The 71,887-nt window shown below is 39.0% G+C and overlaps 3 protein-coding genes across 16 annotated transcripts in view; all 3 read right to left on the bottom strand.

The window, feature by feature from the left end:
• LOC105060120 (protein DMR6-LIKE OXYGENASE 2) overlaps positions 1-19,988 on the bottom strand; it is a 22,575-nt gene extending 2,587 nt beyond the window's left edge. Inside the window, exons 1-17 of one of the 11 annotated variants that reach the window (XM_073259749.1) lie at positions 19,834-19,988; positions 19,656-19,718; positions 19,490-19,543; positions 18,417-18,518; positions 18,235-18,321; positions 17,466-18,137; positions 16,777-17,259; positions 13,671-13,732; positions 13,468-13,576; positions 8,802-8,881; positions 5,115-5,438; positions 2,309-2,625; positions 2,112-2,166; positions 536-2,004; positions 348-440; positions 188-270; positions 24-71 (exon numbers count right to left, since the gene is read on the bottom strand). In XM_073259749.1, coding sequence (XP_073115850.1) covers positions 2,592-2,625; positions 5,115-5,438; positions 8,802-8,881; positions 13,468-13,576; positions 13,671-13,732; positions 16,777-17,259; positions 17,466-18,137; positions 18,235-18,321; positions 18,417-18,518; positions 19,490-19,543; positions 19,656-19,718; positions 19,834-19,890 — 2,127 coding nt within the window. In that variant the 5' untranslated portion in view covers positions 19,891-19,988 and the 3' untranslated portion in view covers positions 24-71; positions 188-270; positions 348-440; ... (1 more) ...; positions 2,112-2,166; positions 2,309-2,591. Of the gene's footprint in view, positions 104-187; positions 441-535; positions 2,005-2,111; positions 2,167-2,308; positions 2,626-5,114; positions 5,439-8,801; positions 8,882-13,467; positions 13,577-13,670; positions 13,733-16,776; positions 17,260-17,465; positions 18,138-18,234; positions 18,322-18,416; positions 18,519-19,489; positions 19,544-19,655; positions 19,719-19,833 lie in introns of those variants that run through there. The other 10 variants (XM_073259751.1, XM_073259748.1, XM_073259753.1 and 7 more) reach the window with 10 other exon arrangements.
• A 7,147-nt stretch (positions 19,989-27,135) lies between these two features.
• Positions 27,136-31,187, bottom strand: LOC105060013 (thylakoidal processing peptidase 1, chloroplastic). Of its 2 annotated transcripts, XM_010943564.4 has the most exons (7): positions 29,935-31,187; positions 29,422-29,490; positions 29,247-29,315; positions 29,058-29,144; positions 28,710-28,777; positions 28,435-28,592; positions 27,136-28,189 (listed from the first exon to the last, which is right to left on the bottom strand). In XM_010943564.4, exons 1-6 carry the CDS (start codon positions 30,724-30,726, stop codon positions 28,472-28,474), a joined length of 1,206 nt encoding a protein of 401 aa, XP_010941866.1. In that variant the 5' UTR covers positions 30,727-31,187; the 3' UTR covers positions 27,136-28,189; positions 28,435-28,471. The 2 variants fall into 2 exon arrangements, with proteins under 2 accessions (XP_010941866.1, XP_010941864.1); XM_010943562.4 differs by lacking the exon at positions 27,136-28,189 and having other exon boundaries at positions 28,211-28,592; positions 29,935-31,184.
• A 346-nt stretch (positions 31,188-31,533) lies between these two features.
• Positions 31,534-47,918, bottom strand: LOC105060014 (nuclear pore complex protein NUP58). Of its 3 annotated transcripts, none has more exons than XM_073259745.1 (7): positions 46,977-47,917; positions 46,272-46,386; positions 38,701-39,162; positions 37,727-38,267; positions 36,783-36,823; positions 36,589-36,635; positions 31,534-32,677 (listed from the first exon to the last, which is right to left on the bottom strand). In XM_073259745.1, the coding sequence occupies exons 1-6, from the start codon at positions 47,336-47,338 to the stop codon at positions 36,597-36,599; spliced, it is 1,560 nt and encodes a 519-aa protein (XP_073115846.1). In that variant the 5' UTR covers positions 47,339-47,917; the 3' UTR covers positions 31,534-32,677; positions 36,589-36,596. The 3 variants fall into 3 exon arrangements, with proteins under 3 accessions (XP_073115846.1, XP_073115845.1, XP_073115847.1); XM_073259744.1 differs by lacking the exon at positions 31,534-32,677 and adding an exon at positions 35,900-36,302 and having other exon boundaries at positions 46,977-47,918; XM_073259746.1 differs by lacking the exon at positions 31,534-32,677 and adding an exon at positions 35,900-36,207 and having other exon boundaries at positions 46,977-47,918.
• Positions 47,919-71,887: the final 23,969 nt, after the last annotated feature.

Raw genomic sequence — 71,887 nt, 5'->3', positions numbered from 1 at the left:
GCTGGCTCCACTACAAACGCCATTATCTTTCCTTTGGTTCCAGAGTGGGTGGGTTTTCCCTTGCCTTTGGTCTATTATAAAGAGATTGAAGTGGACGGGTGACCTACCCAATATTTTTTCCATCAAAAAAAACAAAAAAACCAACCAGTACATTTTCAATCCAAAAAAAAAAAAAAAAAGCACTCACTTCTTTTCTTAAAAAGGAGGGAACAATATTCTTGCAAGGGTTGTTCCACTGGACCTGATATGCCTTGCCCTCAGTATGTCCGACTTCATCGGATCCAAAGAAAGGATTGAAAATTATTTTGATGCGATGACGAGGGGAGCGTGCAAAGGGGTGGTCTTACCATACTTTTCTCTTTGCTTCAGTAGGCAGATGGGTCTTCCAAGCTTAATTCTCCGTTCTTAAGTTTTCGCACTGCACCAATCAAGGCACATTGCTGCAAGCAAATCACCAAGATGTTAGAAACCCACAATGACTGGTGCGGTGCACGCATTGCAACTGTTTGATGATTTTGTTGGGAAGCAAAACAACCTAAGTGCTTGGCAAAGGCTTGTGTCCAAACTTCAGAAATTCCAACTATCAGTATGCTCTTGTCAAGGTCAATTTTAAGACCAGCAAGCAGCTCAAAAGAATACAGGATGAACCTAAAGTTTGAGGCATTCTTCCTGGTTGAATTGTAGACAATTAAAATATCATCAGCATATTGGATATAATAGATGTCTCCTATAAGTTCTTTTGGGCTGATTCCTTCAATTATGATATTTCTACCTGCCATTCTGAGGAGACGGTCCAATACGTCAACGATCAAGATTTGTTGGAGCGACAAACGATCTTCTTGTTTGAGTCCGCACTCAGTCATGATGCAGTTGGATGGTTCTCCATTGATAATGGATGCAGCTCTACTTGAGCGAAGAACTTCATCTACCCATCTACACCACCTCGATCCAAAGCCTTAGCCTTGAGAAGTGAGAGAAGGAAATTCCAAACAGCTTCAATGTTGCAGTTTCTGGGCCCTTCTCATCTGCTGCTGTTAGTTGCAGTTGCTCATTCCTATCTGCCGTCTCTCATCTCCACCTACTATTGGTGTGGCTACCAACCGGCTGACGTCTTCCTTGACTCGGATTTAGTCGAATTAGAGTGGACCGTGGCTTCCAGAACAGCAGGTGTTCACCAGCCCCTTCTATTAGTCTGGCCTGCTACCAAACGGCTGACGTCTTTCTTGACTCAGACCGGTCGAAAGAGAGCAGGTCTCACAACTTCCACCTGCCCCCTACCAGATCCCGCTGCTGCCCAGCCTCACTTCCTACTAGGTTTCGCTGCCTCAGCACCCTGGCTCCCCCCTCAATTTACCTCCCACGTGACCATGTCCTCTCACCTCAGCCATCACAAGATCTTATCACATCGACTATGCTACCATAAGATCTCGTCACATCACCTAGCTTCCACTATATCCGACGACTCTGGTACACACCAGATATGATCGCAGATCTTCGGTTCCACCATGAGATCTACCCAAGCCCCTTTACTCTGCCTGGATCCGGCCATCATCAAGCAACCATATCCACCACCCTAAACGACCATGGTCGACTTTTTTCCTCTTATTTAGTCGACCCATACCGGCCAGATCCGGTTCAAGTAGACTATTGGAATAGTTGAACTGTTCGAGTCATAGGATCAAACAGTTTTTACAGATTTTTGGGGTTTCCTCAAACCCGGCCAGCAAAGGCTGCCAGGTGACAGGTCAACCAGTTTCTCATCACGGATTTTTAGTCCATAAAAAGGAGGCACATGTGAATGATGCCCTTATGCCAGAAATAGTATGCGTCAGCTCTCCCTTGAAATAATTATGCTTGTGATAAGCAAAGTTTGATTGGCATTGCTTATTCCTTGCTCATGACTGTTTCTCAAAAGATGTTTGGCAGGCATAATACCGACGCCAAGCCTTATGCCTACGAATGTACCGGAACCAAATGCTACCTACAACTATAAGGTCCATGAACCTGTTAAAGTAGCATTGAGCAGACCATTTTAATCACTTCGGCCCCAAGTCCAATGAAAAACATTAAAGATGTAGGGTACTCTATAGAGCAGGCATCAGCAAGCTCACCTCATAGAACATATTCTGGAAATTCATGCAATGTTTCTTAATATTATACAGAAACCTGTTACAAAAAAGCCAATAAGATCATACGTTTTTCTGCTGCCAAATGTATATATTTTTTGAAATTCTATATGAAAGAATAAGTGAATGCACAGGTCAAGTAAAATAAAGCATAATTAAATGATTGGAGTTGGCAAACCTACCCCCGAGTTAATGCAGCAGATGATCAGTGCATTTAGCTTCATAAGAATTTCATTGTATTTCCTTCATTTGCCTGTCAATCTCCCATTCTCTGACAGCTAAATCATCCATCCAACTAGCCCTTGTCAGACTCAGAATCCAAAGAACTTCAAATTCCATAATAATTGTATAGTTAGCGCCCTGTCAAATCCTTGGATGTGCATGTGACAGGCGAACTATTACAACAGGAGAATTATATTTCTGCCAGAAGACAGATACATCATGGGTGATGTCCAAATATGCTTTCTATTGTTTGCAAAGCTCCTCAAATCTAGCAAAGCTGCATAAATTACAGTAATTAGGCAGGGGTATTACAGCAGATAATAGAACTAAGTTACACTTTTAATGTAATCAGCCATGAGAAATCCATCCAGCTTCAAATTTGCAAACAGAACTGCATACACTATATGCAAGTCTATAATTAAGGTTTACTTATTCCCAGAACACAACTCTAGGATATGCATAACTCTGTGTTTATGAGAGAGTCTCATAAACTTGGGCAAAGTAAATGTTTTATTGATTTATGCTAATTCTCAATAGTTGATGTCAGGCCAGTCAGGTGTGAGTCTAGATAGATGAACATTCTTTCTTTTTTCTTTTTTCTTTTCTTTTTTTTGGATAAGGATGATTACATTATATCGGTTGTAAGAACATACAAAGCTGACCTATCTGTTGTGATTACATTAGCTAGGGCAGTAGGTGCACCGTGATCCCAAACCCAGGCACCCCAGTACAAAACAGCAAAAGCAGCAAGCCAGTCGAACAGATTAACTTCATTAAATACTATAAATATTTTTGTTGAGAATATACTCTCTCTCTCTCTCTCTCTCTCTCTCTCTCTCTCTCTCTCTCTCTCTCTCTCTCTCTCGGTCATATGAACAAGACATATACAGCAGAAGCATAACATCTTTTTTTTCCATTTTTAGAATTACATTGTGTAGTGCCAACCTCCTAATTGAGTGATTTGAACCAGGGATCCCTCCTAACAGAAAAGGGGTGCCAACCAGCAGAGATGAGTCCAGGTGGCTACAAAATTAAGTATTTTGGCTCCTAGAGCATCTACACTGTATAAGGGAGAATACAAATATTACTTGGGAAAAATGGTGGAACATCCTTCAATTGTATCAGACCAATAACATGTTGAAGCACTAAAGCATGAAATCATGAAGTGAGAGAATGCACTCCATGTTACGTCCAGCAGAAAAAAACCCAGTCATCAAAGGGGGCTTGGACCAGATTTGAATCACTGAAAGGGTAGGACTTTCAGAAATGCAAAAGGTGTAAATGATAGCTTGAAGCCAAAGTGTAAATAAAATGATATAAAATATTGAATGGTCTAAACATTTTTGATACATGAACCATCCTTGTTATACAGACTCTGTACAAGGCATTTCAATGCCAAAAAAAAAAAAAGTCAAAACACTCAGTCTTTGCTATCATCAAAGTAACTATCTGTTCGAATATCGATTTATCCTCATTTAAGTTTGATGAGCAAGAAATATCATAGGTTATCTCCATCTACATTAACCTGGAACTGAAATTGTAAAAATCTGGCTGATAGAACAAAAAACTTGATTAAGCCTAGAAACATTATGTGAAAAAATTTCACCAAAAATTTCCTCATTGATTTAATGTAAATTGTAAGAGCAACCTCATGAACCAAAACATGGCAAGGATTTATTGCCCTTGAGGTAAATAGCAACATGTCATATAACATTTATCACAAACATTCAGTTAATTATTGGATTTTATTTAGAAGTATAAATGCACGCTAAGCACAAATCTGATAAGATGGTCCCTGCTATGTGTTTTTTTACTCCAAAAGCACCAATTCATCATGCAATCCATGCTTTGTTATACAAACACACACAAAGACGTGCATGCACACCCATATCTGACATCCTAGCTAGGCAGGAGAATCAGTAGCAATGAGTTAATGCAAATAAAATGAATGCAATCAAGTACATATTTATCTCCACCAGTTCCACAAAATTTCACCACTATATGTTTGAGAAAGATTCATCTAGACATCAGTTGCATAATGGATACCGGTTACATTAATTGAAAAATATGTTGAAGAATAAATATGCTTGGTGCTCTTATAAAAAATATAGGATGCTAGAGAGAAGGTGCCATCTGTAAGTTAAAAGTATGACACTTTGTAAATAACAACTGCGTGATATCAAGTGATCAAAAAGTTGCAAATTGAACTCATTGTTCACCTAAACATATTCCAGTCAATGACTGAAGAATAATGAACAACCTGAAGATTGATAGAAATCTTAAAATGGGCTGGAACCTGAGAGACATTAGGCCTGAACTGCTTCTGGACAAGCTTGGATGGCAAACATTGCCTACAATACAAAGTCATAAACAGGAAGGACTTGGGCCTGACTAACACGTCAATCTCCCGTAAATTGACTCCAGCCACATCCCTAATCAATCAAACAAGCATACCACATAGGCCCAAGGTATGCTTCATCTCCAGTTATTTCAATAATTTATGATTTCACCCATCTCTAGCTTATGTCAGAAATAGTACTCTCTCTCTCTCTCTCTCTCTCTCTCTCTCTCGCCTGTTACCACCTCCCTATGTACATCCATTCAAAAGAAAAGAAGATTTTCAAGTGCCACTCTGAAGCACGTTTCCACAGGAGCCTCCTAATCATGCGAGCACACCACACATAACAGACAACATGATTGGAACGTCTGTAAATATGGAAAGTCACCAGGGAAAAAAGTAAACATTACAAGAGAGAATTGGCAAACCTTCTAAGTAGTGGCTTTGGGTTGTATGGAAACAAATTCTTCTGATGAAGATCTTCCACTATTTTCTTTAGAGAAAGCAAACAATTTGCAGCATTTTCGAAAGTCTGCAGATTGTTGCACTTAGCTTTGCAGCCAACTTTGTGTCTTCTTGCATGAGATCCCCTAATCATCATAAATGATGAGGAAGAAGGCCCTGACTTTGAATTACAGCTCTCCTTATACGTAGAGATCTTTCTTCTCTTGTGACATGGCCGGCTAATTTCACTTTTGCATATTGAAAATTCCACAAAAATATGCCAAGATGTGCAAATTTTACGTAAACACCTGAAAGGCCACGTGAAGGATTCATCGCAAACTTATATTACACTGGATAAAAAAGATAAATGATGGCAAGCATAAAACTACATAACAGTGGAAATATTACAACTATGTTGATGGAAATAAACTAGAGAATATTGAATCATTGGAGCATACCCCTTGAAAACTTGCATGCTAAATATTGAATCCATCAGGTCGTTAATGATACAATTGATGTAATCTAGAAAACCTTGCAAGCTAAGTTATAAACCTTAGTGGTTAAAAAAAGTTCTAATGGTTTATTAACAGATATTATTACATATTTATGCAAAGCAGCTGCAGGTACCATCCAAATTGTTCATTTGATCAAACTATTGATGAATCACCTATTTGAGCTTGCATACAGCTAGAGATCCAAACTGACCGAGCTGTTCATGAACAGCTCAGGCTTGGCTTAATAAAAGGGTCATTTTGTTTCATTCGTATGCAAAATAGGACAAGGCGAAACTCATAATCAGGCTTCTTAAGTAGATGAGCCAAGCCCAAGTAGTTGGATCCTCTGTTTGGTTAGGCTCATGAACAAAACAGAGTATTATACCAAATTATTTTATACTAGCATTTAAGCCAATTACTCTCAACTCTCACTTAGATCACTCTTACCCCTGACCAACCAAATCTTGTTGGTTTATCCCCAAAATGCTCGCACTCGGACTCTGTCCTCACCCCTGGCTCTGGTGCTCTTCTGACATTGCTGCCAGTCAAAAGGGGCACAAATTAAAGACCTCTAGTCCCTGCCCTCATGTATTGCCGTGGGCATCAAAGATTGTGCTGGAAATCATACTCCCCTGCAATCTCCTCCCATAAGTCACTTTTTCTATCTCATATGTTTTCAAATGTTATTCCACCACTCACTTCTCATACTGAGCTTGATTGGAGCATGAGCTCAAGTTCGGCTCATCAAACATGTCAAACACAAGCCAAGCTCCAGACTGTTTGGTATCTGCCAAGTGCTAACCTGAACTTGAGCTTGGGTCAAGCTCGTGCTGAGCTGTAAAAGGACTTCACCAAGCCAAGATTGAGAAGCTTAGCACTCAGTTTGGCTTGGCTCTTTTACACTCTGTATACAGTGAAGAGGAACCTAACAAGATCAAACAAAATAAAGCATCATAGATTTCTTGTTTGAAGGAAAAATGCAATAGTTTTAAAGTGCTCCAATATCTAAATGCATAGTAAATTTATTTTTGTGCAATACAACATTGTTTGTCCTAGTTATTTGTACCTCTAATTACAAAAACCAAAAACTCTTGCTATCCACTGATCAAAAAACCAAAGAATCAGGCAACAAGTGCTTCTTGCAAATAGGGACAGCAATTGATTGAGAGCTTCTGTGTTTATTCTTGGGTGGGGAACTTGTAATTAAGCATAAGCCGTGTCTTTAGAGTTTCTGCTTTCCTGTTTGAGGAATATAATTATGATATCCGCAAAATCAAAGGCAAGCGAAAAGGCTTTGACATATACTTCAGGCTTGTAGAACTCTGTACCTGCACAAATATCTGATACTACCAAAAACATGGATTTGCAGACCTAAGTGCTTAACCTATCCCAAGATGCAATAACCCCTGATCTGCTGGTGATGTTGGGGCACCAGCAATTCAACTTGAACATGACAGCTTGTCTTTACCCAACTATAGGAAGGCTCGTAAGAAAGAGACAAAAATACAAATGAGATATGAGAACAAAATAACACAACATTGCATGGTGGGGGATAACATCCATCAAGAAATGGGCTCCTTATGGACTTACAGGTAAAAAATTAGAGTCATTAGGCTAATAAATGAAGCCTACAATGGCAAAGATATTAAGACCCAGAAATCCTCCAGTCAGCTACAACTGAAAAAAATTTTGCTAGTTCTGCAATCTGGGCAGTGCATCTAATGTAGCTGTTAGTAGCAGCTTGCGGCTGCCTCTGAACTTTTTTCTGTTTTAAAACTCTGCATGGCATTCAGTAATTTGCCTGTCTCACCCCCATCCCCAAAACCATAATCTAGTCTGAACAATTCTTGGTATCTTAAAAGCTTGATTAAAATGCTATGCAAAGGTCCTATTATTGGCTTCAGAGTTCAAATTCACCATGGATTTTATTTGGTGAAAGGAGATGATAACTGCAATTTCATTCAACATGTGATCTTTGCTCCTGAACCATGACTTCTGCAAATCAATCTACATGAACAATTTACTAAAGGAAATGATAGAACTTCTTTGAGTCAACTACATATTTTTTCCCTTCCTATGTCCCATGCGTCAAAGCTTCTGAAACAGTGTTTCCTTCCGCTTATTTATCAATTTAAGTTTCGACCCTTGCTCAATAAACAGCCACCCATTCCTTCAACATATGGTACAACCACTACAAATTTGAGCATGGAACCACTTAGATATGTAATCAACCAAACAAGCACTAAGCCATCAAGTTACACCCATTGATCAACTAGATACTCCTAAGTGGCTAAAATTAACTTTTCAAACCAATTAACACAGAGAAAGACCTTTAAACAGAAGAAAATATAAATTCAGCCAAGACTTGCTAAAAGTGCATGGAATTAATAGCCTTCAGAAAGTGATCTCAGTGTGTGATTGCTCCATAAGGTAATGAACAATCAAACCAGGGCATGCCAAAGATAGATAAAGTTATGCATTGTGATCAACAGATCTCTAGAATCAGATCACTTGATTCTATAACTTATGATCATAACAAACACTAAATACATTACTTTAACCTCTACTTCTCATAGTAATTTATTGTGTTCTCTTTCCGCAATAAGTTCAGGATGCTATTGAGGAAATATAACTTCAGCATCGGTATGGTACCAGTTTGGTATAGGGTGAACCGTACCGGTTCGGTAACAAGGTGAACCATTTGGCAGATCATAAATTCAAGCCTTTTAAGATATTGAAAGAGGTGGGGCCAAACCAGTTCAAACTGGTGTGAACAGAGCAGGTCCCACTGGTTCCAATCTGAACCAGGCACGGCATTTTCCAAAAATTCCGGCTGAACTGTGCCAGTTCGGTTTGGTATGAGGTGAACCAGGTGGTTCAGTCTGGTTCAACAGACCATGGTTTGATAATAGATTCTGTATTTGTTATTACAATGGTTGTCAAAGCATGCAGACTTTTGGGTATTATTACTTCAATTCATTAATCTTCTTAAATAACAACCATCAAGATTTTCTATAACACTTATTGTTTCCATAAGCACCATAGAATGTTATAGTAACAGAGCATACTTATCTGAACAAAATTAGCACATTCCAATGTGTGAGCTCCTAAGATGTTCTTTTGGCATGCACATACAATAGGTAATGAAGGCATAAAAATAAGTAATAGGATATGTACCTCAAAAGATATTGCACAAAATGAATTCCTGTGTCTTTTGATATAAGATAATCAACAAGCACCAAGTGATCATAGTGTAACTGCAAAACAAAAAGAACAAAAATAAAAATAAAAACCCTTACAAAGTTATACTTTGACTTCTTTTACGAAAGAAAGGAAAGGTAAGAATAGAAGAGGCAAGTTTTCTCAAGGTTGGTTCGGCTTTGAGTTACCATACATCAAAATATAAAAGTAAAAAAAAAAAAGCTGCTGAATCTTGCTAATTTAAAACTTTAAATATCTAGCAATCAAATCAGGTCTTGCTAAATTAAACATGACACAAGGTACAATATTTCATGCTCTCATCAAATTTCAGAAAATATTTGCACGAGCCAATGTGCAGCAAACATGAGAGCCTTCTCAAATATGAAGCAATCCATGTGTGTAGATCAGAATAACATCCTTTGCATTTACAGATGGAAGCCTAAAACAGGAACTATAAATATCTGGAAAATACAGAAGTCAGAGAAAACAAGCAGTATGCTTTTATAAAACAAAATTGCCCGCTGTGCATCATGCAGCTGTTTTTATCAATGATGAAAAAGAGTAAATTCAGCTATTTTCTAAGCTCCTATAATTTCGATACAAAACAAAGGTGTTAAAAAAATCGAAAAAAAAGCATAGCAATATTGTATTCTTGCCATTTTTTCCTTGTAATGTGCACAGATTTTTCTTCATCTATCTCCTCATACAAGTATTTTCTTGCATTTGGTAGCTTCAGCTAATGCTTTTATTTCGCATCCAACACATGTTCATGCTTGACATGTCATGTCAACATGCTAGGTTTCAAGAGAAAGGGGAAGTCCATTCATCCCAGTTCCACAAGATCTGAGACATCTCATGTCATTGATTTTCCTTCTTACAAGCTAGTCTTGTTAACTAGTAAAGTTGGCAGAAAGCAGTCTTGCTTAAGTCTTGCTTTCCTTTTTCTTAATATTGTTTTACCCAAAGTTTTAAATCCCGTGGGATTGGGTGTCTGGGTATTGTGGGACTGGGTGTCCGGGTTTTGTGGGATGGGATGCACCACCATCCCGCTTCGTCCCGATACTTGGGATGGGGGATGTCCCAAGACATCCCGATTGGGATGCTGGAATATTGGTAAGACGGTCCTGTCCCGACACATGAGATGGTACCCCATCCTGGTATCCCACAAGACATCTTCATTGGGATCTAAATCCTTCGTTTTACCAACCCTGATGCCCTCACAAAGATAAAAATTCAGGGGTAGGAGGCATGCCAAATGGGGCAGATGCCCCCAACTCAGAAAAGTTAGTAGCCCCCGTAGCCCAGTTGTCGAGTGAGACATCCTCACCACCTTATTTGTAAGGGTGTAAATGGTACCAGTGTAAATGGTACCGAAAACCTAATAACTCCAACCAATTATTTTCTACTAACCAAGTATTAGGGCTGGCAAATTCTAACCCGACCCATCTCTAACCTACGATAAGCAGGTTTAAGTTTGGGCTAAATAAGTTTGAGTTATAAAGAAGATGTCCCATTTTGACTTGTTTATTAAGTAGGTCTAATTAAAGTTCCAGCAACATAACTCATTTAATCTGTTTAACCTGTTAAGTCTTAAAGAGATGGGTTGGGTTCGAACCCATTATATCCGGTGCCCAAACCATGCTAGACCACTACCTATTTTTTGAGCCTTCTAAGAAGTCCTTGCCGGTTTGCCCATTTTCACAATTTTCAGGTTAGGGCTTCTCCAACAGCACCAAGATATCATCCTCTCCGGTTCTCCTGTTCCCATTCCCTCCTGGCCATGAGCATAAGCATGAACCCTCTCCTCAACTCAAGCACCACCACCCTCAAGGCTTGGGAGCTCCTCATCAACTTTTGCCATCACAAGATCCTAATCTCCACCTCCCCCACCATACTCATCGATAGGTCCTCCTTCCCCTCCTTGCCTATTCCACCCCCAATGACTCCTCCTCCGGCCTCCCCATACCTGACATCAAGTACCCCATCGAGGTTGTTGGCAACCCCTCCCAAATCTGCACCTAGATCTCCATGAGCAGCATTTTCTTCAGGTCCCATCACGCCCCACCCCCTCCCCTCCTCCCTCTCCCTGACTAACCCCACCTTCATCTGGCCTGACTTCATAGCCAACACCACCACCAACTCCCCCAATGTCGACATCTTCGACTCATCCAATAGGACTCTTAATTGCTTATTTTTAGTATTTCTTATTTTGAACCACTTCTTTTGATCTAAGGAGTTCTCTTTCTTCTATCAAGGTCCCAACCCAGAATGATGATCTAAAGCTCCAATCTTGAAGGAAGATGGGGTTGGAGAGCAAAACCAATCTGAAAGCCAGATCATTCTTGAAGATGTTTCGCACCTCATGGTTTATATTCCATTGAAAGTTTTTTGCCCCTTTCGCTTATTCTCTTCATGTTTTTTCCCTAGAGGTTTGAAATCAAAGAACTTGATCAGTTTCTTGGTTCTTTTCATGGTTTTTTGATTAATCCGAGAGATTTCTTCGAGATGATGGCTTGGGATTTTTATACATATACCTACAAGCTAAACAGGTCTAACCTAACTCAATATGACTTATTTATTAAACAGGTTAAGTAGGTGGAGTCGGGTTGTTCCAGAAAATCCCATAAAATTCGGAAATCCTGTTCTGTCACATTGCTCCATGGCAAAGGTGTAAATGCTATGACCTAAACTCGACCTCTCTCTCTCTCTCTCATGACCACCTCTCTCTTGCTTCCTCCTCGTGTCCTCGCGTGCACCTATTCAACTTCTCTCTAGCTGGTCTTTCTCTCTCTCCTTGCCTGGCTTGTCCTCTTTTTGACACTATCTTTAAAACTCTACCTCTCTATGTATCGAGTAATTTCTCCCATCCTCTCTCCCTCTATTGCATGGCATCTTTCTATCTCTATGGCTGCCAATATCTCTCACTCTTTCTTAGACCTGCAGTCTTGGTAGCACAGCCTCTTCTTCTCCCACCTTCCCACCCAGGCTCCAAGGTTTCTTGGTTAGAAGGTGAGAGCTAGCCTGCAAGAGTAGTTTTGTCTCCACTGCTCTAATGTCTACTTGGGGTTTGTAGTAACTCTTATCTCTCTCTTACTTTTCCGAGGACTTGGTTAATTTTTTAAAATCTTTTAAGCTCATCTTTTGCAATATTTGCAAGTTTCATATCCTTAATCCTTAAAAATAATATTACATGATTAGTGATTTTTTTATAATTTTTCAATGCTTTGTGGCACTTCATTCTTCAACATAAATTTGCTATTGCTCAACTATGTGTGTTTATATGATAATATTAAGATTTTGGAATGTTGATGATTGTATTGTTATTATAATGTGAATATTGATGCTTAATTTTTATTTCATTGCTACAAGATAATGTTACATTGGTGTTTCTTGTCTCATGCATAGATAAAGGAAAAAAGAGGTAAGATGATTTTTTTTCTTGGTTTTGTTAATGATATAGGGTTTTGTCAATAATTGTTCTTTCTTTGTTTACTTATGTTAGATCATTGTTAAAAATTATTTTTTGTTGTATTTCAACGTTTTGAGGATCATAATCATTTGAAATTTTGAAGTCTTAGTAAATGCACTTAAGACCCATCCTAAGTTAAGGTTCATTAGTTATTTGTAAAGTAACAATGGCAACCCTGGCAAAATTCCCATGTACATGTGTTAACTAACCATTAGACACTAAGTCAAAAATAGAAAAGAATGGATCGATAATGTATACCAAGGCCCGTCCCCCTCCCCCCACTGCAGCTTGCACCATGTGCATGGATGGATAACTAAGTCAAACATAGAAAGGAATCAAAATAATAGATAAGTGGTCATAATTAAAAAATAAATAAACTAGAGGGATTTGAACTCACGACCTCTAGCAAGCCTGAGCTCTAATATCAATGTTAACTAACCAATTGACATCAAAGGCTTAAGCTAATAGGAAATGGGTCGACAATGTATATTGGGCTGAATAGCAGCCAATCATGTGTCTCATGATGTCAAAAGCAAGATTATGTTTACCATACACAGATAAGCTGAGAGTAACTTGAAAATAAATACATGCAAGTAAAAATGATCAGACCGAAAGCAGCATAACCTAATGCCACTAATGGTACCCTAGCCCTCCAACATATTTATTACCAGTGCACTATTACCAAAAGCCATTGCCTATTGAATTTGGTAAATTAATATATTTAAAACATCACCCAGAGAAAAATGTTCCCACTATATTTTTTTTTTTGTTCATTGCAATACCAATATTAACAATGCAGGACTCCTCCTAACATTTCAAAGTTCCACCAATTTTAAAGACTGCTTAGCTTTATAAAAAGAGACACCACGAATTGTGTGCAAGCCACCAAATATTCCACAACAATGTGAAACCAGCGTTCTATTACCTCGCCTTCAAAGCCTTCCTATGCCCAACTGATTTCTTTTAGACACTAAAGATACACAATGAACCACCACAACTCAAAAAGGCAAGATAGCAAATTTGGAGTAAGGGGTTCTAGAATATCTGCAATGTCTCAACCAATATAATACTATAAAAGCAAAAAATCAGCAATTAAATCATATGTGGTGATAAATCATGAACTTGCTAACTAAAAAGAACTGATACTGCATATAGAAATGCTATTGGACTGACCAATAAAAGGACCAGATGGAAAAGGTGAATGGGGTTAAAAATACTTGAAATATGAAAAAGAATGTCTCTTTTCATCTCCTCAAAAGATGTTTCCTTTTCATTGCTCTGTCTGCAAAATTTTCAAGAGAAAAGCGCATCAATAAAAATTTCCTACAATCCTAATAATCTTTGAATATTAGGAGTATAACCATAATATTGCTTACATTTGCAAGTTAATGAATGGAGCATCCATCAGCTGCAAAAGCATATCAAATAACATATCATCCTGCAGTTTACAGTTTCAAAAAGAATATTAGCAGTATAATTACTCATAAACATTGCATAAGCACATGCTCCAATAGGCAGTATATGAGCCTTCAGTTTAACTTGAATGATCAGCTTGATGAATTCTCCTCTTATTAGATATCAATATGCCATTCAAGCAGCATAGCAATTGAAGACAATAGAAAAGCAGCATGTTGGAGGGGGCAAGAGCATTTAGAAATATAGAAAATGATCACAACATCTTTATATTTTACATTAGTTTTAACTTGCCTCTTTATCAATTATAAAGAACCCAGAATGCCAAGTCAGAGTCGATTATATGCTCACACAACACAGCATTGTAATTTTGCTTCAGAAGAAATGACAGCATTTTAAGTAGTGCATCGACCAGATTCCCACAATAAGCTTTCCATGAATCCATGCACTAGCTAGTCAACTGGTTAGCATGCTTCCCCAAAGATGACACATGACAAGTCCAACCTACCTAACAAGGTAACTTGATTTTCCTATAGTAGTAAATGCTGCTTTGGAGACAATTGTGGAAGAGTTTCTGCTGACAAAAAAGCTTTAACACACCACAATATGAGATGAGGGAAAGATTCTTTTGGCATGTGACTTTGCTTCTAAAATAAAACCAATCATGTGATGAGTGTATCCATCAACAGGAGTGAATCTTCTGATCAACCAGATGCCACTCAAAGTTAGGAGATTAAGACAGGGATGGAAAGTCTAATGCAATAAATAAAATGAGCTTCCAATTAGTATCGAGTTTGCCTGACATACTGCATTAAGGATGTATTTGTGAACAAATAACAGCATTAAGGATGTATTTGTGAGCAAATAACAGCATTACGCCAACGAACTGCTCCCAGCAACAAACAGAATGTATTTTGGGAAGAATAAATAGCACAAAACCTCATGAAGAGGAGCCATCTCAACTAATTAAAGAATCAAGAAGGCAATAAATGCAGAAGAAACCCCAGAATTAAGGAACCACTAAAAAAATACAAGTACTCAGGGAGTGGTCGGAAACCTAACCAAAGTCAAGCAACAAAGGTGGGTGGAAATTGTGTAGGTTCAAACCAACTCAACAGAAGCCTGAAATCTAAAATAGAATGAATTACCAGCAAATAAACTGCAATAATGCAATAACCAGCACTTAATGCTAACAAAAATCTATATTGGAAAAGCAAAAATAAATAAATAGTAACGGCATTGACAAATATGGAGCAGTAAAAGAAAATGAAGGTCGGAAACAAGAGAAATAAAGGGAGCATGGTGGTGTCTTGGGGTCATAATAAAGAGCATGGATCGGTTCATGTTGATAAGCGATGAAGACAATACCCAATATTAAAGCCTGAAGTCCAGAAGTTAAAAGGAAGAATTAAGAAGGGTGAAGGGACCCAGAAGGACATTTGTTGCAAAGGAATATGCCCTCATTGTTGTCAAAAGATGATGAATAGGCTTGAAACTTTTCATGGACTACTATAAGAGCTCTAAGAAATCAATAAGATTTGGCAAAACTTACTGTAATCAACCAACAGGTTTTAGTTAGTTTCCTGAAGTTGTCTGGCAAGAGCCAACACAAGGAATAATGTCAGGAAGATTTCTTTGTAATAATCAAAAGTCAAAACTGATGATGGCTGTCTGAGGGATATACTGTCAAACGTATATGTTCCAAAATTCTCATGCCCAGCCTAAGAAGATTACCATTAAGCAAGGTTGCAATTATGCAAATATCATATGCAAGTATAGTATCAGTGCACAAAATTTAGCACTTACAAATCTCTCACACTAAAAAGAAAAGGATCTTTATAGGACAAAAGCTAAATATGAAAGATCTGCACAGCTCGCATATGACATTCAGATTCTGTGGCATTCATTCATGACAACAACTGATCAATGGATATGGAATGAAGATACCCTGAGACAACAGGCATAGTCTTGCAGGCAGAACAGAATAAAAGCAGATATGCTTTTGGAAAAAAAGTCATGAACTCAACTTCAAAGATCGAAACATTTTTAAAGAGTTTAATGAAGAATATCGGCATTTTCATAGTCCTTAACCAATATGATGGAATTTTCACAACAGTTAGGGCCTATTTGGCTATTCCTACTGGATTGAGGTGAAAATCCCGTAGTTCATAGATTGGGCCATCCATTTAAGCATAGCCCCATATCAACCAAACTTCACCCAGCCCAAATCCTGTAGGAAGAGAAAAGGACCTCCATAGGTTTTTTTTTTCTTCCTGCAGCCCAAAGGCTAGGATCTTGGCTGGTTTTGGACTGGCTCTTAGAAAATGCAAGCTAAATGAACCAACAAGCCCGATTCTTACACAATTTTCTGCCCAATATTATGGAATATCCAAACAGAACCTTAAAAAAATGAATGTAGAAATCCATTTCAATGTTTATCATATTCTCTAGTGAGAGAAAGTCCCTAAACATTAAAAAGTAAGTCAGGCCAAAACAGAAAGTTAATGAGTGCATTAATATATATATTCCTTTTTACTCCATTGTTTTATGAAAGATATGGGGTATGGATTTAAGTCATGATTATTTCTCACACTTAATTGTAGATGTTCCAGTTGCAATGGAAAATTAATTATATGGCACAAAATATGCATTACAAAGAGAAGAAGAATCTGAACTTAGAGCTTTAAACAGAGAAGACCTGGAACTTGAAATTATCAGACCAATTAGTTTCTCAGTATGTCATAAGATATAAACCAAGAAGGCAAAAGTTCATGACACAATGCCTTAGAAATTAATAACTGCAAAGTTTGTCATTTATGAAAAGTAGAAAACCTGCAAAGCTGTATGCAAGCATAAAGAGACACTAGAAAGCATGATAAATCATTGCATCAAAAACCTAAGCAGAAAAACACACACATGCTGATTGTTAATCACATAAACATTGTAACAGCATTGATGCCATGAGAGAGGCACAATATGCAAAGAGGAATGAAGACTCTGCACAGAAACCATGTGAAAGAGAGATAGATCTTTTGCATAGTTCACTTAAGCAAGGACAGAAATGCATACCTCCTCCATATAAAGTTGCAGAAAGGATAAAGCAAAACTACTGCATGATTTTGAGTAATTCTCATAATCCACAAACTTCTCTATGCAAGCACACCTATCAAGCCACTTTGAAAGCTCTGAAAAACCCATATTGCAGCAATTTTCACTGCAGAGTTGCAACTTGTAAGAGAAAAAAGAAGTTTCTTTTGCACATGAACATTTGTCACCATGTTCATTGCTAATGCGGTCCAATGAAAAACAACATTTGAAAAACAGGAGAATTGCCCGTCTCCTCAAGTGTCTGGTGCTTGAATTATGCATCTTGTCTACACAAGCAGTACTAGACAAAAATGGAGATCCTTCCAGAAAATTTTCAAGACCAATATCAAATCCTGAGATAGGTTCATAAATTAGATCTTCAAAATAGTTCCTAAGTAACTTTAGCCATAAAGCAAGATCAGATCTTTGCCACCTCGCATAAAAGATAAGCCTAGTCATTAGCATCTGCAAAAACACATTTACTACAATCTGGTCAATAACATTAAGTCTCACAAACAGAAGGACACCCTACTAAATATGAAATTCACTAGGCCATTATAAAATGCAAGGGAGTCATCATCTTTAGCTAAAAATGGCTTGCAGATGACTGCTCAAAGAAACTACAGCACTTACTAAATCTGAGAACAGAAAAGCACAAACTAGGGGATTACCAGAAGTTTGTGTCTCAAATACTGAGAAAGGCACTTGTCATTACATTCCTGGTGCTCGGAGAAACAAGGCAAGAGTTTGAGGACAAGGTTACTGAATTTGGAATATAATGCAAGCTCCCCAGAGGAATCATCACTGCCATCTGCTGAATCTTCTCTCTCCACTAGGGAACAGAACATCTGAAGGATAACCCCTGAAAGAATGTATCTTGACCCTGACAAACCATTTTTCCTGTCATGTACTTCATCCATGCCAGAGCTCATCTGCCTTGAAGCCAAACTGCTGCTGACAAGGATTTCGCCAAACAAATCCCAAGGCATCTTTAGAAGAGATGAAACAGCAACATGCTTGAATACTCCTTCAAGGTCACAAGTTTCATGCTTCAAGAATTTCAATATGGTACGTAGAATTCCAAAAAGGTTTTTGGCCACTAAATGCCAGTTTCCATTAACAATTTTTGATTGTATAAGTGCAGTGAAGGATGTGACATCAAGTACTGAGTCTTCAGTTCTAGACATCTCATTTTTCATAGAACAATTCTGATAAATCAAGCTTTCATTTGTGCATATTACAGATCCAATAGGTGAACTTAAGAATGTGCAACCACTAACACTTGACATTGCCACTTCTAGGGTGATCCATAACAAGTGAATAAACTTAACCCATTTGCTCCCCTGTCAAACAGAAAAAATAGAAACAAAAGACATCAAATTATCCGAAATAAAAATTTCCAATACATACAGAAGAACCCCAGATGACTTAAGAACATACAAATTTAGTTAAAAAATTGGATACAGCAACAAGAACATTCCCAGTCAAGTGTTGAACAAATGTGCTGTCAACACCTAGAAAAATGACCTGTAAAAAAGAAAAGGGTAGCACATTCAATTATTTCAAACAAGATCGAGTCAGGCAAAAAAGAAGAAGAAGCCCTAGGTGTGGCACAAACTTACCATTGTGGAAATAGCATTAGCTAAACAATCATTATCACACCCAAAATGTCGCTCCAAGTGCATAAGACAATTGTGATGAATAAGAGAATTTCCTAGAGCTCCCTACAAATGTCAAAAGAGGAGGGGAAAATGAGATTTTGTAAAAATTAAAAAAAAAAGAAAAAAAAATAGAAAGAAAAAGGTCATCCGCAGTTAGCTTTTTGAGTGTTTCTTTAGGACATTCAGACACACCAACCAGAAGTTGGGTTATTCTGTTCACAATTAGCTAGAGATGTGAATATTTGATATGGCCTGGAATGTTAAAGAACACTTCAATGCATATCAAGGTATCTTAGCTCTCAACCATTTCAAATATAAAGGATTAATGTTTCAGATCAAAAAGGAATGGAGATCATTGTAGACAAGCAATTGAAGTACTCAAACAAAAGTTTTAAAGAAAAAGGGAGTTGGGTTTCTATATATATCAAGACACACAAAAGGACAACACATGGTACTTCAGGAGCATGTGTAGGGTCTCATAATCTCACAACAACCACTCAGTTGTACCTCGCAGACATCCACAAAACTGTCTCCCTGAAAGAAGTTCACTTTCGTTTCAGTAGAAAAGTTCCTTTTGTTTTTTGAATTAATATAAACTGCATTCACTACGATCCTCAAAATTTTTACCATAATCTGCAAGACATGTTCCAGCTCTAGTAATTCTTCATGGAAAGAGCAAAGACGATTCTGAAATATTCATTCCAAGATATGGAAGTAAAAAATTTATTCTTCTAAGAATCTTAGATAATTTTTCACAATCTAATATATTGTAAAACCAGTCGTTCTGACCTTTCCACACCTCTAAAAAAGAATAAACTTCTTTCCTTTCAGCACGAACCTAGTTAACTTTTTCCCTTTGTCCATCAACCTGACATCATTCGAAAAAGCATGATCCACAACCTAGAAAAACTTAGTTCGCTAACCTAACCCTAATTCTTCAATCCGTCAGTATCTAACATCACACGAGTGACAGCACCAATGTCATGCTTCGACATTCCCATAAATTGAAGAGTTGGAATGAATCTAAAGCTCACCTGCTCAGATTCATCGCGGAACTCTTCCCCCCATCGCTGAATTTCCTTAAAAACCTGAAACGATTTCCAAAACAAAAGGGTCAAAAATAGCGGATAATCATAAATTTAAGAGAGCAAAAAAGGAAACCTAAAACGAGAGCCAAAGAGGAGACTTCGTAGCGATTACTCGAGAAAGAGAGAGGAGTAGATCCTTCTCGGATTCTTTCGTCAGTGGGAAGGGCTTCGATTCCTGCGCCAGAGAGAGAGAGGAATCAAGAAGAGATTTTTTTTTTTTTTTTGACGGTAGAATCAAGAAGAGATTATGCGAATGGATGATTAGAAGGAGACGGAGGAAGGGCACCGACGATGAAGGAGAGGAGAGAACCGGTTATAAGATCGCAAAGCCCAGAAAACACCGCCATCACTCGCCGCGCCCAGTTTTTCCCACTCCTCCTGGGACGCCGCCGCCGGTGCCTGGTCGAATGATGGGCCGGAGCTCCGGTTTCTTTAATTCTGGCCGTGGTACTGTGTCTCGCGCGCAATTTTAACCATCCTTTTTTTTCAACTGGATAAATTAAATCACACGAGCCGGCAAACAAAATGTTTAACAATAGATCAGAAATATTTAAATTTAATTATTTTTAAAGCTTAAAATTTTTTAAAATTTTTATTTTTACGTAAAATTTTGATTCGTTGCAATCAAATCCTTAAATTTTTATAATCTTATAATTTTTTTCCTGATTACTATTTCTATCTAATGATCATGATAAAAATATCACGTGCTATCATGTGATACATAACGGAAGCTGAGGTGAAATACTAAACTCCTTCTTTCATATTTCTTCCTTCTAGCTAGAGTTTTTATTTCCAATTTTATCATTTTTTCTTCACTTCTATCTTCTCTAAAATCCTATGATCTCCTACACTACTATCGGTGTCTCCATCTATATCATCACTATCTCTAAACCCTTCTTCATGGATGCCACAGCCATCAGTAAGACCACTTTCGTCATCATTCTTTTTATCAAATATTGAAAAATTAGAACTTTGAGGTTATAGAGATCTTAATTGTCTTTTTTTTATTTATATTTACTTGAAAAATTATGTGATTAATAAGATTTTTGGATTCACAATGATTTGAATTATTAGTTCATTTAATCTGTATCTAATCTTATAAACTCACAAAGCTAATTTTGGAGAATCTAAATTTTAAAAGAAGTCAAGAAAATGATTGTAAAAGGCTTTCCTGGACAAGAGTCTAGACACAAAGCACATCCAAGCTCCACCCAAATGCCTCCCTAAGGTTCGGACGAAGCCTCTTGAAAGAGGTGTGGGTCTTGAGTGACAGGCATAAGGCTCTTGAGGTGCTAGCCTTATTCAAGGGAGACACCGGATAGAGAAAAATAAGAAAGAAAAAAAAAGAAAAAAAAATTAAAAAAAAAAGATCAAAGCCTGTCCTATGAAAAAAAGAAAAGAAGAGATAAAGAAAAAAAAAACAAGATGAAAGAAGAAAGAGAAGACTCAATCTCAAATCCTAGTCTCTCTGACTTCTAAAATTCAAACGATTGCAAGCCTCCAAGGCTCCAACATTTGACAAGCTAGTGTTCCCTTCTCTTCTTCTTCTTCTCCTTCTTCTCCTCTTCTTCTGGTTTATCTTTTATCTTCTCGATGCCCTATTTTCTTCTTCTTCTTCTTCTTTTTCTTCTTCTTCTTCTTCTTTTTTTTTTTTTTGGTTTCTCATTACTCTATTTTTCTTCTTTTTATTCTTCTTTTTCTTCCTCTGGTTTACTTATTACTTTTTTTTTCTTTTTTTGATTCATTTTTCTTCTTTATTGTTACTTTATTTTTCTTCTTTTGCATCTTTTTTTCCTTTTTTGGTTTATTTTTCTTCTTCTCTATTATTCTCTTCTCTTTTTTTTCCTGCTAATATACTCTTTTTTTACTACTATTCTTTTTTTTCCTATTGATATGCTCTATTTTTGCTTGTCTTTCTTCTTCTCGATACTCTGTTATTTTTTTCTTCTTCTTCTATTTTTCTTTTTATGATTTCTCATTACTCATATTTTTCTTCTTTTTATTCTTCTTTTTTTTCTCTGGTTTACTTATTACTCTATTTTTTTTTTTGATTCATTTTTCTTCCTCATTATTACTTTATTTTTCTTCATTTTCTTCTTCTTTTTTTTTTCTTGTTTATTTTTTCTTCCCTATTATTCTCTTCTTTTTTTTCTTATTGATATGCTCTTTTTTTATTGCTATTCTTTTTTTTCTATTGATATGCTTTTTTTTTGCTACAGGTATGTTTCCTTTCTTGTATTTTTTTTTTACTGATATGCTATTTCTTTTATTACTAATATGCTTCATTTTTTACTTTTTTATTACTGCTGATATATTCTACATTTTATTATTAACATACTTTCTTTTTCTGCTTTCTTTGCTGCTATTACACTTTTCTTTTTGCTATCCTTCTGTTGTTGATTTCTCCATCATTCTTTGTTAATAATAGAGGTAAAAATGAGCACTTCAAATACGAAAAAGGATCAGAGATAAAAGTATGTGTGTTTAGCTGATCCCAAAAATACGAATTCAGTGACATGTAGTTTTTGTAAGAAGGTGACCAAGGGAGGTATATGTTGGGCTAACAATATTTGATTGGGGAGTTTAGAAATACTACTTCTTGTGAAAAATGTCTTACACATGTTAGAGAAGAATTAAGGGAATACATGAGTAAGAAAAAATAGGAGAAGGAGCAATTGAATATGTTGCCAGATTTTGATTAGATGGGCAATAAAGAAGATGAGGATGATGATATTATTGAGGGAGAAAGTCGGAAAGAAGAGCGTTTCAAGTGGGAGTAATAAAGTAAATTCTCCATTGAAAAAACCTAGGCAAATAGGGTCAATTGATTCATATTTCACTCCGAATCTCGAGTAGTAGTTCAAAATTGAAAGGCTGGAAAGGGAAAGCAAACAACAATAAATGATACATACAAGAAGGAAGCAAGAGAGAGCAGTTAGACAATATGCAAGGTGGATGTATGATGTGGGGATACCATTCAATGCTATCAACTATGATAGTTTTCCGACAGTAGTTGAAGGTATTGGCCAACATAATCTTGGTATGAAACTACCAACTTATCATAAGATTAGGGTTACTTACCTAAAGAAGAAGGTGGAGAATACTCACAACTTGTTGAAAAGTTTCAAAGAGTGGATAAAAATAGGATGTTCTATTATGACGGATGGGTAGAAAGATAGAATAAGAGAACTTTGATTAACTTTTTGGTGAATTACCCCTAAAGGAACAATGTTTCTTGAATCGGTTGATACCACCTACTCCAAAACTAGAGAGAAAATGTTTGAGTTGCTTGGCAAATTTGTTCAAAAGTTGGACTGGAGTACGTGGTTCAAGTTGTTACTAATAGTGCTTCAAATAATGTTGTTGTAGCAAAATTGTTGGAAGCAAAAAATACCCACATTTGTACGGATCACCTTATATTGCTCATTACATTGATCTAATATTGGAGGATATCTTTAAAATTCCATTCTTGCATAAACAATAAAAAAGGGGTAGCATTGACAAGTTTTATATATAATCATGAGGAGGTTTTGAACGTGATGAGACGGTTCACAAATCAAAAAGAGTCGCTGAGGCATGCAAAAACTAGATTTGCAACTACTTTTTTAACACTTGCTCATGTTCATAAATAAAAAAATAACTTGAAAAAGATGTTTATTTCAGAAGAATGGTCCATCAGTAAATGAGCAAAGATGAAAATGGGTAAAGGACTTACCAAAACAATAGTAAGTCCTTCATTTTGGAATAACATTGTATATGCTCTCAAGTTGGTAGGCCCTCTAGTTCGGGTTCTTCACTTGGCCAATAAAGCCTCCTATGAGATATATTTATGAGGCTATGAATAGAGCAAAGGAAGCCCTAGCAAAAACCTTTGATCATAAAGAAGAGAGATACATGGCAATTTTTATCATCATTAATCAGAGATGGGAAGTCCAACTCCATCATCTTTTATATGCAGCTAGGCACTTCTTAAACCCAGAATTCTTTTATTCAAACTCTAATATTGAGCAAGATGCAAAAGTGATGAAGGGTTTGCATGACTGTATTCAAAAGATGAATCCTGATTCTACAATTCAAGATAAAATATCCGATGAGTTGGTTATTTATAAGAGAGCTGAAGATTTTTTTTGGTATACCTATGGCAATTAGGAAAAGATATACAATAGCACCTACTGAATGGTGGGCTTTCTATGGGTCTTCAACATCAAATTTACAAAAATTTGCCATCAAGATACTTAGCCTCGCATGTACTTCGTCTAGTTCTAAGCATAATTGGAGTGTTTTTGAGAATGTAAGTTGGTACCTCACAACCTCTTACTTTATGTCATCATATCTTTATATTTGCACTTAAATAATTAAAACTTAGATGAATTCATACTAATTATGCATGTAATAATGTAGCTTCATATCAAAAGAAGGAATAGGCCCGATTGAATGACTTGGTGTTCATCAAGTACAATAGAAAACTAAGGAGACGTTATTACATTCAAAACCAAATTGACCCTATCTCTTTAAAAGATATTGATGAAAGTAATAAATGATTGATTGAAAGAATGGATGATGAAAAAGATTCAGATTCTGAATTTGTGTTCGATGATGATCCTTTGTTGAAATGGAGTGATGTAGCAAGACCTGTGGGGACTCAAGAGCATACTCGTCTTACACCACTATAATAAAAACTTCTGTTGTTTCATCATCCTTTTCTACTCATCCTCATCTTATAGATGATGAGAAAGAAGCAGGTTCAAAAGAAACTGAGGAGGAAGATGTTGAGGGATATGAGGAGGAAGACAATGAGGAAGATGATGATATTGTTGGATTTGATGATGATTGAGGATGCTATTGAATTTTCTTAGGCTTTTAGTACTTGTTAGTTTAAGTTAGAACATTAATGTTTGATGTTTAAACTCTTTAAGTATGTGGTTTGAGCCTTTGATGTTGTTATTTAGATATTTTGATATGTGTTTGCATTTGAATCTTTTTTATTGTCATGGAGTTGGATATTTGCATGTGAATATTGTTTGTTTTTTGATGATATGTATGTTCTTGAGCATATTGGTATAAAAGTTTTGTTAATTGTGACTATATTTAACATTTAAATATTATTTTTTTAGTATCTTATTAGTATTAATTTTAGATACATATATTCTATAAGATGTACCTTGCTTCGCTCGGACTCGCACTTGCACCTTGCACCTAGGCTTTAAGAGCTATTTGCATCTTAGTGCACCTTTTGCCTTTAAAAACTATGAGAGCGACTAATCGTAATCCTCCATGCTTTATTCTCCCATCTTCTTCTTCTCTGGTGGGTTGTGCTCTAAAAAAGTAAAAAAAAAATAATGAAATAAAAAGTAAAAACCATAGCTAAAAGGAAGAAATGGAAAAAAAGTTGTTTAAGGTTTCAAGTAAATTAATTCTATGCCACATCAACTTCCGCTGTGTCATATGATAGCACGTGATATTTCCGTCAAAGTCTTCAGATGGAAATAGCAATGAGGAGAAAAATTGCAATATTATAAAAGTTTGAGGATCTGATTGCATAAAAATAAAAATTTTTAAAAATTCAAAATTTTTAAAATAATTAAGCCAAATATTTATTATAAAATTCCATAATGTTAATTCTATGCGATTAGCCATGTAAGATGTATTTCAATCAAATGCACTATGAGCTTCTTTGTGTGTGTGTGAAAAATCTTAAAAAATAGCAAAATAGCAATCTTGAAGAAGAGGATGGAGTCTGATCTGAGCGGATGATAGATCTAAAAGCCATTTAATAACCATCAAAAAATATCCCTCTAAATAAATATTGACATCCTCAATATTTAAATAATATAAGTCAATCCTATTTGTATTGCATGCAATTATGCCATTGCAATAGTTGTATCATTGGTCGTAATACCCCATGCAGCCCCTAGCACTAATGCTTGTGATGATAAATCCTTCTCCACCAAATGTATCTCTCTCTTGTACACTACCAACAAATTTGATATTGAAGAAATAGAAGGATGGTGGCTCTCAAGTAAGATATCCAGGAAAAGCAACAGATTATGCCTATCACCTCATTTAGAGTATGATGATCAGATGCGGTATGAATGATTGCAGTTAGTTGTTGTTAGACTAAGGTATTAAATGATGTGAATTCAGATCCTGCCTGTTAACCCTACCCTTTTTTTAAAGAAAAAAAATGGTGCTACTTGGATTTGATGGTGATATAGTGTGAACCCATGCGCAGGACCCAAATTGTGTTTAATGGCAGGCTAAAGACTTGGGGTAAAGAAATAAATCAGCTGATCACCGCATGGATCACCTTGGCAAGTGCAGGGGACTGATGTTGAAACGAGTACCCTAAGTAACCGAGAGATCAAGCTAAAATTCATCTCTGGCAAAATTCTTTGTGCATCGTGGGCGATGTAAAAAATCCAACATGGAGCATACTGTTTTATGTGATTGATTCATACAGTCACCACTTTCCAACGTGCATTTAATGTCTGTAGTTTTACTTTTTAGTTTAAAAATTTTGAATGATGAAAATACCTCTGCTCTTTGAAAAAAATTATGACTTTCTATATCCATTTTATGACATTCTGTGTGCAGAAAGTCATAATTTTGACGTAAGATATCATAATATGCCACAGAATATCATAATTTTTTTTAAAGAGTAGAGATATTTTTGTTGTTCAAAATTTTCAAATGAAAAAGCGAAACTACAGATATTAAATACGTATTGAAAAGTGATTGGACAAAAATATTCCTTCTATATTATATGACATTCTAAACTATATTATAATATTCTGGACCATATTATAACATATTATATGTAAGAAGTTATAATTTGACACAGAATATCATAATATGCCACAAGATGTCATAATTTCTAAGTCATATTATGACATTCTACGTGTAAGAAGTCATAATATATCATAAGATGTTATAATTTTTTTCAAAAAGTATAATATTTTCGTTATGTAAAATTTTTAAATGAAACTGCAGACATTAAATACACGTTGGAAAGCGGTGGCTACATGGACCAATTACGTAAAGCAATGCACTCCACGTCGGATTTTCTACATTGCCCGTGGTGCACAAAAAATTTCTCTTCATCTCTGATGATAATGAAGCCTACATGGAGAACAATGTTTGTTTGGAGCAACGCTACATGAAGCACCTAACATGGTATAGGATTTAAGCAAAATGTGCAGCAAGAATAGCGTAGGCTTTGAGAGAAAAAAAAAAAGGGGCTAGGCTGTGGCTTCAACATGTTACTAGTGATGCTAGACCATTCAAAGCCCCTTCTTTAATGTTTATAGAACTCGTCACCAAAAAAAAAAAAGAAACACTTGTTTATAGAATTCTTAATATCTGATGTTCTTTTATATGTAAAACTATTGATCTTTAGGACTTAGGAGCCCTGAGCTTTTAGAAAGCCATTCGATGAAAGGTTGACCAAATCATGATTCAGAAAGATAGCGTGAGCCTGAATTACTACAATATTTTTTATCTAACAATGTTGCCACCATCTTTATCAAATGCACAGTCTCAAAATTAGCACCTAAAACAAAGTGTAACAGACATACTAAATAATGCATAATGAATGTTTTGAAAACTTATAATTTTTCATACCAAAAAGGAAAACTTATAATTCTGATAAATTATTTGGGTACCAGTCATACTAGGATCCCTTACAGTCCCAGGATACAAACGAAAGAAACCCTTTCAAAATAGCTTTTCCAATATTCATTCAGTACACTTGAACACATCATTCAAAAAACTATCCCTTCCGGGCTTTTTGATGCATAATTCCTTCAATCACAGTAACCGTGCAAGCAAGCCAGCTAATTGAACAGAAGTGTCTGATCATTTTTTATCGCGAGAAAATTGTTATCCGGGAGATTATTGGAAGAGGTAGGAAAGTGGGGAGACTCCCCCTTTTTTTGGACTTGGACTCATCAGTGTCGTCGTCGTCTTCGATATCAGCACATCCTCATCTTTCTTTGGCAGTTTCTTCATCTGCATCCCATGAACCAATTGATTTATGGCACAAGCAAGCATTTTTGGCATACGAATAAGCAGCGTCTACATCGTTTGAATAAAGCAGGGCTCCTTCCCCCATTGTCTAAACGAAACGGCGAGTGATTCTTTTGAGTTGAATAAATGTTCAAGCTCAGCGGCCACCGAAGGCCACCTCAAAATTGCGACAGCCTATGAGAGCACAGGATATTCAACCAAGCATTCCAGGATCAACTTTGCATGATTATTTCACTACCCAAGCAATCTCCATGATAACCAGATAACAACATATATCTCTTGACGAAATGGCCTCAGAGTCTACTGCAAGGACACGTATTGGACAAAGTACTTTGCACTTTTTTTTTTTGGCTCGTGGAACACCGCGAGACTCCAGATGTCTGCACAGGCTTTCTGCTCCTCCTGAACTTGGCCAAAGAGCTATGGGGGAACCTGTTAGAATCTCGGCAGTCCCAATAGCCAGATCACACGTGCCTCATACACTAGCTCGTTTCAACATCACTGAAGCCATTTCAGAAAAAAAAAAAAAAAAGTGAAAGAGCGCACAAATCCTTGAGAGAAACAATTGATGCTGTAGAATATTCCGAATATCAACATGTCCGGTAACCACCGGAATCGATCCTGCAAAGTGAAATTTCAGGATTAAAAAAAAATGCACCGCTCCTTCATTCACCATAACTGACACAAGATGTGTTCCAAGTGACAGAGATACATCAGCAAAAATCAGCCAATGAGGCGGGCAAGCAAAACAAAAAAAAAAAAAAAAAAAAAGGAAGACTGCATGTTAACAGGAAGTGCCCAAGAACAAGCAATAGAACAAATAAAAATAAAAGAAAGTTCTAGGCAGGGCTCTTGAAAATATCCACCATATCAGTCAGATCGTGCTCTTCAGAGGGGGATGTGTCAAGAAACTCCCAGCACATTTTGCACTGAATTTGGTTCATAAATAGTGTCTGATATTTTTGATGGAGGCCAGTATCGCAGCACCGATCTTCCAAGAATATTTTTGACAGGAAGCGGCCCCCTGAAACAACAATAAATCAATGGTAAGCTACAAGCTTTAGCATTTGCAGTATATACCTTGGTTGTTTACCTTGGCATGGAGAAATTAACAGCTTCTATTTTGGGCTTCAGGACTTACCAGTTATGAGAGTCGACGCTGTTATTGCGATTATCTCCCAGTACGAAGACACAACCTTCAGGTACAAGCTACATAAGCAACGGCAAGCAGTCAGGCTTACAAATAAACAGCAATGTTCTTAAAGAAAAAGAAACAGAAACCCTTTAACATACTCTGGAACAAAGATCTTTATTTTAGGTTATTGCATATGCTATTCAACTCAAGAATCCACTTATGGCTAAACTGCATTCTCCAGCATTTGGACTAGGAGATTTACACAAAAACATCTGTAGGATATACGCATTGCAACACTCACATCCATTGGTTCTCTACACATCCAAAAACTCAAGTACAATAAGGATGTCATACCACTGGGTCCATTTCGTAGTCAAGAGGCTCTAGTATGAACTCTTCATCTTGGACAATACCATTAACCAACAATTTACCATCGCGCACCTATCATGAATAAAGATACATATATGATTAGCATAGCATTTAATTATGGCAGGAAACATGTGCAAATGAAAAGAAGGACCGGTACCAACAGTAGAAACTTACTTCGACATAATCCCCAGCCTTAGCTACAACCCTTTTGATGAAGACATCACCTGAACTGTATCCAATTTCCTGCACAAAACAAATTTCTAGTGAATATAACTGCATAGGTAGCATAATTGATGCTTATAAGTAAATATGCATAACTAACTGCATCAATGGAATAATTAGATTATACCTGAAGAATTCTAGGAGCCTTGAAGATAACAATGTCTGTTACTTCTGGCTCTCTAAATAGATAAGAGACCTGCAAACATAACAAATCAACATAAAGATTTTCTGAAACAAAATTGATCACTCATAAGCAGCATAAAAAAAAAAAACTATAAGAGGCTGGATTGTGTAAATAATATCCACATAACATGAGAAAAGCCTGCACAGTTTGGTGACTTTCTAATTTTAATAAACTGATTGCAGCGATTTCCTGGTCATTTTTAAAAGTTTTGATCAGACGTCAGTACAAACCTAACATGTTCATTATAAAACAAATTTAACAAAAAAAAAAAAAAAAAACAAGAATTTGATTTACTTTATTACACATAATTCCATAGGATTCAGTCGTTAATTCCGAATTGTAACAGTCAACAGAATACTATAAAATCAAAGTTGTGCAATCAAACTTGAACAAAGTCCTAAAAGAACAATAGTAGTCTACCAGTTGAATCAGCAAAAGATTGAAAAAGTTCATTACCTTCTCTGCTAGAATCCGGTCTCCAACATCAAACGTCGGATACATCGACCTAGAAGGGATCGATCTTGGCTCGGCCAAGAACGACCCGTAGAGCAGCGGAACAGTCAACGCCGCAAAAACAGTCTTACAATCATCCGAGCAGGAACTCATCCACCGCGAAAGCCACCCATTCCTCTCGCCCGAATTCATTTTAACGGGCTTGCCACCCAGACCTTTTGCAGTCACCATGGAGCTGGAGCTGGAACTGGAACTCGAGCTCTCCTTAGCCCTACTCCCCTCACCAGAAACCATCCTACCCTTATGATTGCGAGGAACCATCTCTGTCTCGCTGGGAACCGTACCTCCCTTATCCACCGGGCCACTTCTCGGCGACCCCGGGAGGAACTCACTGCAAGGAAACCACTTTGTTTGCTGCAAAAATGGGAGCAACGACGAGGGATTGAACCCCATCGCCGTCGAAGACCCAGAGCCGGAAACCACGACAGAAAGCAACCCAACAGTCAGATTCGACACGGCCGGATCCTTCATCGAGGGATCCTTGGAGAAGGACGAAGAGGAGAAGAACCTGGAAGCCGGGACCTTGGACCAACTGGAAGCCCCAGATCGACGGGGGCCAGGGGCGGAAGCAGAGGGATGATCATTGTCGGAGCGGCGGTGGCCAGCGAAGAAGGCGAGGGGGCTGCGGCCAGCGACGTCGTGAAAGAGGCGGCAGTTGCCGCAGCGGAGGCCAGCGTTGGCAGCGATGGTCTGGGCCAGGTAGCCGGAGTAGGAGACGGTGATGCGAATCGCCATGGCTGCGATCTTGGAGAAGCGGAGCAAGATCGGATGCACGGGGCCTGGAGGAGAACGTGGGGGGATCGAGGGGAGCCTCGAGATCACAGAAAGGAAGCCATTTCCACGGAAGAGATCGCCGAATCGAGATCGGTAAAGCGGAATCGGAAGGGTTTCGAGGGAACTAGGGTTCGGAGATCGTGGAGATGGAGGCGATCAGGGTTGATGTTTTGCCGATCTCTTCTTCTCTCGGAGGATAGAGAGAGAGAGAGAGAGAGAGAGATGGCGGAGTGGTGGGCGGTTCAACTGTTCAAAGGCACAGGGTGGAGAAATTCGAGGAAGGAAGCAAGAGGCTTCGTTTTTAACATCGGGAGAGGGCTAGAGGCGGAGTGGAAATGCCTCTGATGTTGGAGATATTTACCAATGTGTCTGGTCTGGTTGTCCCAGAAGAAGCTGCACCTCTCGAAATTAAGGGCTTGATCAATGGGATTTCTTATGATACGTCACGGTATTTTTTTTTTTTGTAAACATTAATTTTTATTAGATACTTGATAAAAATTCTTTAGGATTTTTTTTTTTTTTTTTTTTTTTGGGCACAATAGGAATCTAGTATTTGAAAAGAGCACTGGAACTTCAAAATTAGCGATGGAAAGAGAGTAGATTGCTATGGGATAGAAAGTCGCATTATTTAGGACTATAAAAAATATAATTTAAGAATACATATGCCTATATATGAAATATTTATAATATCTTTTATTGCTACAGTAATGACAATAATCTTCAACATAGAATAATACTTCTGTTTGAAATAAACATTGGAATTATAAATTTCTTTTTTTTTGATATATGGAATTAGAGCTTGTTCTAATGGTCACAATCCTTATTTAGTAATTAATTTTTTTATTTTAAGTACTGAATATTATATTATTGATTATTTGCACTTGGATAATAGTATAAGCGAGTCTCATTCTATTTATTTTTTATTAAAATAATTATACATCCTAGAAATACATAATTCTATAATTCGAATTGCAAATGTTTATAGAGTAACAAGAGAAAAAAAAAAATTTATGAATTATTAAAATATTTTTTATAATTTTTATTGTTTTTGTCTTTTTTGGTAATCATAGTTTTTATTCTTGAAGCATAATCTTTGTGACAAAACTAGATATATGTGGTAGTAGTAGGTACTCTTGGGACTGAGACGTCTTTTCAAATGACGTAATAAGTGAGGTCCAGAGGGCATTTGTTTTCTGAGTTTCATTTTTTATTGATGCATACTGCTCAAAGATAAAATATTTAGTTGACTATTGACCGAACCACGATCGTTCCTGGGGATTTCCCATTTGAATCTCGACAGGGATGGAGGATAAATGCTGGCCATGACAGATCTATGTACACAAATCATACATATATTATTCTTCACTTAACTGAATATTTTAAAAAATTATTTACCATCTTTTGTGAACTGGTTGGTAAAATTTACAAATTTTTGAATTGATGAGAAAATACAAATATAAATCTTTTATATATTTATTCACGTGTAAAATGATACATATGAAGTATGAAATTATTTATCGCCGGGGTTAAAACTATATCGAAATTTATAATTCTGACCTTATATATATATTTTTTTTATAACCGAATTTTAATTAATATCCATTCACTTCGCAAAGAGTGGAGTAACTCTGTACAAATTTCACGCACGAGACTTCACTTAAAAGTCAGAAGCAAGCCATCCATCAAATACTCTCCCAACTCGCCAAGAAAGTGGAAACCCGAAGAAACCAAGGAAATGATGTAACCTATCACGTAAAATATGGACAGGATAAGTGCGGGAGATATAAAGTGATGTAAGCACATGCGTAACAGGAGTTCGATGATTTGGCCAAACAAGATCACAGGCAACATCAAGGGAGATTTTGACCAACAAAAAGGGGATGTCACCATAATATCCAAAGCTTTCTTTAGTCTGTTACCCAAAAAAAAAAAAAAAGAACTTTCTTTAGTCAATCAAGCGAGACATATAATGACATGGTAAACATAGGTTATATTTACGATGAGGATTTCAACCCATGATGGATCGATGGAATCCTTAAGTAGAAAGGAAACCATTAAGTGGATCACCATCGTCATCTCGTTCTAATATAATGCCTGGTGTCGAATCTTTCTCAATATTTTATTTTGCCAGAACCTACCGACAAACAATAACAAAGTCAATTTCCCGGTTGGAGGGCTCGGACTATCTTGAGTTGGTCAGTGCTTGAGGTTTTTTATTTTTTATTTTTGCATTGGGTGGGGCCCTGGGGTGTTGTTGATGTGCCTCAAAACATAGATCTAGAGACCGCTCACCTACTTGATTACCGCTATATATATATATATTAAAAGGAGTTGTCATGTTGGGTGAGAAACTAGCATTGCTGTACCAATTTTATGTTCATGAAAAAAAATGAAGGAAAAAAAAAAAAACATAATTTTGGTGCTTTTCCCATTCAACCATTCTGCATGATAGAATTTTGGAGGGCTTTTAATAGCTAAGAGGTCTTGTACAGAAGCTGTATGGTTGAAGAAATATAATAAGTGAATAAAGTCGAGAAAGATTATTTTGGACAACAAGGAATTATGGACCAAGAGGGACCATAACAAAAATTTGGAACTAGCAAGGGAGACTAACATGTTTATGTTGACGCGATAGCAAGCGAGCCTATGTGACATAGAGGTTCTCTTTTAGCAAATGGTTGTACAAATGGAAGCCCCCTTAACAAGACTCTCTATCTCTCTCTATCTCCTATCAAAATGTAGGAAAACAAAATTAAGGTGGTGTTAGCTCTACAAAGGTCTAGCAGGGAGGTATAGGGCTATCAAGACCACTTCATTTGGGCAAGACTGATGTAGGTTGCTTGGTCTCCTTGTAGAAGAAGAAAGCTGCATGCTATAAATCTCCAGTAACAATGAGCAACAACACTTTCATCAAAAAAAAGCAGCAGCAGCAGCAATGCAGGCATAGGGTCAAAAAAATTTTGGCACCAAGTCCGTTATACCTGCAGAAGTGGGACAAGCTGATACCAGGCTCGGAATATTGGATCTGACTTCCATAAACATAATCACTCACAAGAGAAAGCAGTGCAATTTTGTCAGCATAACAATCGATAATTGTTAGCTTAGTTGGTAGATCCTTTCGTAACTGAGAGATCTCATATTTAAAAATAAAAAAGAATCCTTATAGAATTTTATTTTTGATGTTAATTTCCAATATAACTTGGAATTATTAATGGTGTTAAATTGCAACAAACGTCTTCCAAGAAAAAAGGGAAGAAGATATATAGAACTTCTTTCAAAGCAAATTTTAATAAAATTAGTCTAAATTACTCTATCCTTTTTACGAGAAGACCTAAATTACTCCGCAAGACATTCTTGAGAATATTTTCGAAAGAAAAAATTGTTTCCAGAACATAGATGGGTAGTGAAAGAGAGCTCATAGGTGCCCAATTGAACGAGGGGGCATCCAGTCCTCTCTCCCCTATCTTCATCATATCGTCCTTCTATTAGCAAACGTTGGTTTAGTGCCCTATGACATTTTTTAAAAGGCCATGAGGTTTTTTTTTTCCTTCTAATAAATATGATGGAAGTACCCCCCAAGTGTTAGAACCCTATACTTTTCACTTTGCAAGCTCTTAGAAGAGAGGAGGAGGCACCTACAGGATCCATGCTCTGAGTGACGTGGCTCTATGATGCTAAGTGCCATATCATAAGCTAATCCACACCTAATTAAATTTGAAAATCGACCATGCTGTTTTTGTATCCTTTGTTTCTCTACAAATTAGTGAAATATAATATAGAGTAATAAAAATTGATAGCATATGCATTAAACTTGGGCTATGCCTTGCTTTTATTCTCCACTCTTCTTTTTGCAAAGCGAAAAAGGCTTCACCATACATGTTTTTCAGTCTAGCTCCTTTTTCTTTTTAAAATTTTGAAAACAAAAACAAAAAACAAATCAATACCAGACAGGCCCTAAATATTCAACAAGAAAATCTAACATGCACTAGATGATTGGACATGGAGTATATGAATGACAGCAAATCCGGTTTCTAAATAGCAAAACTTTATTTCTGTTGCAAAGCAAGTTTGATACATAATAGGCTTCTAAATTTATGTTAACATACTGATTGCTCTCAAATGCACCATTTAATAATTACGCATTGCACAATATCATCACACATCTCAAAGTCTTCCTATGTTTTGTTTTATGGCGTGCAAATGCATAAATGAAACACCACGACAAAAACCTCCTGAAGAGAGAGTTACCAATCAGCTGATCTAAGAGCTACCGGTGCATCATCATTTATTGACACAGACTACTTGATTTTATTTTTCAAAGAAATGGGGAGACCCACCCATATTTTTATCATCCAAGTCTAAATTCTTACAGATGCACCATTCAAAATCGCAGCTTAAAACCTTTAATTTTTAAAACTACCAGATTTTAAAATCCCCTTTTTTATCCAGACAATTTTATGTTTCTCCAATCTGCTGGAATTACGCTTCTGTCAGGATTAGATTAAATATCTTCAATAGACTGCAATCATATTTACCACAAAAATCAAAGTATCCCCAAAAACCTTTAGCTTTTAAAACTACTAGATTTTAAAATCATCTTTTTATCAAAGATAATTTTATGCTTTTCGAATCTGCTGGAATTATGCCTCGGTTCAGTTTAGAGTAAATATGTTTCATTGAGCAACCATATTTATCGCAAAATCAAAGCATCTTGTTGAAATCATATTTGCGCACAGAAAGAATTCCATATATAACAGTATGTAAAATACAAATCCACAAATTCCATATTCAAGAAGCCCTCACGACCTCATCAAAATAATCTGTGACGCTGATTTAACATTAATTGAATAGTATTTTTTAATTCAATTTTTTATTCTCTCACTGTTCCTATCAACACCATCACCAGCGGAAAATTCTACCTATCTCATAAGAGTTGACAGTTTCTTCTTGACCGCATGCTCAAAGGCTTCTTACAAACAGAGTACACCACCAAAAAAAAAAATCATGAATGGCTTCATTCTTATAAAGGAAAACATTCCCGTACTTTATCGTACGTGGAGATGTGCAAGCTCAACACTTCGTACATATTACGGTTCTTATAACATCACACCGTGATGGTCCCACAACCACATGATTTTCATTAAAATCAAAGGTCCATATAGTTGGATAAGATAGTGGCTTGATGACATAATTCAACTTGAAATTATTATTCGAGATTGCATAACAAGATGCATCACTAGTGCTAGATGCATCAACCTTTACATGTAACATCAATAAACAGTTTCCAACTATATGGCCCTTTAATGAAGTTTAGTTTCCAAAAAAGTCACTGCAATTGTTGACATAGGAAAATTATGCTCCCAACTAAATCCACCAGGTTGCGACCGCTAAGCTGCCGAACCCGCAAAAGATGGTACTTTAAAATCACACAATAGCTCAAACCTGAATCAGGGCCAACGGGAATGGATTCAGTCCATTTCCGTTAACCAAATGGGCTTCATCGAAAATCTGCCAATTCTTTGAGATCTCACACCTAACTACAAGAATTAAAAAGTACTAACGTTGTCTTATGACAAGTATTAAAGAAATTAATATTGTTTTATGACACCTGCAGCAAATACATACATTGTTATCGTGCAACCTCGTTTCCGGGGAAAAAAGGTTTAGGTGGCACTAACATAAGGTTACTCACAAGTTTGATCCTAGAACCTATCAAGAATAACTGGTGCACATCTACTTGGTACAATAATCATCTCAATGTCATGCATAATCTGCTAAGGTCCGAAAAATTTTTCAACAAGGTTTTAAGATCAGACACCTTACCAGATTGATCAGCGCCTGGTTGTACGAGACTTAGGCCTGGCTGACTTCTGCCATCAAGCAACAAAAAGTAGAAAATGTCAGATGAAAAAGAAAAGGCAAGCGAATAACTGTATCCGCATCATGCTAGTAAATGCAAAAGTGTCAAAGAATTAAATGAAATTTATCAAGAAGTTCACAAACAGCTTTATACTCACAGATGCAGCACCAAAGCTAGCACCCGAACCAGTTGTGGCTCCTGAAAGAAGGTAGCAAACCCAAGTTTAGCCAGGAAAGAAAAATATTAAAAGAGACTGTTATGTTCTCATGTGCATGTTAACAAGGAAAAAAGTTCACAGATAGCAGGCAGTTTGCATCATTTAAAAAAGCTTGATACCATAGACGTCAGCCATGGCTAAAACATGGCATAGCAGTGCAGAGTTCATTATCAATGCTTTGGTCTAAAAGTTTTTGCATGTGGGTACAATCAAACATAAGAAAAAAATACTGAAAGTACATAAATACTAACGCTCATTATGCTAAGTATTACAATGTCATAAAGAGCAGTAATTATAACCCAAATAAGAAGTGTCAGTGATGTTTCCCAACCCTGTGCTGACCTTTTCCTTCCCCATGTTTTGCATATCAACGATGTTTACAGTTTGGAACAAAATCATAATCAATTTAGAGCATGCACATGGATGCTCGATCACTGCACGTAAAGTGGAATAATGAGTTGATAGCAATCAATTCAGTGCATCCGCATGCATTCTTGATAACTTTAAACAGGTCGACCTTACATTGGTGCATGCATTATATTCAGTGCAAGATTAAATGTGCCTCATGCCACGTGCAGGAAAAATATCCACAAAAGGTGGTTTTAGCAGCACCAGGTTGTCCCTCTAATACAAAAAAGAAACCTTTTGTAGAAGCCATACTGTTTTTGCTATACAACAAATATACAGCTTTAAGATAATTATCTTTGACTGGCAAACCGGGTTCACCCTCAAACTGCAAGGCAACCAGCTTTTGCCATAATTAGCTAGGACAGATTTCAGCCTGGCTTCCTGGGCATTGACACCTCTGATGCATGTATTTATCCACTTTTAAACCAGTTTCAACAGAACATGATAAAAATTTAATAAGAAGTGCTTCCATATACCTGTGCCAAGTGATGGGGTGCCGAACAGTGAAAAGCTACCCATGGCAGGAGTCGATGTGAAAGATGGGGTACTAGTTCCAAACCCTGATGGAGTCGGAGTGGACCCAAATAAAGGTGTAGAGGCAGTCCCAAATGGAGTTGATTGAGGTGTAAACCCAGACGAGCCAAACAGGGTAGATGATGGAACAGATGCTGTTGGAGTTGGAAAGAGAAAAGAAGATGAAGCAGAGGTAGAAGGAGCCGATAGCACGGTAGAAGTAGAAAATCCACCACTGGATGATGCAGTAGTCCCTGAAGACAGCTGTGCTGCACTTGATGTGGAAGCTGCTGAGCTGGCAAATATACCAGCAGCTTGGGTTGCTGGTTGTGCAGAATTTGCAGGTAAATGCAATGTTGGATGAACTCTTCTGGCAGCAGCTTCTTGTTTAGCTGCTTCCCTTCTGCTGGCCTCAATAAATGGATCGTTACCATCACCCCGACGACGCTGATCAGCAAGATATGCCATCTTCATAGACTCAATATACTGATGGAGGCTCTCAACCTGTAACAATAAAAATAATTAATAGCTATGTTCTCTTTATAAAGCTTAAACAAGACGAGCATTTGCAGCAAAATCCATTTAGACAGCTCCTACTAGTCTCCTGGTTTTAGAAACTGAAATTTGATGGAATGTTAAAAGCTAAATTAACAAGACTATGAGGAGCCATAATATAAGTGCCTTCAAATTATAATAATCAGCTCATGCAATTTAACAGTGGCGCAGGATTTTTCACAAGACAGTGAAAGAGAGAATTAAAACCAAAATAAGATATTCAAACTGATACCACAAAACTGCAGCAAATATACACAGGATAATTCAGGCATGTGCATTATCATGGAGATTTTTGTGGAGATGACATGCACGTAGAATGTGAAGGTCTGTGTGCCCTTCTTGAATGCAAGAAAGCAGGGACAGAACAAGAACAGCAGCTTACCTTGGCAGCAACATGGATGAAGTAATCATGCACATTTGACATAACTTTTGGAAGAGCTTCTAAAGAGTTTGAAGAGGTTTTGTCAGTATCCATCAGGAGCACCTGCTCTAGTTCTTCAATCCACTGGCAACACTCAGTGAGATACTTCTCAAATCTGGCAGCAGTATGTTGCATGAATAGAGAAGGCCTTTTAGGAATCCCACTGTAGAATTCGAAACTTGGTGATATCGAGCTCGTCATCAGTTGATTAGTTTGGCCAGAAGTTACTGCCACACTAACAGTCTGACTTGCTGGACTGACACCTGAAGCAGCTGGGACATTTTGACGAAGGAACCTTGGCCTAAGCATCACATATGAACGGACAGCAAACTCAGTATGCCACATCATATCATTCACATTCTTCATCAGTTCTTGCACTGAGACCTTCTCTCTTTCAATTGCAGTAGTGATTCCTCCAAGTTCCTATGAAGTAACAAAATCATCATTAAGGTAAAACCTAAAACCGAAGTGGTGTACAAATGGCAGGTCAAATTTTTACAAGCATATAACATAACTGTGATGATGAGTTGGTAAAACTGCACATAGGGGTAATTTTACTACTTTTGATAATACAGTTACTCTCAAGTAGTCAAGTAGGTCTCAAGTAGGAACAGTAGTTATGAAAAAGCTAACAAGTGAAGAAAAGCCTAAATATCATATGCAAAGATAAGTTGTTTTCTCTAACAACAACATAGTTTTATATTCTTTGCTGCAGTCCATATAGGCTCTTGTCAAAGCACATCAATTAACACAGAATTTATTAACATTACCAGATCACATGATATCAATCTACCTATACCAATGCTTAAAACTTGGTCAGCATCAGTTTTCATCGAGACTAGAAAGTTTCAATTTTGGCATTTTTATGGTTTTGTTCGAATTATCACCAGATCTAAATTTCATTAGAACAAATCAGAAAAAGATAAAGATTAGGGGGGTGGGGGGAGGAGAAAACAAGCAATCCAAGAAAACATATATCACGCAGTTTTGAAGTATATCGCATTGTTTGAAGTCATTTTTCTATGGTTTAGTATTTGATGACCGAAAAGTCTGAAATATAAAAATAATTATTTTAGAGACAAAAAATGTTAATAATTAAGTTATACATAAATTTATCCTCTAATACAATATTTAATAGTTTCATAGCTAACTCCTTGATATATAATATAACTATATTTATATCTATGCAAATAAAATATGCATATGTAAAACCACAAAAAAGGATGCAACTTGATCAAATAATGACAACCAGCCATAAATCGCCATCATTTCCATTTGAAAATACAATAATAATGAGACATGGCTCATCTCATTGTTCAGACTTGACCTAAGAACTCAAAAACCAAAGGTTCAATCTTGAAAATCCACTCTTGAGGATGGATAGGGCCCCAGGGGGGTGATTTTTCTTCTTTTGCCTCCCTTAACTTACTCTTGAGTTTCTTGGAAGGAACTCCAACTGCTTCCAATATTCTCAAACATTGTAAAAATTCTATGTTTAATCATAAGAAAATACTTCACATAGACTACATTTATCATTTATTAGGAGGCACAGCAGCATCCTAGGTAATTAATTGCCCAAGTCTGAAATAAAAGTGATCCTAGGTAGTTAATTGCACAAATGACGCAGGACAAAACAAGATCTGATACCAAATTGATGCAGCATGGAAGGAGAGAGAAAAAGGAGATGAAGAAGAAGAGGAAGGAAGTGAAGAGGAGGAGGAGAATAAAGCAGAGCAAGCGGGCAATTCAATATTTTGTATTCTCAAATTTCAATAATGCAAGCTGTATTCTCAGTTAACATAGTAATGAGATTATATAGACAACCCAAAACCCCAATAAAAGTCCCCAAAAAAAGTAAAATATTGGAGTCCACATAAAATCGTAATTCCACACCACAAAATTCTAGTTCTAGAGTCCATATAAGAACAAAATTTTCTAATTCCCAAATAAAATGAAATTCCCTAATTTCTAAATTTGTACCTAACAAAAGTGTCCTAGGTTTCTTATTGGATGGTCCTCCCTCACCAAGTCTAAAATAAAGTGATTCAATCTTATGCCCAAACTCTGAATGATTTAAACTCTATATAGAAATCGCAATTTTTCTCAGGACCGACAATAAGTATGGTAGGTTTAGCTCATATATCAAGGCCATAGGGGCTTGATTGAGACCAACCCAACTTGCCAAGGAGTAAGACACCCACCCAAATCCGATCAGCAACCAACCCTCTAACCCATTTGAGGTCCAAACAAATTTAGTTTTGGACTTTATATTGTATGGCAACCTTTCCCCTAAGGTTTTGGACCATTTCTGCTATAATTATCTCTCTTCTTTTGGCTTTGAGATATTGGATCGATGATCCAATAGCTCACATTCACCCATCACTTAACTAATATATAGAATATAACCTCCCTCCATGACCCGACAAGTTAGGGGACCTAGACCTAAACCCAAACCCGAACCGACCAACTAGTGGCTCAAGATTGGCTGACCCATACCCAACCGTGAACCTAACGAATGAAGTCATAAATTGCCACCCCTAATTTTTCGCATCCTTTTGTATATTGTAATATTCAAGGACGAAGCCAAGATTTCTTGGGAGAGGGGGCAAAGGTTAAGATTTTGTTACATTCATTTCATCATGAATGACCATATATATATATATATATATATATATATATATATATATATATATATATATATATATATATATATATATATATATATATATATATATATATATATATATATATATATATATATATATATATATATATATATATATATAATTAAAAGTCATTGAATCCATGTCTTAATTTTGTCATGAGATTGTGTGTTTACGAAATAGCAGGGCTTACCAAGTGGGAGCACATTTCGTAATGGGAGGCGAACAGTAAGAGTTGTGTTCTAAAACAATGGAGATTATCCACTTGTTTAGATCTGGAGAGAGCAGCCATCTTAGGTACCTGGTAGTTGGTAGATAGATTGAGAAATTAGGAGTTTTAGAAGTGGGAAGGCTAGAGAGTAGGGCCCATGAAAGACTGAGAAATTAGGAGTTTTAGAAGTGGGAACGCTAGAGAGTAGGGCCCATGAAAAACCAAGGAAATTTCACTTGAGTCAGCGAGGAAGGGGGGGATGACTGCCCCAACTATAACATAGATATTTTGTTATAGATACGCCCTTGACAATATTATTAAATTATTAAATCTCATAATTTAAAAAATTTGTATAAAAGTGGCTTTTTTTCATCAACTTAAATCTTTTCTAAAACCGAGGAGGATATATTTCCACTTGGTTATTAGATATACATAAAATTACCTCATAATTAATTGACAAGATTAGAAAGTTTGAAAGAAAAAAAAATATTTCGCATAAAATCAATGGTATAAGGGATAATCTTTTATATATATATATGATTATAAAATAGAGACTTTGCCTTGACAAAGTCTCCGTTCGCCATGTGTACCATCAATATTCATTCCCGTCCACCACATGTATCAATTCGTGCATGAGACTATTCATTCCCGTCCACTATGTACACCAATTCGTGCATCAGTTCACGAAGACAATAAAAACAAGGAGAGCAAGCGCATGGGATTCTAATCCTAGAATAGGTTTGCTTTTGACTTTTACCAGGACTTGACCAAGTGGAAAGAAAGGGCATAGGCAATTTAACATATGATGACATAAGTGTGGATGCATCCAAGCACAGATCAAATACTCAAACCGTAATTGGTCAATGAAGTATTAATAATTGGATGGTGATTTCATCTCCATTCAATGGGAAGATTGTTTTTCCTATTTTTTTAACCAGGTTGGAGAGCCTACAAACTATTTCGGGCTACTTTTAAATCTAGAAGGGTACCCTCCTTTTCTAAGCATCAAGGGAGATAAACTTTTTTTTTTAAATTTTTAAAGTTTAGATCTCTAAAATTTCAATATCAAAAAAAAAAATCTCAATTTCTAAAGTTTATCGCAAGTCACCAATTGATTTCTGCTCGATATCTCACAAGGCCGCCGCCTATCGCTGTATTGGTATATTTTTTTTTATCCCGAGCTCGAAGATGCTACTGCCATTGGTAGCAGTGGTGGCCAACGGGTAACATTATTAGTTCTACTATTGGAAGAATTAGGAGGTGTACAAGGAAAGGATCGAAGAAAAGGGGAAGGAGAGATGAAAAGATTTTAAAATGGCTAAAGATAAAAATATTGAGAAATGATGGATTTATGAAGGGATATCGCAAAATCAAAATTGCTGAGCTTCACAAAATTTGTGTGATAACTTATAATCCTTGCTATGCACAAAATACAATTTTTTGTAATTATTTTTTAAAATATATATAGAATAGATATAATAGAATAGATATAATAGAATAGATAAATAAATAAAATATTTTTTAAAAAAATTGCATTCCGTGCATCACACGAGGTTAAAAGCTAGTTGTTTTTTATTATAAAGAGATTACAAAAATAAATGGATATTTTCATTGTCTAATATTTAAAGCTTTACCATTAGTGAGATGGCTAAATCATACCCTGCTGGATGATTGTGATTACAAGACTTTATGACTTATGAGAGACATGGTTATGGTTACAACTAACTATGCATAGCAAAGTCATTTTGAAAGAATATAGATGGTAGAAACATAGCTAGAGGTTGTCTAGCACCAAGGACTAACCAGGCACCCAAAGGTGAAGAAGTCCACAAAATTAAATAGTAAATTAAATAAGGAAATATATGTAGAAATCTAGAAAATGGTACAATCCAAAAATTGAAACATAAATATCAAATAGGCTATAAATAGGGATACAATCGAGCCAAGTCAAGTTGAGTACCTAGAAACTTGAGCTCGACTCAATTTAAAATACTCAAACTCGAAACACAACTTAAGATTGATCGAGCCTTAACATCCAAGCTCCACTCAATCAAAAAAAAAAAAAAGGACAATACTGGAGATTAACTCGACTTGACTCAAATATCAACCAAACCATACTCAAGCTTGGGATTGAGCTCAAATTCAACCTTTGGTCATAAATAGAAAATATGGTTAAAACAAACTAGAACATCATATAATATTTTAATATAAATTAAATTAATAATACATACTATAAATAAAATATATTTTTATAAATATATATAGTCAACTAGGTTTGCTAGCCTTCAATCCGAGTATTTTGCTAATTGAGCCTAATACGAAAAACTATTCGAGCTACTCAAGCTCGATAACAATCAAGTCGAGCTTAGACCCAAGTCGAACTTGAGTAGCTCACAAGCCGTTCAGATCATTCGCATCCCTAGTTATAAGTCAACAAGAAAGACCCAACTTTGAAACATCTAATCTTGATACATAAATCAATCTCACCCTCTGTAAGCACTCATGCGGGCGTGCGTTTAATACTACATCAGCTATACATTGGATAGATCTTAAGTACTTATACAGGATCAAGGAATCAAAATAATACCATCTAGCTAGCCTTTTTGGATAAGATCCTAGCTTGTTATAAGTGGTATCGGAGTGAACCCGACCTATAGCATATGTAAACTAGGGAACACTGCAATATAGGTCTAGATTGGATTTGTGGTACATATGATTGGGTTGTGACATCCTTCATACTCAAAAATAATGAAAACTAAGGTTCGCAATCTCAATACCAGATCTTGTACCAATACTATGCTGATAGTGTGTCAATATGCTTGGTACAAAGTCTATTTGGCATACCAACACTAGATACATCCCCTATACTAAGTATCGGTTTAGTGCTGGTAGTACATATCGATACTATGAACCTTGATGACAACCATTAACATGGGTGCCTAGGCAACTGTCAAACAAAATATCACACTCCATGTATCAACCCTTAAATATGTTACTTGGACACCTCATTTTTAAACTGTATGAATGTGTCGATACTTTATGACACTTGAACATAGAAAGATATGTCATGACATGGGTGGACACACTACTTCGAAGTATCATGCTGATGCCAGCAAAATGCATCCAATACTGACACCTTTTTAGGATGGTGATGTAGGGAACTCCTAATTTTAAGTGTTGGACACTTTCAATGATGTGCCTTTAAACCTCATAGGATACTCTGAATAAAATGTCTTAAGTTTTTTTACACACTTCAAGCAAAATGCATAAATAAAGTTATCAAGATTGTAAACACTCTAAGTGAAATACCATTATGTTTAAAAAATAAATATAACATAATTAGTTATCATCCTAAGTATCTCGACGCATCTGAAATGTACTTAGCAAATAAATTAAACAACTTGCAAACTCATGGCTATTTCATTAATCTATTCGTTAAATAGCATCTATAATTCTAAGTTTATACCTTTTTTGAATAAGCATCAAAAGATGCAAGCAAACTACACACAATATAAATGCCGTGTTCCTGTACCTAGAATTATGGAGGCTGCTATGCCTAACAATTAAGGATATTCAAACACTTGGCACCTATGCTCGGGGTATGACCATGAGGAACAAAGTGTTTCATTGAATGATCAGCACACCAAAAATGATAGTCAACAACCTCATTGAACCATTTAAAATAGGAATCTAATTGTTTCTTTTCCATGGCCAACCAATGAAGGGTACCCTCCACAGGAGATTATTGAACAATCTCGTTATCTTATCCATCACAATGTTACCCATAGTATTCATGGAACACAAAACTCTATGGCTTAGACTTCTTTACTTTCTAGAGGTCTATATTTGTCTGCATTATGAAAATGGAAAAAAGGTGCATATTATACACACACACCATTTCCTTGTTGATTTCTAACTATCTTGGAGCATGAAATAGTACAGTCTACCTCCGTATTTAAAGCATGAATGTAAGAATGTAAATCTAAATATAGATGATTGTAGATACTCTTCATTTGTAAAACTTGTTGGAGGCATGCACAAGCATAAGCTCAAACAAGCATGTCCTCAAAAAAATGCAGTGGATTATTTTTATTAGATAAAACAATGAATTTGTCAGTGGTCATACATATTTTACCAAACAATTTGATTTAGGTAGTGCACCTAATTCTTACCTTTTGTCATCAAATGCCTTAGAAGATGGATCAATAGATTATGGTGTTTGAGCTAGCTTCCAAAACCAACTCCCCTTTTCGTTCCTATTTACAAATTTGAGACATCAATAAAACTAATTGTTCCTCCAAATTTCATTTATCACTTAGCTGTGCTTTCCTCTCCATGCGTTTAAGTGTAAACAAATGGAAAAAGTAATTATTGTAACAAAAATTGAACGATGTGCCATGTCTTCTACCACTATTTGGAAAGCAAAGGAGATTCATTAAAACTCCCTTTCCTTTTAGCATCAAGTTTCACTAATAATGTCAGCATCAGATCATGCAAACAATGAAATGATATACGATCTGATCATATGCAGAAGTTGAAATATCCACAAAAACCACCATAAGTTAGGGCAAAGAAAGATGTGACTAAAATAGATAAAACCTCAAACCTCCACAAAACTGCAAACCATGATAAGCCAGGTGAAAGAATAACAGCAAAACCTGAAGAATACGGCTCGCGTCAATCTCAAAACTGTCACTTGACACTGATGAATCATAAAGTCGGCTACATTGGTCCAATTTCTGGCTCTCATACTTGTACTCCAGAATCCGCTCCCTGCATGCCAAGTTTTCACTCACTTAAAAAATTGACTGTTTCTTTACCATATATAAAAAAAGTCTTTTTGTCAATAGAGAGAACAAAATGAAAAACAAACTAGAAAGAATTCACATTGAAACAAGATTAACAAAAGCCCGATTTTAAAATAAAGCATAAAAACACAAACCGTAAGACAACTAAATGCTCAAGGCACTCCTTTCCCTCCTCCCTTAACAGGAGAAGACAGCAAATACAAGGCATAAGAAGAAAACAATCAAGAACCCGCAGTGCCAGAAAAGGAGAAAAAAAACTTGGCTCTGAAACAAATATGCAAACCATAGCAAAAACTAAGCCAAGAAATGAAAGACGATTTTTCCTGCTTCCCTATGAATCAACAAAGTGGAAAAGAAAGGAAAAGGAAAGGTAGATCTGGAAGGCATAAAACTGCCTCGACGACCGATACCTCAAGTAACCCTCCGTTGAAAGAAGGCTAGAACGAAAAAGCCGTTGACAAAAGAAGCCTCCTTTAACCAGGATCCACAAATCGTCGTGTAAAAGAAAGCAAATTGAAGCAAGAAAACACAAATAAGAAGCCAAAGAATCCATACTCGATCTGTAGCAGAAGCTTCTGCGAATCAGGATGCAAATCCTCCCACTTGGTATTATACCCTGCTGGTGACCGATCGACTGTGAAGAGCAACAACTGCTGTGACGGCATCGCCGCAGCTTGCTGCTGCTGGAACTGGACGTTCTGCTGCTGCGGCTGCTGACCAAACGAAGGGAACGGCGAGAATTGCTGCTGCTGCTGGGGTTGTGGGGTTTGGAAGATCGACGGCTGCTGCTGCTGCTGCTGCTGAGGTTGGGGGGTCTGGAATATCGACGGCTGCTGCTGCTGTTGGGGTTGGGGGGTCTGGAAGATCGACGGCTGCTGCTGCTGTTGGGGTTGAGGGGTAGAGAAGGAGAAGGCCATTTGTTGGGGGGTCTGGAAGATCGACGGCTGCTGCTGCTTTTGGGGTTGGGGGGGTTTGCACAAGAAAGGATTGTTGTGGGGCTCTTTTTCCGGCCGACCCCTCTGTCGACTGTTTCCTCTTCTCGTATAACCTCGGGATGTCGGAGTCCGGCGGGGTTCGCGTGATTGACGGTGCTAGATTCTGCTCACACTTTTTCCGGCCAACTCCTCCGCCGACTGCTTCCTCTTCTGGGAAAACCTCGGAGTGTCGACGGCCGGCGCGGTTTGTGTGACCGGCAGCAAGGGGCAAGGGGGCCGGGCTGAGGAGGGTTCCAAGGAGTTGGCGAGAGAGGGGCAGGCCGGAATGGCGGTGAAGAGATTCCGGCCAGCGGAAGGGACAGGAGGGTGAAGGCGTCGCCGGAGGGCGGATTGTAGCCACGGGTCACTACGAATCGGGCCTTTGGGAAGAGGAACTCCCCCATCGTTAAACCCTAGGATTTCGAAATCGAAAGGTTGCCCGGCAGACGGACTGATATACCCCTATTCATTTGGACAATATATCCACAAATCGTTTTATTGGTTCTTGATTCTTCAATTTGTCTTGGGTTCTTTGGTCTTTTGGATGTGGGTTCGCAAGTGGACGGAGAGGATCGCGGGGAGAGGCTGGAGTGGTTGGGGAGAGGCTGGAGTGGTTTAGGAGCGCCTTTGATTTCTTTAAATTTTAAAAAAGCGGTTCAAAAGAGAGTCGAACCCGCCGAGTAGTTAATGAGCCCAACCTGACGAAAAAGGGTGAGCCCATGGATTCGGCCTCAGGGATCAGACATCAGGTGGGGGTTCGCCAGCCTTCTTGTTGTCGGTCTCCTTTCATTACTCCGACCAGTTCGCTGCATAGAGATGAAAGTGATGTGAATAATATCTATTTAAATTTATTTTTTTATTTAAATTAATTTAAATATTGATAAAAATTTAAAAATTTGATTAATATCTACATTCATATTCATATCCGTCAAAAAAAAATGGATATGAATATGGATAGACAATTATCGATCCAAATCTGCACATGGAGTGTTGCTGCTGGAGGTCAATGTTATTATTAATTTCCTCAAAGTCTGGTTTACAAGCAAATGACATATGTATGTTTCATGGGAGTTATACATTCTTGGGTTATCCAACAGCATGAAGACAACTACATCACCTCATAGTCTTTACATATGATGGGTACCTAGGTTGTGGGAAGCTTTTATCTTATTTATAAGTATTGTGGTCAACTCTTTATCGTCTGTCATCGGTGATGAGCATCTGTAAAACAACATCCTCACAGACTGGAGTTGTGTCCGGCAGAGACCCTCCGATACTTAAGTCAGAGAAGGAATTGGTGAACAGTAGATTTTTGAATGTCGAAAGTAGTAGAGCTTTGGCTCAAATATGTCTTACCGATGCTGTTCACTTATCCTCCTTTTATAAATGATTCTGATGTAACCGTCGAGCACGTGGTCTCGCTTTTTATGGTGCTAAATTATCGGACCATAATTGTGGAGTTAGTGGATCGTTAATTTTCACTAATTGTCGTGACATGTAGTCGATAACCATTTATGGCAGTTACAGTGCAGATTGGCCGACTATATATCGGTAATATTGATATGTCGGTAGAACGTTCGAGTGACCATCAGCTAGTAACTCTGATATGCAAATGGTCTTAGGTCGGAGGTTGATCAAATCGTTTGCTTGTTGATCGATAGTTGACGACTGTAGGTTGATCAACCGTTTGTGAGTAGGTGCGATATTTCAGTCGGTCGATGTAGAGTTGGAGTCGGTGAAATACATTCAATCGGCATTCAGCCATCATAGAGTCAAAGTCGGAGGTCGGTTGATTTGCCCCAACAGTTGCCCCCCACTCTCAAGTCCAAGGTGATCCGATGTGTATATCATCATGTGGTCTGTTACGTTGGATGAAAGGAGTCATCATGTATCGAATCGAGCTCCGACTTGACTACTAGTCTCTTTGGAGTATGAAAGTCGGCTGTTTTGTCGTTTGGATGGCTCAATCGGTGAATCGAATATTTGATAGTAGTTGTAGGATCATCCGTTAGTCGCATATTCGTTTGACGTACTTTAAGTATTAGGATAAACAGTAATAAGCCATACCCTCCATCCGACCTTAGTCAGATTAGTACGTTAGATTATTTGATAATCGGTGGCAAGCCAAATATCCTTCGACCGACCGTAGTCGAGTCAGCATGATTCCAATACGACTTTGATCGTATTGGCATAGCATTCCGCTTAGTTAAGACTAAGTCAGCATAATCAGCTTTTACAGTGGAAAGCCGAAATATGTTTGGTACCGAGGCATAGTCGGTATTATGGCTTTGACAGTGAAAGCCAAAGTATAGTTGAAGTTGGTTTTTACAGTAAAAAATTGAGGTATATTCTGCATCAAGACACAGTCGATAGTTTGGTTTTTACAGTGAAAGTCGAAATATATTCTGTATCGAGATAAAATCGATTCTCTGACTTTTACAGTGAAAGCCGAAATATAGTCGGTGCTGAGATAAAGTCGATCTTCTAGCTTTTACAGTGAAAGTCGAAATATATTCTCTATGTCAGTTTTTACAGTGAAAACCAAAATATTGATGCCGATAGGAATTGACCGTCCATCACTTAATAGTTGGCCAAATTTAGTGATTCTGAAATTTAGTATTTTATTGACAGATGTGGGCGATGCAGTATGTTGAATTCATCGAGTAGTCGCATTCGGAAGAAAGTCGAGTAGAATAAAATATCCATCGAACTTTTATTAGCTAATTATTGTCAAAACAATGACAGCATCATCATGGAGAGTTTGAATTTCTTGAACATCTTCTTCTGAAAAAATTATTACATCATCAAATTATCATTTTTTTGCCATCTTTTCTTCGAAAGTTGCCCTCCAGTTTGGTCGTCCAAAGATCATATTAATGGCTCCTGCAGTCGGTCGATTGTTGATAATCTCCTCAAGTTGTGGCTGGGGTTGTCGATCAGTAGGAGGTTAAGTCGGTTGATCTTTTCAAAATTTTTCAAGGTAGCCTCGTCGGATCAGAGCTTCTATCTCGTTCCTAAGCTGGATGCATTATTCGGTATCATGATCGTGATCACGATGGAACCGACAGTACTTCCTTCGATCACAGTTCCTCGATGATGCTTTCATTAATAGGGGGTGCTATAGGTATTTTGCTCATTCGATCTCCATGAGAATCTGTGCACGAGGAGTAGAGAGAGGAGTATAGGAGTCATACCTGCCGTAGTTCGACTTCGGACTAGATGAAGCTCGCTTATTGAGAGGTGGCCGACTTGATTCGGCTGGAGCTATGCTTTTCTTCCGTTTCTTCTTTTGACCTTTACCTTCTGTCTGGTATCGGTCAGAAGCAGCCTCATCCGCATGGATGTACTTATACACGCATTTGAGAAGTTCAGTATAAGTCTGGAAGAGAGTTTTATCCAAAAAGTAGGTGAACCTGGATCCCCTCATATCCCTCTTCATGGTCGATATAGTCATGTCTTCATTGAGGTCCCTGACATCAAGTGTGGCCATATTGAAATGAGCCATAAAGTCTCTTAATATCTCAATCTCTCCTTGTTTGATCGAGAAGAGATTGTCGGATGTTCGTAGTAGTCTCTCCTTATTTGATTTTGATGATTACAAAATATTTGAGGGGGTTACTAATGATTTTGACTTGAAATAATATTTATTGTATTTCAGGGGTAAAATCATAATTTTATCAAGTTCTGATTCGAAAGTCTTAAGAGCAAGAACAAAAGATTTGTGATCTATTGGAGGTAATTTCATAATTTTTGGATGTATATTTTGAAAGAAAATCAAGTTTAAAGAAAAGGGTCGACCCCTAGGGTCGATCTCTGTCAAAAAGGACTGAACGACACGTTATTTTTAGCTGGCACACCCAAAGAAGATAATCTTAGGAGTCGACCTCTATTGTCTATGCAAGCCAAAAATATAGAATAGTAACTTTCTGTTCTATGCCACAGAGGTCGACTCATAGGGTCGACCCCTGTGTAGGGGACGACTCTAAGAGTCGACTCTTGCGACGTTGACCGCAACATTGGTACCCACCATGAGGCCGACATGCCTCTGACAGACTGCAGTATACCTCCAGCAACCTTGCCTAGGGTCTCCTTTGATTGAGATTTATGTTGTGGTATATGTGGAAGGACATCATTAGTTCCACATTGGTTGTGAATCAAAAAAAACTCTGACTTATATTGGTAGGGCCTTCTTTCTCCCGTGAGATATTTTTTGGACCAGAATCTAGAGAAACAAAACTGTGAGGCTCGATGCCATAGTAACAGAGATCGAAGCAGATAATACCTCATATACATGAGAGTGGAGACTGATCTATCTAAGCTATGAACCCTTGACTACAACATTGGCACCCACCATAAGGCTAAAGTGCCTCTGATGGATCATGGTGCACCTCCTGCAACCTTGTCTAAAGTCCTTTATGATTGGAGTCTATATTGTGATGTAGGTGAAAGGGCATCATTAGTTTCATATTGGTTATGAGTCAAGAGAAACTCTGACTTATGTGAGATATGACCTTCTCTCCTGCATGAGGTACTTTTTAAAAGATAAAATCATGAGATATCGTGTATAGTGTCAGAGATCGAAATAGACAATATCTCACATATGTGAGAGTGGTCAGTGCGAGGATGAAGCATATTGAGGTTCATCATCACTATATTAGAGATAAAATTGTAAATGAAGAGATTGATTTGCTCCCAATTTCTATGAAGGATTAGCTGGCAGGTATTTTCATCAAAGGTGTTGGTGCGGATTTTTGTCAAGCACTAGAGTGGCTGGAGTCAGTGGAACGTCAGATCGTCGGGAGTGAGACTTACAAAAAAAAATCTCTATCGGAGGTGGCTCCGACGAGGATCCTCCGATGCTCAAATCAGTCATCTGACCAACAAGTAGAAAAAGAGAGCATTCGTGAGAGAGATGTTACATATCTGGGGGTCCATCTTTTTCTCCTTCTTATGGGCGGAGATCGGAGGCTGGTAGGTCTGCGCCCGTAGGCTATCAAGGTAGACTGTCTTCCTGCTAACAGTTTGTTTGTCATGACCACCTATAGTTCGTTGCTTGCTGCCATGGCCACAAGTCAGGTTGTTAGTCTTGGGAGAGCATAGAACTATCAAAAATTTTTTGTCTCCCATTAGATGTCCTTGAGAATCACTCTTGTTGTTGTCACCTCATGGCATGCAGGGAGACCCACTTATTAATGGTATTGGCTGACAAGCAAAAGCTGAGAGCATGGGAGGGGCTTGCACTACTCATGGTTACTCCCATGGTGATGTGGCAGCACCATAAAGGTGCCTCTGGGGGCTAATGGCCGAAGAGTGGAGCTGAGTGGAGGTCGATGCCAGGTTGGAGGATGAGGCAAGGTCAAACGCGTGCGGAGAATGGGCACCCGCAAGCTGAAGCCGGGCACATCCTTTTTCTTCTTTTTCTCTCCTACCATCTTTTCTCTCTCCTCCTTTTGTTTTGTTATAATGCTCATGAGAGGATGGGATATGGAGAGGCAATTAATGCCTTATCAGATGGTACATGTAGAGCACATTATCCTGACATGAGAACGTCGAGCTTATGGGGGGAACCATCCACTATATCTCTTGGGTAGAGGAGAATCTTTACAATTAATTGTGATGATGTCATTAGTATAAGTTCAAATGACCCAAAGCCACCCTCATAGCACGTGCATAGAGGACAACGTGCGATCAGAAATCAACGGGATATATGGGGTAGTGTAGCCGATGATGATCTTTTAGTACTGATAGTGAGTTGGTTAGACTGAGGATATGCTGGGCCCATGATCTCTTCTTATCTTCGATCCAGATAAAATTTTTTCCAACACATGCCCTCCTATTTTTGAGTTCGAGCCTTGGCTCGGGCGAAGGGAGTATTGCAGATAGGATGGGCTGAAGATATAGGAATTTGATGCTTTTCAATCAGAATATGTGGCACCATATTAGGGAGCACGGATTCATATGCAGCTTATAGCCGAGATGTGCACATTTGAATTGGGCTTTGAAGAACTTGTGATAGATTTTCTTGAAGAAAATGATACTAGAAGTTTTGTTGCACGCTCCTTGTTATTGGGGTAGGTAAGGCAGAGAAACTGAGTATGGAGGTGAGCTGATGACTTTGGTGTTACCCGAAGTCAAGCACATGGGAGGCCTCGATGCAAAAGGCTTTGGTACAGACAAGCGTGACTTTATAAGGAGCTCTGATGCTGGTAAAGCCTATTGCTCATGCACAGGGAGTGTGGGGCCCACTGATGGGTGGCGTCGGTTGCATCGGGAGCATGTTGGGAGGCTTCAAAATAGCCTATCCTAGTCTCGACGTCGTCGGAGATATGTATGCAAGGGACCTCGAGGCCGCTTATGAGCAGCCCCGGCCTCACCGGAGGTGTGATGTGCACAGAGAGAATATAGAGGCCACTTGCTGGCGGGGAGTCACATAAGCTCGGAGACTGTGGGCTCAGTGTTGGTCGGACAGAATCAGGACCGCAGGATGACTTGGTCGCAGTCCACATTGACGGCGGATTCGATCTGAGGGGTCAGTGATGCATTGCCCAGGGCAGTCAGGCCCAGCTTCTAATTTGAACGACTTGACATGTGGCTCGTAGGGGCTTGTTGGGTTCTGCTGCTTGACGTGGGTGGTGGCAAGCTCATAAGGGCAAGATTAGCCATGATGAGCTCTTGAAAGTGAGGTCGGCAACGTCGAGCCGTAGGCGACCTTGGTATCATGGGAGACAAGTATAAAAGTAAGGAGGGCTCTAGATCTACCCACAGGCGGACTGTTCGGCATCGCTGGCAGTAGGGTGAAAGAGGAGGGAGCTCAAATATGCTCATGGATGAACTTCCAGCACTGTCTAAGATGAAGCACGATCCAAGGGAGTTTGGGTCTCAAAAAGGACCCCAGACCTGCCCATGTCAGCATAAGTGGCGGGCTCTGTTCATCTTTTTTTCGAAGGGGGAGCACCAATCCACCAGAAACCTCAGATCCATATAGGGATGGGGTCTCCCATGCCATCGACAATGAGGCTAGGGAATAGGATGGCCTCAAATTCATCGGTAAGTGGGCTCCTCGATATCATGAGAAACGAGACAGGAGTGAAGAAGACTTCTGATCCGTCTACAGGCGACTTCCTTGGTGCTGGGACCTCGGATCCATCTACAGATGAGGTTAGCAGTGACGAGCTTGCGGCGGCAATGGTAGTTGTTGAAGGCGAGGCCATGATAGGCTCGCGGCCATTGAAGGCAAGGTCGGCAATGATGATCTCACGAAGGTGAGTCTGGCCACGACAAGCTCACAGAAAGGAGGACGACCGCAATGAGCCATGGGAGTGAGGTCGGATGCGACAAGCCCGCATGGGTGAGAGTGGTCACAATGAGCCTGTGGGGGTGAGGCCGGTCACAGTGAGCTCATGAAAGTGAGGCTGGAGCTACTTGCAGGCAACCTCGGGGCTATCAGACATGAGATAAGCATGCGAAGAGAAGTCTAGTGCCTCTCGCCAGTGACCTCGGGGTCACTGGAGACAGAACACATGCATGGGGATCCGATGGGGCACAGCACCATCAAAGGCTGAGTGTGAGGAGGCCGATGGCGGCTCAGCCAGAAAGGAGGCATGCGAAGCCGACGGGGGCTCGGCCCAAAGGGAGATGCACGTGAAGAAGACATCGACCGAGAGCGGCACTCGTGCGGAGGGGATCACGATTGAAGGACACACGCAGAGGCATCATCGGTCAAAGGAGACGCACGGACGTTATAGCGACGCATGGAGGTGTTGGTCGGAAAGATTCTCAAACCCGCGGGAGCGTGCAAAGGCAGCTTCGAGGCCGTCGCGATGGGCCCTGGCCATGCGGGGGGCCCCAAACATGCCAGAGCATGGGGGACGCATGGGTGGCCCACGGTCTCCCCTTCTTCCTCCTTCGACGGTGGTTGGTTTTGGTGCTAGCGGAGCGCACGATAGGCGCGGGAGGGGGCCTGTGGCCTCCTCTTCCTCCCCTTCTTTTTCCTCGACAATGGCTAGTTTCGATGCCATTGAGCACGCAACAGGCATGGGAGGGGGCCCGTGGCCTCCTCTTCCCTTCTTTCTTCTCTTGCTCCTTCCACCGTCTGTCTTTTTATTTCCTCTTTCTTGTCTATCACCGTGATGAGGTGGGACAGGGGGGAAAAAGTTGTTGCGCATGCTAAGTTAAGTGATCTGGGTTGGACTCCGAGGTATATATACTGCGAATAATGTGCATTTGAAAATTCATGGAGCACAGTACTTTGCGCATTGATGTATTCTTGGTACAAAAGGGATGCAGGTAGTAAAAAAGTTTGAGACGTCCCAAGATCTTTCCTTTTCATGAGATATGGCCTGCTTCATTCTCGACCTTTCGATCAAAAGCCATTTCTTGCTGGGCCGATCAAAGGCTGTTCACTTAAAGCTGATTAAAGGCTGTTCACTTAAAGATCCTCACTGGGCTGATCATAGGTCGTTCGTATAATGCCTATCAAAGGCTAGACTGATCAAAGACCATCTGCATAATACCGATCAAAGGCTCCTTCGAACATTGGGCCGATTAAAGATCATTAATTTTAAAATTGATCAAAGACTTCTTCAAACATTAGATCGATCAAAGGTCATTAATTTTAAAACTGATCAAAGGCTCCTTAACCATTAACCCGATCAAAGGCCGTTGATTTCAAGCCGATCAAAGGCTTCTTCAACATTGGGTTTGATCGCCCGTTGATTTCAAGCCAATCAAAGACTTTTTCAACATTGAGCCGATCAAAGGCCATTGGATGTTGAGACCGATCAAAGACCATTATTTTCAAGTTGATCAAAGGCTTCTTCAACATTGGGCCGATCAAAAGTCGTTGCACGTTGAGGCCAATCAAAGACCATTGATTTCAAGCTGATCAAAGGCTCTTTCAACAGTTGATCAAAGATCATTGATTTCAAGCCGATCAAAAACTCCTTTAATATTGGGCTGATCAAAGATCATTGATTTTAAGCTGATCAAAGGCTCCTTCAATATTGGGCCAATCAAAAGTCGTTGATTTCAAGTCGATCAAAGGCTCCTTCAATATTGGATCAATCAAATGTCATTGATTTCAAGCCAGTCAAAAGCTCTTTCAACATTGGACTGATCAAAGACCGTTGATTTCAAGCTGATCAAAGGCTCCTTCAATATGGGACTGATCAAAGGTCATTGATTTCAAGCCGATCAAAAGCTCCTTCAATATTAGATCGATCAAAGGTTGTTGCATGTTGAGGCCGATCAAAGGCCATTGATTTCAAGCCGATCAAAGGCTCCTTCATCATTGGGCCGATCAAAAGCCATTCCTCACTGGAGTGCTTGGACCGACAAGGCCTTCCCCATTTGGACTGTTGGAAGAACCTTCCTTACTTTTTCTGTGGATCGATGAACAGACAAGCCCCATAGGCTTAAAATCAAATTTTTTTATTGAAAAAAGTTTTTAAAAAATATTACTGATGGTAGGTGCAGGGGGTCTTCTTCCTCTGTAAAGCCTTCCTTGGTCAGCCCTCTGGGGTCAGCCTTGTTTTGATTGGCCTTGATATGTCTTAAATTTATCGCAAGCGCACGGTGTGCAATGTAGCACGTCTGACGAGTACGAATCGATCCCATGAGGAATTGGATTTTGAATTATATTTAAATGCTTGCTCAGGCGAGCTTTAGAGAAAAAGGAAAGAGATTGTTTGTTGAATTATGAACTACCAAAGCAATAAACTAATTAATTATATAGGTAAATTATCTAAAAGATCTAGGGCTCTTGAATCCACTAGACCAATGAATTAGAGAGCCTTCCTATGATTTCTCTTATAATGTCCCTTGATCAAGGTGTAAAATATGAACAAGCATGGGTCATGAAGAGATTTAACTCAACTATGATCCATCAAACATTTTGTTCTCATCCTAATTAAGAGACCCTTCCTTTCTTCACTTCTCTTGTATTATCCAAGTATAGGCTATGAAGGGATTCTGACCGAACTATAACCCATCAAGATTTTCACATGGAAAGAGAAGAAATGATTTAGAAAATTATGATCCTTCTATCAATCATCCCCTCTTACACCAAATCAAGCATGGACTATGAAGGGATTCTGATCCAACGATAGCCCATCAAGTCTCTTGGCGAGAGAGATGAAGAGAGAAGGATTCTAAAAATTTAAAAGCTCGAAAAGAGAAATTGAATAGAGCAGACTTCTATTCATGATCTAGCTTCATCGCAAATCCTAGAGGGATTACTTAGCCAGACATAGTTGATTTGAAGTCAAAAATAAAATAATGACTAATTCTACTTACTGGAATTGAACTTGTAAAAATTAAAAATTACAGAATTAAAAGATGCAGAAATTTAAACTATTCTATTGCAGAAATTAAAATTATAAAAATTAAATAGAAAAAAAATAACTAATTTATTTTTGAAAAAAATTCTGATACAAAAATTTTTAACTCCTAAGTCATTAACAAGGCTTGAAGTTTGAACAGAAAATAAAATCTCTTACAGAATCAGACTTCTCTCCTTCTCTTGGCTTGGGATCAACCTTCCCCTGGCTGACTCTCCTTCTCCTGTGTTGGAAGGGTGGAAGAAAGTAGGAACAAGGTGGCTAAAAAATTTTAAAAGTAGGTATGTCTACCTGTCACACAGACTCCCTACAAGAATTATGGAGTAGAGAGAGATACTATGAATGGAGGCATTAGGCTTTATTTATAGATGTAGGTAGGGAGGAGGATTTTATATTTTTCCGATGTGGGACTAAAAAGAGAAGATAGATGAATGGTTATGATTTAATTTGGAAAGTATGGATGGATGGATAGGCAGTTGGTTAAATAGAAAATATAGAAGTGGTTGCTTTATTTTAAAAATTTAAAAATCTCTCTCTTTGTTGTAGTTAGTGACCCAAACGAAGTCAAATCTAAAAAATCCATGTATGCCGCCTCCTATTGCTGAATTTGAATTTCTTCTGTATTCTCGCGCCATCAAGATTAGCTTCCGTGTACATGCCAAGTCCAAGTTCTATCTCACGCTCGCATGCCAAAGCTCACCCAACGTCTCCTCTTAAGCCCATTTGAATCCAAACTGTTTGTTTCACAAACCCCTCAGATGTCCTATTTTGATTTGAATCCCATACATCCCGTCAAAGCCTGAGCCATGTGAAAATTGCTGTAGCATTTCACGGCTTATAACTTTCTTATGGACCAAATGGTCCATGGTGGACCACCAACTTGCGTATTAGATCGGATTATCTTTCAGCTTTGAATTTAAATCCATTTTAACTCCATTTTTAGTCTCGTTTGATCCCTCTAAGCCTGTAGATCGGGCTCTTCATGTTGGTGCAGCTCTTTTCTGTAAAATATATAAAAAAATATCAATTTTAAAAGAATAAAGATAATTTGATGCATAAATTAATACTTCTATGGATAAATTTATACACCTATCAGGCCTCCTTTTGGTCAGCCTCATCAAGTCAGCTCTCTCGATTGTCTGGGGTTGGTCTCCCTCTGCTCGGATTTAAAATTTTGCTGCATCTAGTTTAGCCAAGCCCTAAAAACCATATTGCTTGGTCCATCCAATCGAATGCTTGAATTATTAGCATCGATTGTACTTCCACCATGACTTGCCAAAGCATCCATCTTATTTTTGTCCTCTAGGTCCCTTGGATCCACCAATAAAGGTACTTGGGAGACACTAGACTTCTTGCCTCTAGACCTACCAGATCATACCTCAATGCTCATTGTCTATGTCCGGCCTTCCACTCTTTTGGCAACTCACTTGATTGCTTAGAAGCACACCAATATCCTTGGTAGTGCGGATAGCCTTTTTGATCATAAACCCACTTCCCAAAGAAAATACTTCTTCTATTTCTTCTTTCTTTTTCTTTTTTTTTTGACTTTGGACCAACCAACGCCGTTGGAGGCCTTGGCGTGCAGAAAGCATGCAGGGAGGAGTTGGAGATCGATGGGGTCACTGATCTAACCTCGACACTGTCGAAGGGGCATACGAATGTGTAGGGGATACAGAGCCGCTTGTGACGACTGATGATCCAGCCTCGGCACCGCTAGAGGGGTGCGCAAGTGCATGAAAGGTGTTGTCCAACAGGAGGGTGTTTAAAGGCAAAGTCGACCGAAGGATGCACACCGAGGATGCATCGGTCGAGGGAGGGGTGATAGAGAAACTAGAAGAGCCCAGCATGCAGGAACGCATGGGAGGCGTGGGCTGCTGACCTGGGCCCTAGCGAAGACCAAAGTACGTGTGCACGAGCTGAGGGGCATGAGAGAGCTCTACAGCCGTCGAGCCGACCTTGATGCATGATGGAAGGGCGCACACTGGCGCGGAGAAGGTCGAAGGTCATCGACCAGTCTCCGGCATACGACAGAGAAGCTTGAGGGTGCCGACCTAATGGGACCCAGTGTCAGAGATGTGCAAGACTGCTGACCAGCCTCCGACGTGTGACAGGAAAGCCTGGGACCGCCTGATTCAATGGTGAAGTTGAGAGAGGCCGCACGGGGGTAGCGAAGCCGAGAAAGGCCGTGCAGGGGTGGCGAAATCGAGAAAGGCCATGCGGGGATGGCAAAATAGGCCCTGATGCCGGTTAGGGTGTGCGAGCATGTGGGAAAGCCAGTGACCGTCGGTTTCCTTCCCTTCTTCCCTACATTTCTTTTCCTTCTTCCTTCTCCCCTTCTTCTCTTCTTTCCATTTTTTTTCTTTTTTATTTTCGTTATCTGTCATTTGTGATAGATGGGACAAAAGGGGCGGAGGAAATGCAGGCACCAATGGCTGGTGGCAATTCTCATAACATGCACCAATCGAAAATAAGGGAATAACGTGGTACCTTTTTTCTACAAGGAGTAGGGGCGACTATACACAGGAGACTCTGGCTAGGGTCGAGGCTGGATGCGCAGGAGGTCTTTCTTCCCCCCTCTCTTCTCAATCGCTGGACGGTGTGGGCTGCTGTAGTCAGTGCCCACATTTGGTTGGCATGAGTACTGAATTGATGCTGATTCTTCTCGAAAGTCAGTAGAGAAAGTGGTGGAGATACCTCCAGCAGTTAGCTTGGAGCACAACTTTTGACTGGAGTCTCCATCGTATAGCATGTCTCGAATGATGTGCCCTCTTCCAAAAGCAGGCACAAGGCCCTCCTTCTAGTGCCAATATGTTGGTGCAGATTGTTGTCAAGCACCGAAGCGACTGGAGTCGGTGGAATGTCGGATCGTCGGGAGTGAGACCTATAGAAAAAAATCTCTACTGGAGATGACTCCGGTGGGGATCCTCCGATACTCAAATCAGTCATCCGACCAATAGACAAAAAAGGATAGCATTTGTGAGAGAAATGTTTCATACCTGGGGGTCCCTCTTTTTCTCCTTATAGGCAGAGATCAGAGGCTGGTAGGCCTAAGCCCGTAGGCTGTCAAGGTAGGCTGTCTGTTTGCTAACAGTTTGTTAATCGTGGCTATCTACGATCCGCTACTTGCTGTTCTAACTACTAGCTAGTTGTTAGTCGTAGGAGAGTATAGAACTGTCAGAGATTTTTTTATCTCCCATTAGATGTCCTTAAGAATCACTCTTGGTATTGTCACCTCATGGCATGTGGGGGCTCTCACTTATTAATGGTATGGGCTAACAAGTAAAAGCTGAGAGCATGGGAGGAGCTTGCGTTACCCATAGTTACTCCCATGGTGATGTGACAGCACCATAAAGATGTCTGTTAGGGGCTAATGGCCAAAGAGTGGAGTTGAGTGGAGGTCGATGCCAGGTCGGAGGACGAGGCGGGGTCGGACGTGTGCAAAGAATGGGCATCCACGGGCTGAAGTTGGATGCATCCTCTTCCTTCTTTTCCTCTCCCACCACCTTTTCTCTCTCCTTCTTTTGTCTTGTTATAATGCTCGTAAGAGGATGGGATGAGGAGAAGCAATTAATGCCTTGTCAGGAGGTACACGTGGAGCACATTGTCCCAACTTGAGAACTTCAAGCTTATGGGAAAGACCATCCACTATATCTCCTGGGTAACCTTTGTAATTAATTGTGATGATGTCACCACTATAAATTTAAATGACCTAGGGCCACCCTCATAGCACATGCATAGAGGACGATGCACAATTGAAAATCAATGGGATACATGGGGCAGTGTAATCGATGAAGATCTTTTAGCACTGGTAGTGGGCTGGTTAGACTGAAGATATGCTGGGCCCTTGATCTCTTGTTATCTTCGGCCCAGATGAAATTTCTCTCAACAAAAGGATTAGTGGATGAGCCAATTGAAGACCTGCATGGCAAGCTTTGGATTGTCAGTATGAAATTTTTAATGAAAGGAAGTATTGAGAATCATTGCTTATCCTATTTTAAAAGAGACTCTAATTCCTAATATTACTTTATTAACTATTTCCTTCTAGAAGTGTTGGAGCTTTTGTTCTAGTAGGTTTTAAATTTTGAGTTCAGGTACGACTCAAACATCTCATCTACTTGGTGCTCTATGTAAAGGGAGCTTTGGTATCTCCCTTGGGTATGGAAGAGTATGGTAGGAATAAGGAGAGGATTGAGCTTATTTTTGTGTATAGAAATTCTTTCATAAACGTCTTTGTGAGGTTTCGATCTTTCTTTTTTTTTGAACAAATTTATTATTTTTTCTTTCAATTTTTTTCTACAATTATCTCTATCTAATGAGTCTCCTATAAATATTTGTTTTGTATTTAGTGTTTATTTTTGATCTTAAGCCGGCATGATAGATCTATCTTAGATAGCATGCCATTTTTCAAAATATTATTAAAGATAATTCAAAGATGATTTTGAATCACTCAAAGTTAATCAAATGACACTATTATTGCAATCTGTAGACTACTATCCAGACATAACAGATTGGAGAACCGAAATAGCACATGTGGTTGGGCCTGTGGTTTATTTATCCTGCGACACAAGTACAGACATCCCTTCACCCTTGTAAAAAAGATGATTAATGTTTGATAATACTATTGTTGCAGCCAACTCCCCGTTGCCTATCATCGAAAACGAACACCTGCAAGACAATGTCCGCACTGACCGGATTTGTGTCCGACGGAGATCTTCCGATGCTTAAGTTAGAGAGAAAAGTTGGTGAACAGTAGATGTCAATATTCAAAGTAGCAGAGTTCTCGCCAGCAGTGGCTTATTAGCCATATTTTTCTTATCCTCTTTTATAGATGAGGTTCTTGTAACCGTCGGACGTGATCTCATATTTTATGGTGCTAAATCATCAGGCCATAATCACGTAGTAGGTCATTAATTTCTTAATTATGGCATCGTGATGTGCGGTCGGTAATCGTTCGTGATGGTTATGGCATATTGAGCAGATTAGCCGACTATATATCGGTAGTAAGCACGACCGTTAGTTGATGATTCTGCTGTATCGTCAGTCACCGATCATAAGTCGATGACATTTGTTCAATCGATTGATGAAGAGTCAAAGTCGTCAGTTCGACCGATGCTCCATCGAAGTTGTGCGTTTAGTCAGTCGGCTATATTTGGATCAGAGTCGATCAGTCGAAGTCATACGTTCAGTCGGTCAGCTATTGTCAAGTCAAAGTCGTGGAGATCAAAATCGGGGTCGGTTGGTTTACCCCAACAGTTGTCCTCCACTCTTAAGTCTAAAGTGATCCAACGTGTAAATTATCACGTGGTTTATCATGTTAGACGAAGAGAGTTCTATCACATAGAGCTTCGATTTTGATATCGTTTCCTTCGAGATACGAATGATTGGCTATTTTATCATATTGACAGGTACAGTCATCAGTTATATTGATCGGACGATTCGATATCAGTTGTCAGTGTCAGACGTCATTTCGAAAAATTGATTCGATATTGAATGATATGATTCTAACAAGTAGATTTGTTTCACGTGTCCGGATGTTATTGGGTCAGAATTGTTCACGCAGATAGGGGTGACGTGGTTCAATCCAGAACAGGTGCGTCGAACCATCCGACCAATGATCGTTCCAGATGTTGCCATGTGTCGTCATCTGATGGATCTTCGATTTGACCGCTCTCATCTCGATCGTTGAGGAGATCCTATATATAGGGTCACTCTCAATCAAATTTTTACTTTTCACTATCTTTGGTGGTGCTGGGACTCTGTCGGGTTGTTGCCCTAACGCCCAAGGTTATCGCTCCCAGCTTTCAAGTCAACTTTGCCTTTCTTCTTTCTTTTGAAGTCTTCTATCTTCTTCAGAGTAATTCTCACGGCTAGGACTTCTCCTTTTCGGGAAGATCGATCAGAGAATCTGACTGATGAGTCCCAGTCGAGTCCAGATGTGGAGTCCTTTTCACTTTCGGGATCGAATGTCGAACGGCTCCGGGAGTAGTTTTGTATCCCGGAACAGTTTTAACTTTTCATCCCTGGAGCCGATGGTCGAGTGAATAACCCACCTTAGGGTCAGGTGGCCTTCTACATCGAAGATCTTCGGATGGGTCTTCAATTTTTGATTTCGAAGTTTGTCCGAAATATTTTGGGTTATTATGGACTTTGCCTGGCTTAGCTGGCACCGAACTCGATCTGACTGATAATTAGCTTTGTTTTGCTGTGTCGGATGTTGCCGATCATACCTCATCCTTCTCTTTTTTGAGCCTTCTTGGTCCTCCGACCTCATCCGAAGGCCCGAGGGTGGTGGTTCTTCAACCCCCGAAAAGGTCTTTCCTTTATCACTGATCTTTCATCGTCCATTCATGGATAGAAGAATCAGTTTTTCTTTGCTTCTTCTTCGCTTCCTTAGGATTTTCCTTCTCGTTGGAGCGATCCTCGTATCGGCCCCAACGACAATAGTCGGGTAGAGATCGACGATCAAGAGGACTTTCATCGGCTGAAGGACATGTCGGTGCCGAAGTAGAAAGAGCTTGTAACCGAACAGGCCCTTTATGACGTCGGTGTTGGTTCGGTTCCTCGTCTAGGTATAGTATACCTGATCAGTTATTTCTAATTTTTTTTTACTTACTGAATTGTACTGATCTCTATTGTACTTGCAATCATGCAGCAGAGGATGCAGGTGTCGAGTACCGACATTCGTCAGTATGCTGCCAAAAAGAGGACAGCATCTGAAGTCGGGCCTTCACGACCGTCGAAGAGGCATCAGGCATCAGCTTCAGTCGGTACTTCTACATCGGTAGTGGAACCTGATGCCCCATCAACATCGGTTCCTGAACCTGTTTTGGCATTATCGGCTCCGACAGTGCTCCCTACTGCACCGTCCGAGGAAAAGACGATAAAGGGGGCTACCAAAACAACATCGATAGATCCCGCCACCTGAGGAAGTTTGGGCTGAGGCAAGAGAGCCCGAACAATCTGTGGTTGCACCAGTTGCTCCTTCAGTCGGGTCGTAGTCAAGCTCAAGCTTCCCCTCACTTTCAAATGTAGGGCTGCCGACAACAGATCGGGGAAAAGCTTCGATGGCGTTGGTGGATGATGCAGTATCGAAGGAATATGTGGTGCACTTCAACCTTCAAGTGTCCGTCGATGAATCGGCCTTGGCTAATTCTGTACTGGCCAAGCGACTGTGCTAAGCAACTCTCCTTTCGATCGATCAGGAGCATCGGAGGAAACGATCGGTGGTCAAAATATTTTCATCCTTTTATCCGACCATCATCGGGGTAAGTCTTTTTGATAAACTTTCTTTCTTTTCTTTTTTTTTTTTATAACCCTACTTATCCTCTGTCTGCAGTTGATCCATGACATGTTTGATCTGAAGGTCAACTACACGAAGTTTGCCAACATCCGCAGCACGTGGAAGAATAAGGTGGTAGCCATCGATGCTGAGAAAGCAGCTGCACTTGAACAACTCAAGTCGAAGCGGAGCGGGAAGCCAAACTTCAGGAGGAGGTTTTTCGACTCGCTGACGACTTGGCATCCTCGGGGGCCAAACTTGCATCGGCTCGCGGGGCTATTTCGGCTCTTGAATCACAGGTCAAGAGTAAGAAGCATTCTATCTACCAGCTTCGATGAGAGCGAGACGGATGCACTGAAGAGCTCGAAGCCGAACGTGAACGTCATCGGACCAGCCTGAAAAGGGTGGTACTGAACGAAGAAGAACTATCCTCTGCTAGAGCCGATGCTGATTTGGCCTAGGCAAAAGCAGAGTCGGCAAGAGAAGGACTAGGTCGGGCAGTTGAGGATTTTTGAGGTTCAGAAGAATATAGGGAAGAGATCTTCAAAAATGGCTTCACTTCGTATTGCGTCGGGTATGAAAACGATCGAGATGCGGTCGAAAAATTATACCCAGATCTCGACTTGAGCAACATTGTCCCTCCAAGATCGCAAGATGGAGTTGCTAAAGAAGAAGGCGCTCCAATTCAAGAAGAAGCATCGACTGAGCCCGAAATCATTCAAGTCAGAGATACTACATCCGAGCAAAGGAACGATGACGAAGCTTAGTCGGTGTATTTTACTTTCTCTTTTTATAATCTGACACTTGTAGTCGGACTTCGATCCAATTTTGTAACTCTTTTTGATAATGAATGAAAGCATCTTCTTCCAAATTTCGTCTCTTGTTTTGCTTGTTGATAATGCCTGCAATGTCTGTGATATAGAATAATCACTGAACATTAATCGATTGTTCAATCATTTGGTAGGACTTATAGAATATCCGTTAGTCATATAATCATTTTGATGTACCTAATAAAATTAGGATAACGATTATAGATCGAATATCCCATGCCCGACATTCGGTCGGGCTTGTATGTCAAATTATCTGATAATTGGTGGCGACCCGAATATCTTTTGGTTGGCCGTAGCCTAATCGGTATAATTTCAATCCGACCTTGATCATTTTGGCATTTTTTGTTTCGTTTAGTTGGGACTAAGTCAGCATATTAGTCTTTCGACTATAGTCAACTTTTGCAATGGAAAGCCGACATTAAGAATTGAAGTATAATCGGCAGTTTGGTTTTTGTAGTGAAGCCTGTAGTTGATGTCGGTTATTGCGAGAGAATCGAGATACAATTATCACTGAAGCAGTTGATTCTTTATGTTTAAGTACAAAAAATAACTCGGCTTTGGGAATAAAAGCCGACATTCAGTCGGTAGTTAAGGAAACTTGTCAAAGACTTATGATTCTGAAATTTTGATTGTATTTCAAATAATGTACATATCGACGATTTTATTGATAATCTATCTTCAAATTGTCGGCATTCCATATTCGGAGAATCACCGACCCTTCGAGAGTTTTTAATCGATATGCACCCAGTCTAAGAGTCTCGGATATTCTGTAAGATTTTTCCCAGTTTGGAGATAGTTTTTCTTGATCCAAAAGCTTTGATACTTCTGCTTTTCTTAAAATCAAATCTCCTGATCGAAAGACCTTCAGCTTGACTCTTGCATTATAATACCGGGCTATTTATTTGTCAATATGCAGCCATCTGAATTTGAGCTTGCTGTTAGAGTTCTGGAAGAAGATCTAAATCGGCTCTCTGACATTCAGAGTTGCTCGGTTCACAATATTGTTCGACTCTTGTTGATGGCAATCCAATCTCAAGCGATATCATTGCTTCTGTTCCACAAGCTAAATTGAAGGAGGATTCCTCTGTTGGTATGCGGAGAGTTGTCCGATACGTTCATAAGATCAGATATAGCTCTTCCATCTAGAGGTCTTTGGCTTCATTCAGTTGGGTTTTCAGCCCGTGCAGGATTATTCGGTTGGTTACTTTCACTTTATCATTTGATTGCGAATGGCCGATCGAAGTGAGTTTGTACGTAATATGAAATTTTGTGCAAAATTTTTTAAAATTTTGGTTGTCAAATTATCGATCATTGTCGGTGATGATGGTGTGTGGCAAATCGAATCTGTAAATAATGAATTTCTGAATGAAGTCTTTCATCCTGCTTTCGGTGATTTACGTTAGAGGTTCTACTTCTATCCATTTGGTAAAGTAGTCGATGGCAATCACTATGAATTTTTTCTGACCAGATGTCGGAGAAAAAGGATCAAGCATGTCAATCTCCCATTGTACGAAAGGCTATAGTGTTACAATCAATGTCAGCTGACTAGCCGGTTGATGTTGTATATTCGCATACTTTTGACATGGTTCACATCTTCGAATGAGTTCAGCTGCATCTTTTTTCATGGTGGGCCAATAATATCCTTGTCGCAGGACTTTATAAGCTAGAGACTTACCTCTCAAGTGATTTACGTAAATCTCTTCGTATACTTCTCTAAGTGCATAATCAGTATCTGTAAGTCTCAAACGCTTCAGCAAGGGGAGAAAAAAAGATCTTTTGTATAGATGACCATTTATCATCACATATTGAGAGGCTGTCCATCAGAGTCGTTTAGCCTCTGAGGAATCCACAGGAAGGATCCCATCAGTCAAGTATCGGACGATCAGATCTATCCAGCTCAGTTCGATAGAAAGCTGCAATACTTCCTCGACTTTGTCAAAGATCGACTGTTCAAGACATTCGACAAATGTTCGATCCAGCGAGTTGAAAGCAGTAGTAGCCAGTCGTGAAAGTATATCGGCTCGAGCATTCTCAGTTCTGGAGATGTGAAAGATCTCAAAATATTTTAAGCTCACCGTAATATCTTTCATCTTTTGAAGATACTTCATCATAGTAGGATCTAGAGCTTCAAATTCACCCTTGACTTGTCTAGCAATCAGTTGTGAGTCGGTGAAGACCTTCAAACTATCAATCTCAAGCTCTTTGGCTATCTTCAAGCCAACCAAAAGTGCTTCATATTCGACTTGATTATTTGAGGCTTTAAAATTGAATCGAAGGGCATATTCGGTGACTACCCCTTCAAAATTTGTGAGTATAAGGCCGGCTCCACTACCCTGTGCATTAGATTCTCCGTCAATGTGCAGCACCCAGGTCGACCCTAGGTCGGGGTCGGGAGTCGTATCCTCCTTTATTGTGTTGTCATCTGTGTCTTCTAGCTTATTGTCGGATATGGTACATTCGGCCATAAAATCAGCTAGAACTTGTGCCTTCATGGACGGTCGTAGGCAATATTGAATATCGAATTCATCAAGCTTTACTGCCCACTTTGCCATCCGACCTGACGTGTCAAGTCGATGTAAAATCGTCTTCAGTGGATGATCTATCAAAACTACAATTTGATGGACTTGGAAGTACGGACGAAGTCGTTGTGCTGATATAATCAAGGCATAGTCATTTTCTCTATCCTTGAGTATCGAACTTCGGTATTGTGAAGTACTTTGCTGGTGTAGTAGATTGATCGATGAATTCAGTTTTCATCCTTTTGGATGAGCATCGAACTAACTGCTTCTGCTGAAGTTGCCAAGTAAAGATACAATATCTCTCCGACCCTTGGTTTTGTGAGCAAAGATGGAAAAGCCAAGCATTGTTTCAAATCTTCGAAAGATTATTGGCACTCATCCAACCATAAGAAATTCTTCATCTACCATAAAGTTTTGAAGAATGGCAAGCATCTCTTGACCGACCTAGAAATAAATCGACTGAGCGCGGTAATCCTTCCATTGAGTTGCTGTATCTCTTTTTTTAAACTCGGATGCTTCATATCAACGATGGCTTTGATCTTTTCGAGATTAGTCCCGATTTCTTGTTGTGAAATAAAAAATCTGAGAAATTTCTCAGAAGTTACTCCAAATACACATTTGGTTGGGTTTAATTTTATCTGATGCCGCTGGAGTGTGCTGAAAGCTTCCTCCAGGTCTCGGACATGATATGAAGTTTGGAGATTCTTCACCAGCATGTCGTCCACACATACTTCCATGTTTCATCCGATCTGCGTCTTGAAGATCTTGTTGACAAGCCGTTGATAGGTAGCACCGGCATTTTTCAGATCGAAAGACATTACTTTGTAGCAGTATATGTCTTTGTCGGTCACAAAAGTCATGCGCTTCTCGTCTTCTGGTACCATACGGATTTAGTTATATCCGACAAAGACATCCATAAAACTCAAAAGTCAGTGATCAAAAGTCGCATCGATCAATAGATCAATTTTTGGTAATGAAAAGCTATCCTTCAGACAGACTACATTCAGATCAGTATAATCAATGCAGATCCTCTACTTTTTATTAGCTTTTCTCACCATTACCACATTGGCAAGCCAGTCGAGATATGTAGCTTCTCTGATGAAGTCTGCTGCAAGGAATTTGTCGACTTCTTCATTAATGATCTTTTATCTTTCAGGAGTGAAAGATCGTTTCTTCTGTCTCACCGGCTTAGCATTTGGATTATGTTAAGTCGGTGAGTTATTATTTCTGAAGAATTTTCGGATATGTCGGTGGCCGACCATGCAAAAATGTTGGCATTAGCTCTGAGCAATTTTATTAGTTGTTGCCGCTCTGAGTCAGACAATTGTGATCCAATTCGGACTATTTTCTCAGAATCTTCTTCTTTTAATGGAATGGAAACCAGTTGTTCAGTCGGTTTATCCCTCTCCTGATTTTCTTTTTGGTCCAATTTGTCAACAGGCAAAGAGTCTTCAGGTTTATTATTTTTGGTGGAGATAAGAAAGCAACATTGGACGAGTTGTTGATCTCCACACATTTCTCTGACTCCATGTCTTGTTGGAAATCAGACTAACAGATGGTATGTCGAAACCACTGCTCTCAGGGCATTAAGCCCGGATCGTCCGAGTATGGCGTTATAAGCCGAAGGTACCCAAATTACTGTGAACGTTATGAAAATAATGCTCTGTTGTGATTCGATCCCAGCGGTTAAGAGGAGAGAAATTTCTCCTTCCACTGTGACAGCATCTCCTATGAAGCCGACTGATGGTGTTGAGACTCTTCTGAGTCGGTCATTCGGCAGTCGCATTTGGAAGAAAATCGAATAAAATAAAACATCAGTTGAGCTTTCATTATCTACAAGGATTCTTTTTACATCATAGTTTGCTATTGTTGGTGAAACAACAACAGCATCATCATGGGAAGTCTGAATTCTCCGAACATCTTTTTTCAAAAAAAATATTACATTATCGAGTCATCGTCACTTTACCGACTCACCTTCGAAAGTTGCCCCCCTGTCCAGTCGTTCGGAGATCATGTTGATCACCTCTGCAGTCGGTTGATTATTTACAGCCTCCTCAGTTTGCAGTTGAGGTCGTCGATCTGCAGGAGATTGAGTCGGTAGATCTCTCTGATATTTTTCGAAATAGCCTCGTTGAATCAGGACTTCTATCTCATCCCTGAGCTGAATGTATTATTCGGTATCGTGATCGTGATCACGATGGAACTGACAATACTTCTTCCGATTGTGGTTCCTCGATAACACCTTCATCGATGAGGGGTGTCATAGATATTCTGCTCATTTGATCTCCATAAGGATCTGCGCACGAGGAGTGAAAAGAGGAGTATAAGAGTCATATCTACCGTAACTCGACCTTGGACTCCGTCGTCGGGGTGAAGCCCGCTTATTGGATGGTGGCCGACTCGATTCAGCCGGAGCTCCTTCCTTCTTTTGTTTCTTCTTTTTCTTCTGACTTTTGCCTTTTGTCTGGCATCAGTTAGAAGCTCTTTTGTCCGTGCGCATATATTTGTATGCACGCTCCAGAAGTTCGGCATAAGTCCGAGGGAGAGTCTTGTCCAAAGAATATATAAATCGAGATCCCCTTAGACCTCTTTTCATGGTCGAGACAGCCATATTTTCATTGAGATCTTTGACCTAAAGTGTGGCCGCATTAAAACGAGCCACGAAATCCCGAAGTATTTCAGTCTCTCCTTGTTTAATCGAGAATAGACTATCAGAAGTGCGTGACGGTCTTTGATTGGTGCTGAAGTGAGCCATGAAAGAATGTTCTTGCTGTCCAAAAGAATATATAATTTTCGACTGAAGCCTGGAGTACCAGGCTCGAGTAGCTTTCCGAAGAATTGCCGGGAAGCCGATGCATAAGAGGATGTTGGTGGCCCCTTGAATCGTCATGAGAGTCTTATAGCTCTCAAGGTGGTCGATCAGGTCAGTGGATCTGTTGTACGGATCCACTTGAGGCATCTTAAATAGAGATGGGATCGGTTGGTCCAAGATGTGTCGAGAAAGCGACTGGGTGGTGTGGAAGTCATAGTCGTTGGAGGACTTCCGACCTTCCACTTGAAACTGAGCAAGTTGGCGATTGATCTCTTAAAATTTACGTTCATAATTATCAAGTCGCCGTTGGAAAATTTCGGAGATGGAACCTCCCGATGAGTTAGAGGGAGAAGCAGATGGTGTTCGCAATCGCTCTCCCTTCCTTACTCATCCAACTGAGAAGGAAAGGGATGCCGTGAATGGTGGGTGACGCGTCGAGAGTGCCGCTGCTCGTCCCGATGAGAGAGCCGAGATGGCCGCTCTGGTGAAGGAGATTGTGATCGCCGTGGATGATGATGGCTGTGCCTGAATGGCACCGACTGCACCACCGGTGGCTGTGGTGGCTGAGTCTACTGCTATTGGAGGCTTCTGACTACCTCCGTAAGAACAGTCGTCTGCTGCACGAGTGCAGCGATCTGGACGTCTGTGGTGACTACAAGACATGAGGAACTAGGCTCTGCTACTGGAGAAGAGGGAGGAATCTCTTTCCGACGGA

Source organism: Elaeis guineensis, chromosome 6 (assembly GCF_000442705.2).
Source record: "Elaeis guineensis isolate ETL-2024a chromosome 6, EG11, whole genome shotgun sequence".
NCBI lineage: Eukaryota > Viridiplantae > Streptophyta > Magnoliopsida > Arecales > Arecaceae > Elaeis > Elaeis guineensis.
The sequence above is the reverse complement of the archived record's forward strand: the minus strand, read 5'-3'. Positions and strand labels throughout refer to the sequence as shown.

Excerpts from the sequence above, each read along its gene's own strand:
- LOC105060013 (XM_010943564.4), bottom strand. The coding sequence starts at position 30,726 with ATGGCGATTCGCATCACCGTCTCCTACTCCGGCTACCTGGCCCAGACC. Across the intron at positions 29,491-29,934 it reads ACCGGATTCTAGCAGAGAAG|GTCTCTTATCTATTTAGAGA; the intron begins GTAATGAACTTT and ends TTATGTTTGCAG. Across the intron at positions 29,145-29,246 it reads AGGCTGGGGATTATGTCGAA|GTGCGCGATGGTAAATTGTT; the intron begins GTAAGTTTCTAC and ends TATTCATGATAG.
- LOC105060014 (XM_073259744.1), bottom strand. The coding sequence starts at position 47,338 with ATGGCCTTCTCCTTCTCTACCCCTCAACCCCAACAGCAGCAGCAGCCG. Across the intron at positions 46,387-46,976 it reads AAGCTTCTGCTACAGATCGA|GGAGCGGATTCTGGAGTACA; the intron begins GTATGGATTCTT and ends CTTGGCATGCAG. Across the intron at positions 36,636-36,782 it reads CTAGCTTTGGTGCTGCATCT|AAGTCAGCCAGGCCTAAGTC; the intron begins GTGAGTATAAAG and ends GCTTGATGGCAG.